This window comes from Vulpes lagopus, chromosome 6 (assembly GCF_018345385.1).
Source record: "Vulpes lagopus strain Blue_001 chromosome 6, ASM1834538v1, whole genome shotgun sequence".
NCBI lineage: Eukaryota > Metazoa > Chordata > Mammalia > Carnivora > Canidae > Vulpes > Vulpes lagopus.
In genome coordinates this window covers 39,255,235-39,327,323 of record NC_054829.1, presented here as the reverse complement: position 1 = coordinate 39,327,323, position 72,089 = coordinate 39,255,235, and positions in this window count along the sequence as shown.

The window sequence follows — 72,089 nt, the reverse complement described above, 5'->3', positions numbered from 1 at the left end:
AGACTTATTTTAGCTGTATTTCTAAATATTATCAAATATTATTTTATATAATCTTTTCTAAATATGTGTGTCCTTTGGCAAAGGGAATTTGTCTTGATATATTGATAATTCAAGATCATCAATGATAATTCAAGTCAACATCAATGATTTCCCTTAAAGGCTATTGAGGTATGTGCAATTGTTCCCTTGTACATTTGAGTTCTTCTGTCTGATTTTCAATGGGAAGGGTGAAAACTAAGGTTGCTGAGTTCAAAACATGCCATTTTTAGTGTTTGCTGTAATACACATGTCTTCACCAGCAGCCTTTCATCCTTTCAGTGTGCTACATCTAATTGCAAGAGAGGCTAAGAAATGTAGCCTTTCTTCTGATATCTATGTGTTCCAGTAAACATTGGGGGGCTTAATAATTTATTCACTCAGCAAATTTTTATTTAGGACCTACTATATGCCAGACACTCTTTTGAGTGCTTGGGATACACCAGTGACAAAGAATTCAGCATCAGAGATGGAAATCTAGGAGCTATTGGCATATTGTGTATCAAGCCATGAGACTAGATGTGGGATCTCCAGGGGATAAGGGTAGAGGAAATGGGGGAACCAACATCTGAGCTCTGGGGTGCCCCTATATTAAGCAGCAAGGAAGAAATGGAAGAACCTGCTAAGGACAATAAGAAGAGGTGACTAGTGAGGAGAACCAAGAAGGGAATATGGACACTAGTGGACAACCAGTAGTTTTTGCCACAAGTGAGAAACTAGCTACCTGCACACTCATTAGAAGTAAGTGAAAAAGTTCAGTAGAGCCCAAGAGCTAAATTTGTAGGAATAGTACTTGTTGCAACAACAGTAATAAAAATGATAGCAATAAAATTAACAACAAAAACACTGAGCAGTTTTACTATATGCTTTATACGTGTACTTCTACCAACAGATGAGGGAACTGAAACATAGAGATGCCATGTAGCCTTCCCAAGGTACAGGTGCTGGGGTCACACATCTCATGTGACTGCTCAGAGAGGCTGCCTTTCCAGGCTTGAGTCCCTCAGTTATATTCTGAACAAGTGAGACTACTGGGTGGGATTCTCAATTAGATGATATACTTCGATGCATTGGGGTTTTTTCTTTTTTTCTTTTGCCTATTAACTCAATTGATAGACCCACATGCTGAGTGATTAGTTTTTATGTTCAAGTCACTCTGTAGGAGATTTTTTTTTTTTAATACTTGCCAGATAATTACTTTGAAAATTCCCCCTAAGTTAGTCCCCAATTAGGACACAGTCAACTCATTTCTATCATGTTCTCTTTTTAGATTGATCTTGGTGCCTTTGAAATAGCTGATAAATGTTCTTTCATCTGGGGTAAGTTACTAATATTCACCCTAAACTTTCTTTTTTCTCTGTACTCCCTCTGTGCTCTCCCATAGTCAATAGGCATTGCCTATGAAATATCACTTATGTGTGATTATCATTTCTATTATTACCTCTAACTTCAAAGATAATAAGTTCCTGAGAAGTGGAATCAGGGAGTTCTTGAAGTGCCGAAGACATTTCTCATACTTCTTTTTCTTGGCCACTTCAACTTATAAGGCATTAGGGCCATCCCAGTATTTGGGGTTTTAGGGATTTGGTGGAGAGCAAAATATGGGGCACAGCTGAAACAATTTGGGTAGTGAAAGAATCAAAGATTCATTTGAAATGTGATAGTGATAGAGTAGAGGTTGCCTTTTAAATTGTTCTGTAGAACTAGGCTCCTTTTGGGCCTTGATATATGAACCACACTGATTAAAGGCCTTAAAGAAAAATTTGGCATGTGCTGTATTAACAAAGGCAAACTCCATTCACATCTGCCAATAGCTGAGAGGCAGATTTTTGTGGTAACATCTCTGAATTATAAACGATGCCATAATAACACTTGTAATTTGCGATGTCACCCACTAAAATAAGATACAATTATTGCAAATCGTATTTGCTAATATTTGAGAAATTGGTATCTAATGTTGCTAAATCAAATTCTTATGGATTCCTCAGGGTACTGAGCACATTATAAGATTTCACTGTGCTCTGAGCATGTCCTCATTAAGACTGCTGGCTACTGCATTTTCATTGCACCCCTGGGAGGTTTATTGAGTTAATACTGCCAGTAAAAAGTAGTGTTTTCCTAGCGTTCCTGGTATACTGGCCTAAATAGGTCTGTAGCCAGTGTATGGGCTAAGTTAGGTTATGGATGTATGTCTTTGGCACTTTTGTGAAACATGAGGCAATTAGAAGTCAATGTGAAGTATGGTGCAGCTACCCAAAAGTATAAACATCTACATAATCTTACCACAACGAGGAGTGCTATAATAGATCCAAGATGAATGTACTGAAGGATTGGAAAGTCAATAATAGCATAAATGTTTTAGATTGATGCTCCAAATAATTAGTGCTTTCATTATTACCATCACTATTATTTACTATCATATTTTTATTGGTGAATGGCTCTTGAGCACCCATTGGGAGCCAAGCACTGGGCACAATGCTCTACTTTAATTATTTGATTTTATCCTTATCAAATCTTATGAGCTAGATACTATTATTGGTCCCATTTTATAGATAGGAGAAACTAAAGTTCCCAGTTATTTATGGACTATATTTATGGTCACATGATAAGAAGTGGCTGAGCTGGACCCAGAATCAGCTGGACTCATGAGGCTTTACTGTTAACCACTGTGTTTTACTGTCTATTTCATGGCAAAGCTATACATCTGAGGAGGAAATATCTCAATTTAGTATAGTTATGAAACCTTCGTTCATCCATTCCTATCTAGCAGTTTGAAAGAGTTATAAATTAAGGAAAAAAGTTTAAAAAGTCTTAGAAGTTGGCAACTTTTTTTGGTAATGATTGCATTTATCTGGCATAGAGCATATTGTTTTAAAGCTCAAAATAAAATTGTAAGGTAGATATCCTTCCTCACCAATAAAGAAACAGAGAATCAGAGATTATTTAAATTGCTCAAGGTCATCTAACTGGCAAGCAATGGAGCCAAGGAGTGTTTAGATGTGAGCTCCCATCTACTTAGTTCCAAATCCTGGGCTCTTTTCAGCTGCCTCTTACATCCTCTGTCCAGTGTGTGTGTGTGTGTGTGTGTGTGTGTGTGTGTGTGTGTGTGTGTTGTGTGTATGATTTGTATCTCTAAGAATAATGGGTTATATATAAGTTTTCTAGGAATATCCTACTAATATTGTAAAAATTTTGCTATAAAAAAATTCTTTGATTTGGAATAAGCCTCAAAGGTTACTTCCTTGGACCAGCAGCTCATTTGATGCTTCAGTGTGTCCTACAGTCACCCCCATCAAATGACACTCCAGATTATTTTTGAATACTTCAAATGTTGGAAAATTCATTGCCTCCCAAAGTAGTCCTCTCATATTCTGACATCTCTTACTAAAGAGCTTTTATTTGTGCCTCCCCTACTCTCTCCTATATTGGTCTTGGTCCTAAACCTTTGAAATGTGCAGAACAAAACTATTGAATCTTCCATCAGAAAACCATGTAAATATTTAAAGATGGCTATTTGTTAAGATATATCTTGTTATGTTGAAGAGCATCCTACTTGCCTTGCCAACTTAAAAGGCTTTTAAGAGGAGCTGCATAAACTTGAGAGTGTTGGTCAGACTGTTGGCTCCTGCTCTAGATTTGTAAGCCTCTCATGGGAGGGGTGGAAACCTTTCTCTGCATGTTGAATATCCTTCTGTGTTCTCTCACTACACCTGTGTGCCATAAGGTCAGTGGTATTGCACAGCTCCAGCAGGCACTTAGTCACATTGCATTCTGTGCTCTGTTCCAGGGGGCAGCATTCACCAAGAATGCTATGTAGATTGCATTCTTTGAGGTTGTGCAGCCTGACATTGAGTAAACCATTGTGTATGCCAGTTTATGATTCAGCTTGGTCAAGTTCATGCTATCCAAAGAACCTAGACCTGCATACGTCAGCTAGAATGGCCCATCCTATTTCTCTCACTCTCAATTTAGTGACCTTGTTAAAAATGAGGTATGAGATTAATCTGATAAAGCTCTTTTTAGGTTTCCATCACTTCGGCTTCCTCTTTTAAGTACTGCAATCTGACTCTGTAATAGTATGTTTATTGCCTCCACATTAATGTCAAGATCCATTGGACTTGCCTCCTTCCTCTCCTCTCCATCAGCCTTACCTAATGGTTTAAGTTATGTGGTTAACCACACTTGGCCAGAGAAAGGTAGGTGGTTCAAGGATCCTCTCAGTCCTGTAAGAAGAATATAAAAGAATATTAGTATAAAGATCTTTATATACAGGCAAATTTCAACACCTTTTTCATAGTATTCACATTCATTTCTGCCTAACTACTGAAATTCACCAGCTACTCATTTTATTCTCTGCTGTTTCATGGTTACTAACTTTCATATTATTTTACACTAAAAATGTGCTTTCATATCATACTAGAGACCTCATTGCTCTGAACTGCAACTATATTTAGTTTACTTGTCTTTCCTTTTGAGGCTTGGTCACAATTGTGTGCTCATTACCCAGTGCAAAGTCAAGGACATAGTGGGTACATAATGCACACATGTTAAACAAAGCAAAGCATGACTTACGGATGCTGCTTGGGAATGGCAGGCTTTTCTGTGGAGTAGGTGACTGGCCTTGGGAAGCATAATTGTCCTTGTAAAATCATGAGACTGCTACTGGTTACTGGGAAACCGACTCAGTGACTGGCATCTTGCCATACTTTGTAATCCTCTGGAAATTACATTTTGAGAACACAATCTCCTCTTTGTGACAGGCAATTAAATAACATGTGACTAACTGAATATAAATTATACAGATATTTTTATTTAAAAAATGTTAGGAAGACTTTAAATTTAAAAATATTTTTGATGCTCATTATGCATTTATGTTAGTCTACAAAGGACTAAAATTATTCTTCTCTACATCTATTGTGAACCAGGACTTGGGTAATGGGACTGGGCATGCAGGATTTGGTCTCTGTCTTTCTGCTAAGGCAGGGCTGAGAGTGACAGGATGGAAATCATAGCACTTTTAATCAAAAACGGTGATGGTCTTCATTTGAATTCAATGAGAAAATCTGTGGCTAGAAAATTTGGGTTGAAATTCTTTTACTTGAGAAAATATACACATGCTACTAAAGACTACATATAGTCTTTAGTAGCACGTGATCTAATGGTCAAAGTGGAATTGGGGTTTTGTTGGCATAACCAAAGTCTTTTGCTGTCCCAATCATACCTCTTCTCCCCCCACCTGAAACTGCCACTTTGTATAAGTCTTACTCTTTATCAGTCTTTCAAGAAATTAGAGTTGGTGCTTTCATCTAGTAAAGCTCTGCAACCTTCATCCTTTCTGAATGACACTTGCTTTCTACACTGCTTTTGAGAAAGCTAAAAGAGTTTTTGGGTTTAGCAAAAAGTAGAGTCACCAAGGATTTTCCTGACATACTTGAGCATTCCAATACTTTGGTAGAGCTATTTATTTATTTATTTATTTATTTATTTATTTATTTAGATTTTATTTACTTATTCATGAGAGACAGAGAGAGAGAGAGAGAGAGAGGCAGAAGCAGAGGCAGAGGGAGAAGCAGGCTCAATCACTGAATCACCCAGGTGCCCCAAGAAATTTGTTTATTTATTTATTTGCCACTGGATTACTTATAATACCTAGGAAAAGGTTAAGGAATCATTGGTTTTGTTTGTCATTTCCCGGTAAGTCATTTTCCAGCTTCTGTGACTTCTTTGAATTTTGTCTCCATGGCCTCCCCAGATCTGACCATGAAGGAAGTCTCTTATTCAGATTCTTTGTTCAGTGATTTAACATAATAGTTGTATGTACATGGTCAACTACCCTACAGATTGCAGAACTATGGTAAGAGTTCCAGAATAACCAATCTTTGAACTTTATTTCATTAATGAATGTGAGAGTACAATTATATCCAAATACATTTTTATTTTTTAAATTTTTTTTTCCTGGGATCCCTGGGTGGCGCAGCGGTTTGGCGCCTGCCTTTGGCCCAGGGCGCGATCCTGGAGACCCGGGATCGAATCCCATGTCGGGCTCCCAGTGCATGGAGCCTGCTTCTCCCTCTGCCTGTGTCTCTGCCTCTCTCTCTCTCTGTGTGACTATCATAAATAAATAAAAATTTAAAAAAAAATTTTTTTTCCAAATACATTTTTAAAACTTTGATTTCTGTTTTGATTGCATCAATAGAGAATACTTAGAAAGTGTGAACAAGAAAAATTGCTAATCTTTTGAGAGCCAATGGCGTTAGATGCCAGCAGAACCATTAAGTTAAAAGTCCAAAGCAAGTATTCTACAGTTTTTAATTTAACAAATAACATTGATTTATATGCTTGGGTTATAGATATGAAATTTAGTTGCATGGGAAGACAGATAAGTAAACAGAGCAAGATACACCAGTGTAACAAGATCTATGATAGGGATCCCTGGGTGGCGCAGCGGTTTGGCGCCTGCCTTTGGCCCAGGGCGCGATCCTGGAGACCCGGGATCAAATCCCACATCAGGCTCCCGGTGCATGGAGCCTGCTTCTCCCTCCACCTGTGTCTCTGCCTCTCTCTCTCTCTATGTGACTATCATAAATAAATAAAAAATAAAAAAATAAAATAAAATAAAAGATCTATGATAAAGATTAAGTCTATGAATATGTAAAACAAGGACATCTAACCCAGTTGTTGGTTTTAGCAATAAACTTTGTACATTGAGTGTCCATTATGTGCCAAACATTGGAGTACTTTATATATATTATATTTAAGCTTCACTATAGCTCTAGGTACTCATTTATTTATGACCAAAACCTAATGGGGGCATTAATATTACCATCAAATGTGAGGGCCTTTTATTTTATTTTTTTATTTTTGAGAGAGAGACAGAGAGCAAGGGGAGGGGCAGAGGAAGCGGAAGAGAGAGAATCTCAAGCAGACTCCCCAGTGAGCACAGAGCCTGACATGGGACTTGATCTCAAGACCCTGAGATAATGACCTGAGCTGGAATCAAGAGTCAGATGCTTAGTCAACTGAGCCACTCAGGTGCCCCAGTGAGGGACACTTTTTACTGGCATCCTTTTATTTGCAATTTGTCATGACGTGAGATCATAGCAATGACTTTCTGACTTACATGTTGGCTGGAATTATCACCATACTTGGTATAATTTATTTCCCTTGATTGAGACAAAGGAGGACAGATTATAAGAGGACTTCTGAACTAATTACTTAGTGGCAAGCTAGAAGAAGGTAGAAAAAATTATAATAAATGTATGCTTCAGCATGGCCTCAGGTTATATGGTATACACATTTGCAAGGATTTTTGCTTTGCAGACAAAACCTAGAAACATGTAGTCACTTACTCAGCAGAGCAAAACTACATATGTCCCTAGTGTGGAACATATTCTGGGTGTATATGCAACCACATTTATAACATGAGGTTGGTTTCCCTGTCAATACAGTATCAAAAATGCCAAACAATAATGTGCAAATTACAGCCTTTCAATAATGGAATGCAATGCCTTAATTTTTTGTTGTAGTCATTGAAAGTGAGCAAAAACTAAACCCCTGATATAATCTTTGCATTTCAAAGGTGTAATTTTGACAATTATCCAAAGGCCAGATCCTAGGGATTCTAAAGATGTTTTATTTCTTTCCAAAACTCCAGTGGCCACCCACCTTTTCTGAGATTCCATTCCTCCCGAAAGCCTGGAGTTGTTTTGGGGCCAATATATTCCATTCATTACTGACATCCATCAAAATGTACTTTTACTTCATAACACAAGTAGAAACATACTTACAACCTAATAATCAGGTTGACAATTTGTTAGGCAGGAATGTAATTCCCGAGAAAAAGAAACTAACACTGAATTCTTCCTTTTCTCAGATGAAAGCCACAACAAAAAAACTCTGAGCAAATCTAGTAGTGGATAGGAGCCTAGGACTGAAAGAAATCAAGCTTCCCATCTTTATGAAACTTGTCCCTCTCATGTTTTCAGAATCAAGTAAAAAACATTTCTGATGTCCTGCCTCCTTTTTCCTACCTCTAGCTATAGTTGCTGATGCCCATTTCATGGAATCACAGAGGTGTGGAGGTGAAAATAAACTTAAAGCAAATGGTTCTTCTCCTCTACCCAAACTGCATACTCACCAGGCCCTCTATCACCCCTGGTAGGTGGTCATGAAGCCTGTGGCTGAGTCCTCCAGATGAGGTGGAAACATACAACCACAATTCCCATTTTGAACAACTTTGTTTGCAGGGTCTTCCTTCTGCTCAACTAAATTTACCTCCTCTTTAAAATCTCTTTAAAATATATTTGTTGATCCTAAGTATCCTCACTGGAGTTAATTCCACTTAAACACAATAGCTTGTCTTCCAAATATTTAAACCAGCTCTTATAATCTTTGTTTGTTTTTGTTTACTTACTTGATTTTCCCCTCTCTGTTCCTCCAGATTTCTTTCATGTGACATATACTCTAGCTTATTTGTGCCCAGATTTTTGGGGAGTACTCTGCTGACTTACTGGGCTATCAGAACTCTTCTTTTGCTCCTCTGTTTAGGACTGTGCCCTTCCTCATGCCTTCTCTCTGCAGCCACAAATTATCTTCGTTTCAGATTGACTTTATATTCAGTAGCCTTCCTAGGTTCCAGTGGCATGGTGAACTACTTTGAGGCCCCATAGGGATGGCTTGACGTCTCTATTCTCTTCTTTTTGTATATCACTCCAGGCTGTCAAGTTTAATTTAGGTGTTTATTTTGAATCTTGAAGTGGTAGATCACTGTGCCTTTTGTATCTTTATCCATATCTGTAAAATTAACAGAATAGGACTGAAACAAGCACAGAATCAAGTTAAAAAACATTGGCTATCAAGGCAGGCCCAGGAGTTTGAGATTTGGGGTAAAATTCTGGCTCTGCCTCTTGTGTGGCCATGGCCAAATTACTGAACTTGTCTAAGTTTCCGTTTTCTCATCTGTAAAATGGGATCAGTAATAGTTCCTCCCTCAGGACATGGCTGTTTGAATTAAATGAGAATAAAGTGTCTGACAGCACATGGTCCCCACTAAGGATTCATAAATTGTTAACCTACTGGGCAGCCTGGGTGGCTCAGCGGTTTAGCCTTGCCTTCGGCAGGGGGCATGATCCTGGTGACCAGAGATCAAGTCGCACATCGGGCTCCCTGCATGGAGCTTGCTTCTCCCTCTGCCTGTGTCTCTGACTCTCTCTCTCTCTCTCTCTGTGTGTCTCTCATGAATAAATAAATAAAATCTTTTAAAAAAATTGTTAACCTACTATTGATATTTTGATATCATTAAATATCTTTCTGTAATTTGATGTAGATGCAGTTTTTCTTTCTTTTCTTTTTCTTTTCTTTTATTATTTTATTTTATTTTATTTTTAGATGCAGTTTGTCTAATACCTATCTTCTCTGGCTTCTATTGCATTGATGGGAGACAAAGAGCAAGGCATTCTGAGGCTCCAGGGATGCTGGAAAAATAAACTGAAGTTGACAGCAGGGATCTGAAGCCCTGAGACTGCTGTTTACTAACTGAGTGACCTGAGTAGGCGCTTAAGCTCTCAGTGTCTCCCTGAGCTCATTTGTGAAATGGGAGTGGCAATAGTCCTGACCCATAGGTGATTGTGAAGATTTAATGAGTTAATAAATGTAGACTAGCACCTGGCACAGTAGAAATACTCAATAAATCTTTATTATTGTTGTAAGGGCTTCAGTGTGGTCACATTTCAAGATTCTTACCAACTGCTTATTTTTGGGGCAAGTCAATTCTGGAGGTATTGAGGAATTATACCTAGCTAGATCTAGTGGCCCCACAGTCTGGGATAGATCTGGGAGAGGAGAGAATCAACTGTAGGTACTCTTCAGTCTTTTAAAAATTGTTTCATTTGAGTATAAATCTTTAGTCTTAATGTAGAAAATGTGATATCTGGGGATGCTATTATGGTGGTGGTATTACAACAATTGCTATCAATTCTTACCTATTGAATGTGAATTTAAGTAAGAACATAGGAGGATATGGGACCATTTACAGCTTTCTTTTTTTTAGCACATCTTCATATATTTCTCAAATTTTTCAAAATGAACATGTATTCATTTTATACTTAGTAAAAACAAGTTGCATTTAAAATAAAATAATATAAAATCTAGCTCTTTTCCTCCCCTACTCCTTCAACCTCTTTATATTTTTTGTATACATTTTTTAATTGTCCCATTTAAGTGTCCAACACACACTCACCTACTATATCACAGATTAATGCATATTGATGCAGATATATTCCTCAATATATGTTCAATGATAAGTAATAAAATTAAATTACAGTTGTACAATTGGTATAAATGGGTCATGTTTGCATGCATTTTTAAAAATTTAAATTCAATTAACATATAGTGCATTATTAGTTTCAGAGGTAGAGTTCAGTGATTCATCAGTCTTATATAATACCCAGTGCTCATCACGTCTCATGCCCTCCTCAATGTCCTTCCCTCCCTTCCAGCAACCCTCAGTTTGTTTCCTATGGTTAAGAGTCTGTTATGATTTGTCTCCCTCTCTGATTCTGTCTTGTTTTACTTTTCCCTGCCTTCCCCTATGATCCTCTGTTTTGTTTCTTAAATTCCACATGAGTGAGATCATATAATAATTGTCTTTCTCTGATTTACCTATTTTTTTTAGTATAATACCCTTTAGTTCCATCCATGTCCCTGCAAATGACAAGATTTAATTTTTTTAATGGCTTAGTAGTATTTCATCGTGTATGTATACCATATCTTCTTTATCCATTGATCTGTCAATGGACATCTGGGCTCTTTCCATAGTTTGGCTATTGTGGACACTGCTGGTATAAACATTCAGGTGTAGGTGCCCCTTCAGATCACTACATTTGTGTCTTTGGGGTAAATCCCTAGTAGTGCAATTTCTGTTTCATAGGGTAGCTCTATTTTCAACTTTTTGAGGGACCTCCATACTGTTTTCTAGAGTGGCTGCACCAGCTTGCATTCTCACTAACAGTGTAAGACTGTTTCCCTTTCTCCACATCCTCACCAACATCTGTTGTTTCCTGATTTGTTAATTTTAGCCTTTGTATCAGTGTGACATGGTATCTCATTGTCCCACAAATTCTTTAATGTATTTGAGTCCTTGTCATGAATCTTGCTTGTTTCTTTGCTATAACAGAACCATGTACTCAGAGTCACACTCTATTGGGTTATATTTGTGTAATTTATCAGGCCTGGCATATGAATTTCTTTTATGCCATTTAGAATTGTACATTACTTTATTGAGAGCCCTGGTTATCAATATGTAATTTTGATGGGTGTTTGAAGTACTTAAAATGTTGGTCCCTAAACCAACATTCTCATTCACAGCAATTATCTGTCCAGGGAATCAAAAGATAATAGATAAGTGTGGCAGGCAGGATAGTGGTCCCCCAAAGATATACACACCCAAATCCCCAGAACCTGTGCATATGTTACTTACATAGCAAAAGGGACTTTGCCAATGCAATTAAAGTTAAGGACCTTGAAAAGACGAGATTATCCTGGATTAACCAGGCAGGCCCAATCTAATGACATGCATTCTTAAAAGTGGAGAACATTTCTCATCTATGAAGAGTCAGAGATGGCAATGTGAGAAGGACTCATCCATTACTGACTTTGAAGATGGAGGAAAAGGGCCATAAGTGAACAAATGGAAGCCTCTAGAAGCCAAAAAAAAAAAAAAAAGGGCAAGGAAAAGAATTTTCTTTTGGAGCTTCCAGAAAGGAATGAAACCTTGCTGACATCTTGATTTTAGTCTAATGAGATCTATATCCAACTTCTGATTTATAGAACAGTAAGATAATAAATGTGCTCTGTTTAAGCCTCTAAATTTGTGGTAACTTGCTATAATAATACTAATACAGTAAGCCAACACAACCAAAGTCTTATATTATCCTTATGCATTTTCTCAATGAGATGAAGGGAAAGGAAATGATGTAACACAGTTATGTCTAAAGCTCACATGTTCATCGTTCAGGGTGTTAGAAACCGAGAGACCTCAGTTTATTTACTGTGAGGTTGAAGTTTACTGACAGTGTTACAACAGGCAAGTGGAAAAATGACCCTTTTCAGTAAGATTCTTGAGCAAGATGGGCAAGAGGAACCAGCACAAACATGAGCAAAGGGACCTTTGAATGCTCCATCTTTGCCCTCCACTTTACACAACGGGGAATGAATTGACAGTGATGAAGTGGTGGTTCAATTTGAAGTCTTGAATAAAAGCCTTATTCCAGTCAGTCCTTTGATACTCACCCTTACAATGGAAATTACAGCCATGTTATGTTCTAGCATAGGTTTACCTATACATACATGTGAAATACAGCATTTAAAAAAATCCTATCACATGTGTTAAATTCATCATTAGAAAAATGCAAATTGACTATTTTGCAGGCTAAAGGTGCTAATGATTCATGAGAAGAAATTCTGTAATTAGATTACACAGAATGTGTGAATTCATAGCAATGTGACCAGAAAAAAGAAGACATGTGAATAAAAGAGGCGTAGGAATAGAGTAGACAATAGAATCACAATCAAAATTCTATGAATTACTGTTTAGCTAGGGAAAGGCTGTATTAGATAAATGGCTGAACATGCAAGTGTCCAGTTTTGTTTTGTTTTTTTTACTGTTGATGACATTTCTTCCAGGTAGAGAGTATCTAGCTATTTGAAGAATGTCCCTAAGCCCATTGGAGGTGGACTTAACTGTGGATCAAGAGGATGATGTTTGAGATTTAGGATTCTTTGGGAAGAATTTCCTTTTTAATTATTATGAAAATAATGCACTTATATGGGATAAAATTTCAAATAGTGCAGAGGCTAAGTCTTCCCATGTTGACTGACCCATATCCCCTCTCCCATTTTCTATTTATCCCTGCAAGTTCAAAGATAACCTCTTCTGACTGTTTTTGTGTCTTTTTCTTTTGGTAGTTAATGAAATGATGCTACATGATTGACATTTATCTCTATTGTCTTCCTTTTTTGGATTGAGGAAAATAGCTAAGAGTAATACTGCCCTGCCCCCAATTTAATTTTTATTTGTGTTTCTACTTTCAGATATTCTGTTGGCAGCTTTCGTAATTTCAAATCATATAGGTAAAAGTCTATATCTTGTTTTGTTACATTTACTTAGCGATTTAAAAATAGCTGACACAGGCAATTCATGTTCCTACAGCTCTGTCTGCTGCTACCCCTCTCTACCTACTGTTTTTATTTTGTTATGTACAAATACATTCTCAACCTTTAAAACATTTTTTCCAAGTTTTTATTTAAATTCCAGTTAGTTAACATATAGTGTAATATTAGTTTCAGATGTACAATACAGTGATTCAATGCTTTCATACATCACTTGGTGCTCATCACAAGTGCACTCCTTAATCACCATCACCTATTTAACCTCCCCCCACCTACCTTCTGGTCACCATCAGTTTGTTCCCTATAGTTAAGAGTCTGTTAAAATTATTTTTTAAAGAAAAGATCAATGGAGGGAGACTTTGATTATGTATATGTCTGAAAGTCTGTATCTCACTTTTATACTCAATTAGAATTTTTCTAGATTTAAGACCATTCTGTTGAACTTTAGAGACCTTGATCCACCGTTTACATCTTTTCAAGGTTGCTGATAGGCAGTATCAGGTAATCTGATTCTCTTTCCTTTGTAAGTAATTTGGTTTTTATTTCTTGAAATTTGGGCAATCGTTTCATCCTTATTGAGGTTTCAGAGTTTTGTGAGTCTTTTTTCCATTCTCTTCAGTACTGTCTGACTTTTTCAGTCTGAAGATGTGTCTTTTGGAAGATTTTTTTCTTCTATTATTTCTCTGATTATCCCTTCCCTCTAGTTTTATTGTTGTCTTCTTCAGGAACTCCTGTTAGAACACTATTGACTCTTCTGGTTTGTTTCCTTCCATTTTTTTTTCTTTTCTTTTTTTCTCAAAATTTTTTCCTTTGGCTTCTGTATTTCCCTTTTTTTTCCATTTCTATTTTGTCTTATTTCCTCTCCCATGAATTATTTCTGAATTCCCTGGAGTCACCTTCTCTGACCCATGTCTATCTCTACTCTGAATTATCCATCAGTTGGTTTCCAATTATATTTTGTTTTCCAAAAGAGTATGTACATCTTCTTTTGCTTCTTGCCTGTATTCCTTTTATAGGCTGAATTATATCCTCCCACCAAATTGCTATGTCATAACCCTAACTTGTAATACCTCAGAATGTGACTGTACTTGGTAATAGAGTCTTTAAAGAAGTGATTAAAGTTAAATGAGGTCATTCGAGTGTCTCTAATGTAATATGACTGGGATCTTTATAAGAATAGGATATTTGTACACTGACACACATAGAAGAAAGACCATGTAAAGACACAGGGAGAAGATAGTTATCTATAAGCCAAGAACAGAGGCTCTCAGAAGAGATTAACCTTTGCCACTTCAATCTTGGACTTCTAGCCTCTAGAACTGTGAGGAAATATATTTCTGTTGTTTATGCCACTGAGTCTGTGATATGTTATTATGGCAGCCCTAGCAAACTTATCTTTTCATTTTTAGGGTTTCATATGTAAATTTCTTCTTATGCTTCTTTACTGTGATTCAGTAAGTTTGGGGGAGGGGAAGTCAATGCATATTTTCTGTCTTTCACCTTGAACTGGAAGGCTAGAGTTACCTATTTTTAACAAAAAAAATTATCTCTTTATTTGGGAGAGAGAGAGAGAGAGAGAGAGAGAGAGAGCCAGCACAAGTTGGGGGAGGAGAGAGGAAGAGAAAGAGAAAGGGGAAGCAGACTCCCCGCTGAGCAGGGAGCTTGACATGGAACTCAGTCTTAGGACTCTGAGATCATGACCCGAGCCAAAATCAAGAGTCAGACATTTAACCAACTGAGCCACCCAGGAGCCCAGTTCCCTCTTTATTTATTTATTTATTTTTTATGCTTAAAGATTTTGTTTATGGAAGGGCAGAGTTACTTTTGAGCTGCCATCCCTCAAGTGGATGACTAGGTATAGAGAAATAGGAGGCCTGGGATTTGCTTCATTCTCATGGATAACTGTAGCTATAGCTCTCATTTCTTAAATTTTTACAAGGTGCCAAGCCCTGTGCAAAGGTCTTTACAAATATCATCTCATTTTATCATCCAAACATCCTAGAAGGAGAGTACTATTAATCCCCTACTTTGTATACAAACCGAGGATGAGAGATGATGGGACATGCTGACCAATTGGCTGAGCACTTTGATAATTGAGATCATCTTCCCACCTGTGTCTTCTTGATTAGGTTTTGGTAAAACTTTAAACTTTGAAGGTTTTTGGGTTTTTTTGGTTTTTGTATCTCACGTTTAACAGTCATTTAGAGGGAGAAATTATGTAACTGATATTTGAGGTAATCTGTCATTGACATCATCTCTGCTGCTAAATTAATTGCTAATTTCTTTTTTTTTTTTTTAACATTTGGCTAGCCTCCCGTGGAGCATGAATTGGACAGATTTTCATAGAATTTTTTTTGATTGATAGTTCTGGCTTAATGTCATGTATAAGTGAAGGGAAATAGGCAAGTCTCCTTTATCTTTTATTCACTTCAACAAAGTTCCTTCTATGTGCAGACTATTGAGCTAAAATGAGTAGGGTGCAGTCCCCACCCTCCAGGAAGGTGGGAAGTGTACAAATAACCCTGGGAGGGGAGATATCCGGTATGGTTTCTTTTCAGTCTGTTTCATGGTTCCAAAGCTAGAAAAATAATTAAAACTTTATTCTGATCTCATAGTTCCTTGACCTTCAGCTTCTTGTATGTTTGTCTCCATTTCTTCTTAATTTTTCCAATCCCTTGTACATATCCTAGATTTGTTATCTCCAGCAATAGCTCTACCTTGGAAGTTTAAAATGCCAATCAGATCTCTTGTGTTCTCTTATTCCACTAATTCTTCTTCTTCTTCTTCTTCTTCTTCTTCTTCTTCTTCTTCTTCTTCTTCTTCTTCTTCTTCTTCTTCTTCTTCTTCTTCTTCTTCTTCTTCTTCCTCTTCTTTCTTCTTTTTAAAGATTTTATTTATTTATTCATAAGAGAGACAGAGGGAGAGAGAGAGGCAGAGACACAGGCAGAGGGAGAAGCAGGCTCCATGCAGGGAGCCCAATGTGGGACTCGATCCTAGGTCTCCAGGATCATACCCTGGGCTGAAGGCGCAGTGCTAAACCACTGTGCCCCAGGGGCTGCCCTTCTTTTTTTCTTTAGGGAGGGAGGAGCAGAAAGTGAGGGGGAGAGAGAATCTTAAGCAGGCTCCACACCCAGCACAGAGCCTGACTTGGGGCTCAGTCTCACGACCCTGAAGTAATGACCTGAGCTGAAATCAAGAGTCTGATACTTATCCGACTGAGCCACCCCGGCACCCTCTGGATCTTCTTTTTGACTAATGAAGTCTTCTGGCCTAGTAAGGTATTGTCATTCTGTCTCAGTTTAGCAGTTTTTTTTGTGGCTTCTCTTTCTTTCCAATTGCTAGTCTGATTCACTTACGAGATTCTCATGATTTTCTTATATGTTCCCTCAATTCTTTCCCATTCTAATTCTTCCATTTTACACGTCCAAAACTCACACAGCTTTATGATTTTCCTTTTGCATTTATTTATCCATCAATTCATTTATTCTTTTTTAAAAGATTTTATTTATTTATTCATGATACACAGACACACACACACACACACAGAGAGAGAGAGAGAGAGAGAGAGAGAGAGAGAGAGGCAGAGACACAGGCAGAGGGAGAAACAGGCTTCATGCAGGGAGCCTGATATGGGACTTGATCCCAGGCTCCAGGGCCGAAGGCCTGGGCCGAAGGCGGGTGCTAAACTGCTGAACCACCCAGGGATCCCCCATTTATTCTTTTAATAGCTATTTATTGAGCACCTACTATGCACTAGTCACTGGATATAGCAATGACCAAGATCAATACAGATCCTACTCTCAGGAAGCTTATGTTTTGTGGGAGATGGAATATACATAGGCCAATGAGAGCAAAGCTGTGCAGGTTGGGTCCACTGTACATCTATGGTTTCCAGTTTCAGTGACCATCTCAGCAATGCTCAACTACTTAAATGTCTTTGGTCAGCGCTATGTCCTGTTCCCTTTGGCCACTACTCCATCTTACTCATGATCCTTATCTTGGCCCAAAACATTCACTGTCAGCAAATCATCTCCCCTCTTCCTAATAGATCAAGGCTTTCAGTCACAGACTTCATCAGTTTCACAGCCCTTCTCCCTCCAGAAGCAACCTTATGTATCATTTGTCCCTTTCTCCTTCTCTTCAGTTTGTGACCATGATATTTCCTTCTTTCTGGTCAAGACAGCTCTCCAAAAAAAAAAAAAAAAGACAGCTCTCCACCTCGCTGCCTGATCTTGTTTAGTCTGATCATAGGAGAGACACACATTTTTATCATTTCTTTATTATTTTTCTTTCTTTATCATTTTTCTCTCATTGTCTTCAACTCCTTCCTGTTAGTTTCTTGCTGCCAACTAGAAATGTATTCAGTTTTCCATGTTCATCCTTTAGTAACAATGGCTGTCATTTACAGAGCATATGCCACATGCTATACATCTATTCTTCATCTGATGTAGTCCTCAAAACAAGTCTGCAAGTAAGTTGTTACTATCTCTATTTAACAGAATTGAAAACAGGTGCAGAGAGAATTCTAGTTGCTGCCTCAGCTCTCTTTTCTTTTGTAGGTAAGCTTCTTAAAAGAGTATCTCCATTCCTATTTTTAAAAATAAGGCTTTTGCCTCACTATTCTGTGGTGTTTGGGTCACCATCCAATACCTAATTCCTAAATCCAGTGAAACTTTAGTTTCAGTCATAATCAGGCTATCTCTCTCTTTTTAAATTTATTTATTTATTCATGAGAGACACAGAGAGGCAGAGTCATAGGCAGAGGGAGAAGCATGTCCCTGCCTGATGCAGAACTCGATCCCAGGACCCTGGGATTATGACCTGAGCAGAAGGCAGACGCTCAACCACTGAGCCACCCAGGTACCCCATGACTATGCCTTGTCAGTCTTCTTCTTCAGAATGCTTTCTCTTATCCTGTCCATGTTTTAGCATTCTCTGAAGTTCTGTTCTCAGTGTTCTCTCTCCTCTTCTTCCTCCCCCTGTCTCTCTTGATATTCAGAATTCTCCTTGAAAATACTGATCTCTTTTTTCACCCCTAAAACTATATCCCTACCTCTGGCAACTTTTATAACAAAGACTGAAAAAGATCCACAAAAATGAGCACTGCAGAGGTCTATGTTTTCCTTAAGTAGTGCTATTTTCATGAATTGATGGGACCAGATGAGGCAGGCTTAGGAATGGAGAGGAAGTGAGAAAATGGAAAAAACAAGGATAAACAACTCTTGACAAACGTGATTATAAATGGAGGCTATCTCTGAGGTAGGGCAATCAAGTACCTCCTTTTTTTTAAAGTTTGTAAAATCATGAAAATATTTAAATACCACTGGCATTTGGAAGAGTCTATTAGAGGGGCTAAACCTAAAATGCAGGATTGAGAAGAGAATGGATACAAGAATGGACTCCAGAGTAGAAGGAAAGGAAAACAAGGTGAGGCAGATACAAGTATATTTGCTGAGGATGAGGGAGTTCCCAGCCATGAGGCAAGCTCACCCAGCTGGAATGGGGAAGGTTGCTATAGCCACCTTTGGAAAATGTAGTCTGCCACAGGGATTGAAGATGTTTAAAAGTTTAAAGGTTTAAGGCATTGGGGAGCAAAAAGCAGACAACTGACCCTAGGTGCTTGGTGTCTGAGAGCCTCATCTGAGGAAATGACATAAAAGGGGATATCCTTGAGGTGAGTCAGCTTTCAGTGCAAGGAAGTAGAGAAAGTCCTTGTAGGGGAGGTTGAGGTGGTAGGAACCAGTCTGATAACAGAGAGGGGACTCAGAGAGCTCAGGGAGGGTGAGGTTAGGTAATCAATTTGAGGACAAGTTTTATCATGACAATAGTGCCTGCAGTATAAATTAAAGGAGCAAGAAGCTTAGGCTTCGGGCATTGAGTGATTAAGAACAGGGAGGAGAAAAAAAAAAAAAAAAAAAAGAACAGGGAGGAGAACAATGAATGGGTTTCATCCTGACAATGTCCTGTTGGAAGTTGGGCACTAGACCCCATGGTGGATATTTTGGCTCCATGAACCTGACAGTTTCAACCCCATCTCAGAGATTTTTGAGTAGGCATCTTGGAGGATATAGGGGCCTATAGGTTTGGATGTCTTGGATTGTCAGCATCATCTTCTTGTGCCCTGGTAATTGAAGCATCCCCCAGTAGAAGGAAGCCCTTGAAGCCAGATTATGCCTTTACTCTCCTTGGTATCCCAGCATCTAGCACATGATAATGTATCTAGACACTGAAAGGAGGCTGAGTAAAGAATTAATGATAGAAAGTTGATTCAAACCCCAGTCTGCTGAAGCCAAGCTTCCGCTTACAGCATGCTACCTTTCAATTCTTTATTCCCAAGGCCCATAACCAGAGTGCTAACGGGACATTTCCTTTAAGGTTATGTGTGAACAGCACAAAGTGTTGATAAGGCCTGACAGTTTCCCAGGGAGTTTGATCAACATAAACATTCAAATCAGATATTTCAGGCCAAATTATATTGCCTCAATATAATTACTTGAAATCTACTCCATTCCATGTTGCCTAAGGCATATGGCTTCCCTTCAAAATGTAAAAAACCCCACAAACCTTTAGGATGAATGCTATACTACAGGATTTGTGACAATATGCTTGATTAACAGCTGCTACCAATTAGACAGATATCTGTGAAAAAGATAACTCTCTGAGAGCCAACCCATGCATATAAGACATGCCTAACAATTTAAGGCCATGGGAGCAGATGGGTATGATCTAAAAATATGTTTATGAGATTTTATTTAGGAGAAAAAAGAATGTTGCCTTGGTATCAATTGCTACTCTCATACCACTGCCTACAGTACAAATAAAAGCCTTTTATGAATATATTCTACTCTCATGCATCTGCCAAACGTGCACTGTTACAAAATAATATTTTCCTATTAATTTAAACTTTGGGCAAGCCCTACTATCAGGAAACACAAATGTACTGAATCTGAGACTATAAAGCCTCCAAAAAGTGATGATTCAAATTCTAAAAAGAACACAGATGTACAAAAGATTTACACAGGCTTCCTTCTTTCCATAGTGAGTTTCCCTTGGTTATTTAAAATACACCATGATTTATAAAATTAGAAAAAATTTTATCTATAAAAATTTTCAGGGGACATAGTATAAAGTCAAATATACATACATATTACAGGGAGAGCCATATTATTTAGTCAACAGTCTCACATTAGCTAAATTTATTGGATTCATTTAGATTTTTTCATATCTTTTCAGGATCCAAAATATTTTTGATTTGTTTAAAATCCTCCAACTTTAAAAGTGATACCTCTTAGAATTACCTCCATTCACTATGGTAGCATCTGATCTTTTAAAATATAGTTCTAAGGATGCTTGAGTGGTTTAGTTGGTTAAGCGTCTGCCTTCAGCTCAGGTCATAATCCCAGGGTCCTGGGATTGAGCCCTACCTCAGGGAGTCTGCTTCTCCACCTTCCTCATCTCCCCCACCTCAACCATCTGCTCTCTCTAGCGCGCACTCTCTCTCTCTCTCTGAAATAAATAAAATCTTTAAATTTTTTAAAAATGTAGTTCCATGTTGGAGGTGTGATTTTTTTCCTAGTAAATGAAATACCTGTCTAGGAACCATAACAACTACATCTGCTCACAACTCATTTAATAACTGCTCAATTATTTTTGGCAACACAACCTACTTCTCTTAACCCAATCTTCTCTTTTAGAAAAGAGATAATAACTATTTGGGAGTTACTTGCCTCACGGGGTATCAAGCATTTCTGAAATCACAGGTGCTTATGGTCTGTGCAGATAGTAATTAGAAGCTTTGTTCTTGTAGGTTTCTGGGGTGATAAACTGGAACCTACACAATCTGGGGGAAGTGTCTTAAGGCTTTGGAAGTGTTGATGAAGAAGTTAGTCCTTTAAGTCGCCTAAGAAAAGGAAGAATGGTCTTAATGTTCCAAGAAAATGGCATTGTTAGAATAATTATGACAGTCCTTCAAAGTCGTATAACCCTATTGGTGTTTCATTTCAAATATTGAACAACATTCTCTTTTGCTCAGGGATAATATTATATGACCTTTTGTACAGGAAGGATAAGGTGACATAAGGTTTTTGATAAATATTATGATTTCTGAGTTGGCCTCAGTATTCTCCAATGTTTCACTTCCCTGGCTACCATTGCAGATTTCAAATCCACCTTTAAAAAGTTGCTGAATCTGATTTACTTGGAGTCCACAATGTGTCCTTGTGTGTAGCTGAATTGCCCTCTGTGAGATGGAAGACCAGTAGCTTAACCACAGTTCCTTTTAATACTTCCTTTAACAAGGCTTAGTAGCCAATAACCCACATTTACTTTCAGTTTAAAAGTCTCAGAAAACTGCAGGAAAGTCAGGAATCAAAATATAGAAGATAAAACTCATCAAACAGTGATAAATCATAATGCTAGTCTAAGACCTGCTTTCCCACAAGAAGCTCTTTGTTCTTTGCTTATGTCAATGTTTAGCAGTTTCTAAACTTTCCTGAAGGACAGTCCACCATGCTGTAGCAGATAGGTGGATTTAAAATAATCGTGTGAGATTGACACTGTGTTCCTTGTCTAGGTGGGAGAGAATGAGAAGGTCAGAAGAATGGCCAGCTAGTGACTGATCCCACATGACTTACTTGCTTCCTGGTCTTTTCTCCTGTCAGAATCCAGACGTCTGCTGGTGATTGGGATGAGGAGATGTGAAGGCAATGAGCTAAGCCTTGCCTCAGCTGAGGAAATGCACACACAGGCCTCCAAAGGACATGCAAGCCATTCTTTGGCTCCAGTGACCATCTGACTAGTGCAGAGCCTCTGCTCCCAATGACTTGTATATCTGTTGTCCACAGGTCCAGGGCTCTGTTCAGGGTCTTTTCAGATGCCGTAGGTGGCTGCTCCCCTCAGAAGCAGAAAGCACCCCCTTTGACATATTTCCTCTTTCCTTTTCTGCTTCCTCAGCTCAGTCCCTTGGCCTTGGGGCCAGTTCTCTTCCTCTGAAGTTTATTCATCCTCCTGTGTCACAGCCTCTGGCATGGGTGGCCATTCTCTATTATGGGCTTGACAGGGCCAAGCGGAAGCCCAGGCACCTGGAAGCCCAGGTGGAATGGGACAGGAAAGAGCAGACTCAAAGGGAAATCAGAGTTTTCTCCTAGCTTATGTTCTGTACCTCATTATGCTAAAAGAGTGTCTGGCTCCTGCTCACACGAGTTCCATACAAAATTTTCCATTCTGTTAGTTTATTATTGGGTTTTCCAAGCTCCAGGAACACAAGGAACAGGGAAGAAAATTTACATGATAACTGATATTTGTACAGCACTGGACAAATTTCCAAGTGCCTCCCTGAGTGCTGTCGATACCTAAGAAGTGTTTGTGGAACTGAATTTAAAACTGCTTTCATGTGTTGCATTGTGTATTGCTATCTAAAATACTTGTGAGATAGGCAGGGCTGCTCACGAATCTTCTTTTTCTAAACTCAGATTGTTGTTTCCCCAAAATGACATAGCTACAGAGGGGCAAAGCTGAAACTGGAACTCAATTCTTTTTTTTTTTTTAACTCTGTTCGGTGTTCTTTCCAATTTTTGCGATTAATCATATACTCACATACTTATTAGTGATGAGTTTCTCTTGTTTTGGGAGATTGGCATGGAAATTTTATGTACCAGAAGTCAGGTGAGCTTTTATGCCCCTTCAGCTCTGTTTTTTCAGTTTTCTTGTCCAGATTTCATTGTTGGCATGTTAATCATTTAGTTTCTATCATTTAATTTTATTCATATCACCTTAAGGTCAGGCCTTTACTTTTCCTTACTCAAACTGTTGTCATGCCTCCAAACTGGTGCCCACTGATTCCTAAGGCATGATCTTTCTCAGAAATAAATTTGATTTTTAAGAGTACACGGCATTAAATTCTTCACTGGCTCCCTGCCACAGTATAGCAGTATCCCCAGACCCCTGAGGTGACATTCTTGTGGGAAGGGGATCATGTTTAGGTTGTCTAGGAGTTTTTTGAGTTTTGTGTTTTAATAGCAATCACAAAAATCATTAAAAATAATATAAGTATATTCCAGGTCATCTAAATGACTATCTTATCATTGTCATAAAATTTCACTGTCTGCATTTGCCCATATCTTTATGATCTTCTTGGCTCCAAGTTGTATGACTTTAAATGTCATACGTTAATGAAAATGAACAGAAATGGACTAAATTTGTAATGAGTTTGATCCATGTGAAGGCCAAATGCTATAACAGCAAATTGTTTTCAGTACAATGGCTCCAGTAGAGAAAAGTGGGGAGAATGTAGCTACTACTTGTCCCATCGCAGACCAGGCAGGCCTAACTAAATCTCAAACATGAGCAACAATAACAAAACCAAACCAAAACAAGACCTTAGCTCTTTGTAGCAATTTTCTCATGGTGTATAGTGTTTTTGTTTCAGTAAGACATTTTACACAATAAATAAATATTAATTTGAACTCTATTGGTTTTATATATTTCCAATGAAATTGTTATGGCTTTAGATTCCCATGAAATCTGCAAACAAAATGAGATTAGGGCTAGTTTTCTATTTCACACAGATATTCCCTTATTTTTCAAAAGTATTTCCTGTTCTCCCTACAGGGTCCCTTCTTGTGGGAAAATTATACTTCCCAACCTCCTAACTTTAGACTTGGCTGTACCACTTGATTAGCCAAATAAAATGTGGATGGATGTGAATGTGCCATTTTCAGAGCTACTGCATTTCTGACCCACTCCCTTGTTTCTTTCTGGCATGAGCTCAGCAATATTGTAGTAAGGGATTTCTTCTTCAGCCTGGACCCCAGAATGAAGATTATGCAAGGTTAACCAAAAGCTTCAGCCAACACTGTAGGTGGACACATGATTGGGGATTTTTTTTATACATATATACTCGCACAGATATTTTACATATGTATAGTGCGTATATGTGGGTGTGCATATGTATATATATGTATGCATATGTATCTATATCTCATAAAATAAGTTAACACTGATGTAATTATTTTCTTTCAAAAAGTGTAAGCTACTTAAGAACTATGGTCAGCAAAAACATCCACACTTTTTAGCCTCCAGTCTTTCTGACATCTGATCTAGTCTATCTTTCCAGTATTATTTCTCTTCACCTTATTACTCTGTCATCCTCATTGTTCCAAATCATATCCTGTTGGTTTAAGCATTTCTACTTGTGTTTATCCTTTTTCTTTTGGGAGAAACTTGCAAAAATAACAACAGCCTAATCAATTTTGTGATGGTAACCGAGATGAGGAGAGCCTGTATAAGTCCCGGAGGAAGGCAGAGCATGTTTCAGCTGCTATGCACACATTTCCTGCGAGTTGCTAACAAGTGGTAACCATGGTGTGGGTGAGTTTCTCCACCTTCCCAAGCCCAATCTAGCCTCACACAGAGGTGCCAGCAAGTAATGAGGTCCCCAGACAAGAGCACCAGCCTCTGAACAATGGAGAGTTTGACTGGATTCAATTTCACAAGCTCTTTAGAAAATGTTTCCTGGTGAACTCTGTCTTGGAGTTCCCACAAACTGCATAAAAAGGAGGTTATGAGTTATCACATCTGAAGCTTGCTGCTATGTTTTCAAATTATCTCTTTCTTGGATAGCTCAGGGACTGTGGTTAGGCATATTAATCCTAGGAGAAGTTAAGTAATTGTAATTTTAGAGAAGGGATTTATGCCCTCAAGGCCCTCCAGCCACATGCATCAAAATCTCACATTTAATTTATATCAAGCATGGAATTAATAAGAGTGGGTAGTAATAAAGTGTCAGGGCAAGAAATGGAAAATAGATATCATAAAATATTTATGTAATAAAAAATAATCCCCTTCACTAATACAACCCACATTTTTTTCTTGATAAGACCTAGTAATAAAAGCATTTAAATCACTGTAAGAAGGAATTACTATACTCTATATGATATACTCAAGTCCCAAACACAGTCCACTTATCAAAAACACAATATTTTGAAATAAATGATCTCTGAGAGAGAACAAAATGTGCTGCTGGGTACTTGTCAATTTCTAATGGCCAATTTAACATCCATTCAATAAATGATCCTTCCCAGCACATTTCTGAAATTTTGTAATGAATGCAGCTGGCAGAAAAATTGAAATGTAATTGGGTGACATCTTTTAATCATATGTGCAGGTCAGAGATGAGAAATATAAATAGGAAAGGCGGCTCTAGGATTTCTTTCCAATACTCATGTTAAATAGCTGTCTGCATTGTTTCAGCCCTGGCACAAACCTGGCAAGATTTTATATGAGGGTGAGTGAGCTGGTTTTGTCTTGGAAAGATGAGTTATAAATGACACCTTTGTATATTCAACTGTGAGTTTTCTATCTCTCTGTTGGCATATTATGTCATTTCAATTTCAAAAAAAAATCTCAAGAGAAGCTGTAATAAAATCATTTCTGAGTGGAAGGAATATGATTAGGGAATGAAGGATCTTAAATCTCATATAATTGCAGGAGTTTGGAGAAGCTCCGTGTGTGTGTGTGTGTGTGTGTGTGTGTGTGTGTGTAGATGTTTCACCATCTACAACAGTCTCTTGATACATGACCTGAACTAAAATGTGAAAGGCTAATAACAGTATATGGCATTCTGGAGTCAGCACCTTGGGTGACACTTTCAAATGCTCAGCACATGTAGATGAGAAGCATTCCTGCTTTGTTTGGATGCTTTTCCTGTTGTAAGTTGTCTTAATAGAATTTTCTGTGATAGACATACAGAAATAGACATGTTATGGTTCTGAAGCTGTCATCTTCTGAGCTCTAATTTTTTTGTTGACAGCCTTTTCTTTCAGGAAATAACACCTAAATAGTCCTTCATAATTCCCTCAGAGTCCACATCGCACAGCAACATTTTAACAAGATGCTTTTGATCCTTTGATAATTAAATGCTCCACTGAATGGTGAGAGAGACAGAGTTGCCTTGTATTAAATTCTCCTCTAAGGTGAAAGGAGGTTAATGACACCTCCAGATAGTAATAGGTAGTGTTACTATAAGATAATGAGCTAATTGCCATAGGCTGGGTCTGGTTTTTTCATAACATGAATAAGTAAAGCACATCATAGTTCAAATTTTGCTTTTAGAAAGAATGTAAGCATTTATAACTCTGTGAACTAATTGTCTTAAATAGATTTATTTGTGGCTGCTAACTCCATTTATCAAATAGATTTTTGCTATAAAAATCCTAAATGTTGGGCAACCCAGGTGTCTCATCCATTTAGCACTGCCTTCAGCCCAGGGCGTGATCCTGGAGACCCTGGGCTCAAGTCCCACGTCCGGCTCCCTTCATGGAGCCCGCTTCGGTCTCTGCCTCTGTGTGTGTGTGTGTGTGTGTGTGTGTGTCTCTCATGAATAAATAAATAAAAATAAAATCTTAAAAAAATCCTAAATGTCTAATCCAAGCCTCTAAGTATAAAATGGACATTTGTTTGATCGCTGTGGACAGAACTGGTATGCCTTTTCAGAAGCCTCTCAAAGGTCCTTAGGAGGAGGAGGAGGAGGATGTGATGGTTAGTTTCACGAATCAACTTTGCTAGGTTATGGTGTCTAGTTGTTCAATCCAACATGAATCTTGATGTCACTGTGAAGGTGTTTGTAAATGTGGTTAACATCTATGATCGGTTGACGATAAGAAAAGGCATGTACCCTCAATAATGTGGGTGGGGTCTCACTCATCCAAACAGTTGCAGGCTTTAAGAAGAAAAACTAAGGTTTTCCAGAGAAGAAAAAATTCTATTTCAAGACTGTAGCATCAGCTTAGTAGCTGAGTTCCCAGCCTGCCTACTTGCCCTACAAATTTTGGACTTGCCAAACCCCACAATCCTATGAGCCAATTTCTTAAAATAAATCTTTTTTATGTACATATATATCCTGTTGGTTCTCTCTGGAGGACCCTGACTGATACAGGTAGTGAAGGAAAGAGACAGGTGACTTGCAAATTGTGGAAGAGTTTATTGGGCCCTTAATGCAAACCAAGTGTCATGGACTTTGTCAAACGTGCTGCTAGGAGTCAGTTTTCATGACAATTTACAGAGGAAGGAAGGCATGGTCTCACTACAGCCTGCTTAACAAGCCCCTCCCAGTTCAAACCACCTCTTCACACATCTTGTCCATCCATTATAACCAGAGCAATATGCTCTCAAATACAATCTTTGCCACCAGTTTGGAAGTGCTAGTGTTTTCATCCATGGCAGGTGTATGAATCAGTGGCTATTCAGTATAGAGAAGCACCAGTAAATGTTATGTGCTTCCAAATTCTTGACACCAAAAGCCCTGCATAGAATCAGTGTTTTCTCTAATAACTTTCTTGCTTCTTATCTCTGCATGGCTAAATGTCTTAAGAGACTTACCTACACTCATGGCCCTCATGCCCTCATTTGCTACTCACTCTGTTACCTATTACCATATGGTCCAGCCCTCATCACTTTACAGACACAAACCTCCCTGCTGTTAAATCTAATGGATACTTAGCTTTTATTTTACTTGATGTGTTAATCAATCCACCACTATTGGCCACATTCTTCCAACAATCTCATCCTTTGTCTTCTGCAACCAGTTCCTTCATAGTCTGCATCCTGTTCATCTAAATGAATTGCTTCAGCCTCTTCAACCAAAGTGATCTATTGTGGGTTGAATAGTGTTGTCCTAAAAGATATGCTGAATCCTAACCACTGATACCTGTGATGTGACTTTATTTGAAAATTGAGTCTTAGTAGATGTAATCAAGTTCAGATGAGGTCATTAGGGTGGGCCCTAATTCAGTGTGACCAGTGTCCTTATAAGAAAAGCAAACACCAAGACAAAGACACATGGAGAGAAGGAAGTCATATGACCATGGAGAGAAGAAAGGTTGGAGTGGTGCATCTCTAAGCCAAGGAATGCCAAGGATTGCCAGCAGCTATCAAGCGAACAGAGGCAAGGAAGGATTCTCTTCTAGACATTTCAGAGGGAGCATCTGTTGGATATTTCTTCCTCAGGCTAATAACATCTAGGCTCACATTCAAGCAATCCTCTTTGTGGAAACAAGGAAGGCATGCTTAGTACAAGCTGACATGTGCACAGACTGTGGTTCTAAATCACACTACCTTGTGTTGAGGAGCTGTAATATCTAGCTGCTGTGGCCTCCAGTAGTGCCTTCCACTGCCTGTCTGGAGTGTTCTATCCACAGATTTGCCCTGAATGGGGCACATCAAGCTGCCTCTTGCTTGTCTATGGTTCCTGGGGATTTGACAATGATGAAAGGCCAATATGTTCTTGGGAAATATTCTCATGGATCCAGTCTGGTGTTCAAGCTTTCTAGTTCAGTTCCTCTCTGCAGCTGAATTTTAATTCATAATACATTCGGTAAGAAGCATGTCCTTGGGCTACTCTGCCCTCAGTGGAATTCTCTGATGAAGTGGGTTCTGTTAACCACTCAGGAGGCTTCATATGCTTTGATTACTGCTCATGAGGTTTCCATTTCTTCAAGGAGCTTAATGAGGTTTTTCTGGGAGGCAAAATCATAAATTTCCATTTTTTAGTAGCTCTGCTGATAGGAGTACAAATTTTACATTCCTTTTACAGCCCATAAAACAATGCCCCTCATTTATTTCTCTTGTGCGGTAGCAATTCAGATGTCTTCTGGCCTATCACATCTAGGAAATGCCGAGAAGAGCATAATTAAATATAAATATTAATTATCTTTTAAAGGTACATACTTTAAAACGTATAGTTCCTGAGGTTCACAAGGTAATGCCAAATGTGCCTTGAGTCAATACCAATTTCAATGGCCAGAAAATGATTCTGTAGCCTGAAAAAATGTCTGTGTTTATTTAACTTTTATTTGGACATAATTAGAGAAGAAAGTCAGTCTCTCTGGCAAATTCTAACTTATTAAAATCTTTTTCCCTTCTCTCCACAATTCTTCCTTGATTTACTTATTTATTTTTGGCTTTGCATGTAGAAGTACTTTTATAACTTAAATGATTCTGACCAAATCCATGGTTGACAGCCAAGTGCTTTAATAACTTTTCCCTTTAGTTTGATGACAAATGCATCGCTGTGTGCTCTGCTGCCTGTCAGATCACTAACAGTGGCATGCATTTCTCTGAGGAGGCCAGGAATATAAAAAATACGCAATCAGAAGCATTCTAAATGAAATGGCAAATTTAGCTGATGGAACGTGCCGAATACTAATGGGTCGTGCACAATCAGCTGGGCCTGCTGTGCACCCAAGCATCACAGTCTGAGAATAATGACCTTGCTCAAGACTTAAGCAGGGAGAATCAGTGTAGTTGGTAATAAATAGATGCCTCCTATTACATTGCAGCCACTCACCTCTCCTGGGATCTCCGTATGCTCGCTCTCCACGTGAAAACTGTCACCTCAATTCAGGTCACATATTTACTCAGTTCTGGGAGACAGGGCACAGAGTAGGGGAAAGGTGAGGGACCAACCTTCAAAGTCCACAATCATTAGTTTCAAAATGCCTGACTCTGACAGATTCTTGAAATTAATTTTAAAAATTAAATAAAATACCCATCTACTACTTTCCCTTGCTGGTTGCAGCCTTTGAAAATTAAAAATGAAGACTCTCTTAAGAAACATCTACTTTATATAGAAAGCAAAAAGGACTAAATAAATTCAAGATGAAAGGAGAAGGAGGGGTCAATAAAGTTGGAAAAAACTTCCTAAAGACCCTTTTGCCCTGTGTATACTGTGCTGAAACAGGGAAGCTGTATTATTGACTGTGATCACACTTGGCTAAGCACTTGCCTAGTTTTCAGACAACAGAGCTCGGAATGTGCCCATTTTGTAGGTAAGGAAACTGACACTCTGAGGCTCAGTTTATCCAAAGTCAAATAGCTAGGAGATAGGCAGAATGAGGATTTGAACACAGGCCAGCATGACTTAGGAAAGGAGTCTTACTTACTATATTTCATTGCCATTCTAGTCTCTCAAATGGCTTTTCCTATTGGAATAAAGTTACTATTTCCTCTTGGAAATCCAATTCAAGACAAATGTACCAAAAATTCTAATGATGTCAGCATGGCAGATCCACAGTTTTATGGCCAGTGAAGCTAATTAAGAAGGATCAAAATTTATTTAATTAAAAAATATTTTTAAGACAAGAGTTATTTTTGGAAGATTGTACTTTAAATGAATTTCTTTGGCTATCATCCTGCTGCTGATTAGGTTGTGAAAGAATGTGAAAGACTTTACTACCACTGAGACAAGAAGAAACCATTGGATAAAGAAACAAACAAATGACACTTTCTTTAAAAGCTATGGTAGGTGCACCTGAGCAGCTAAGTCAGTTAAGGGTTTGACTCTTGATTTTGGCTCAGGTCACCATCTCAGGATTGTGGAATCAAGCCCTGTATTGGGCTCCCTGCTGGGCATGGAACTTGTCTAAGATTCTCTGTCCCTCTCCCTCTTTCTCTCTAATTAAAAAAACAGGGGACGCCTGGGTGACTCAGCGGTTAAGCGTCTGCCTTCAGCTCAGGTTGTAATCCTGGAGACCCAGGATCGAGTCCCCACATCAGGCTCCCTGCATGGAGCCTGCTTCTCCCTCTGCCTGTGTCTCTGCCTCTCTCTCTCTCTCTCTCTATGTCTCTCATGAATAAATAAGTAAAATCTTTAAATAAGAATAAATACATACATACATGCATAAACAACAACACAAAAACCTGTGGTGGCAGCATCCAAAATGATCCCCAGCAATCCCTGCTGCTTAATGTTCATGCCCTTATATGGTTCCCTTTCTGGAGTTGCTCTGTGTAACTCAAAAAATATGATAGAAGCAATGTTCTGTCACTTCAAGAATAGGCCATTAAAGACTGTGATTTCCATTTTGGTTGCTATCTTGCAATCTTGCTCTTTTCTTGGGTCGTTCATTGTGGGGGAAGCCAGTTGCCATGTTATGAGTCACCCAAGGAAGAGGCCCACAGGGCAAGGATTGACATTATTTGCCAATAGCGAGTAAGAAACTGAGGCCAACAGCCAAAGCCCTAGTCAATCTATCAGATTACCAATGACCACAGCCTCTGTAACAGCTTGGGTGCAATCTCATAAAGAAATCTTGAGCCAGAACCACCCAGATAAATGACACTCAAATTCCTGAACCTCAGAAACTATGTGAGATAATAAATGCTTGTTGTCTTAAGCTTCTAAATTATGGGAGTAATTTGTTATGCAGCAATAGATGACTAACAAGAAAGCCAGTCAGAGCCATGGACACAAATAATCAGAAGAAATGAAAACAGAGGCCAGGCCCTCCTAGGAAGGCAAGAGAAGGAAGACACTAATTGCAACCCAGACAGTATAATTGTATTATTTAATTAAAAGAATACACAGTAATTTTTATTTGAGAAGAGAGAAAATCACAACCAACTTATTTATCTTACATATAAATAAAGCATCCTTTACTTCTAGTAGGAAAATTCTATATTATATGAGACTTCTAACTATTAATCAAGGAGCCAGAAAATAAGTTTAATTTTGGCTTTGCCAGTGACTGCTGTGGCATCGGCTTTCATAATATTCTTGTATATTTCAGAGCATAATGATGCTAATAATGCTGTTCAGAGTGATGAGAAAAGTCACTAATTATTATTGGCAAGATGCCCCAGAATAATAGAATACTCTATGGGTGCTAAATAATAGCAATGAACACTACTACAATTTCACAAAGTTGATAGAATGTGCCTTCAGAAACCATGAGGTCCAGCATAATCCAGTATCTCTTTCTGTCCTTCACATCTTGGGCCCATGTGGGACAGTCAAAGGATGACTTCAAAAGGCTGTACTTGTTCTGCCAAACTTTCTCTTCTGAAATCAGGCCTTTCCTGAGAAAGGCTAGCTTGAAAATATTCTCAGCCTCTGGACTTCTCCACCTTCACCACAATGGGGATCAACTGCATAGCTCTAGCCTACTGATTATATGGAAATAAATCATTGTTAATGCAGCCAACTCAGTGGTAGCCTGCTGATCAGAGCCTGGTCTCTGATGGAGATAGCTGTGCCTGCTTGGCTTATCTCTGGTACTTTGTGAATTTTCCATCAGCCTTTGAGCCCATGGCTCCCCTCCCTGCCCCCTGTGATTTGAGCAGGGAGGGCCAAAGAAGGAACCACTGACTACCTCCAGTATCTCTTCTACTTGTTAGAGCAGCTTGAGTACTAGTAGTTTTAGAGGAGGGTTATTCTTTGGGGCTGAGGATTTGTTTCTTTAGAACATTTAAGTGTAAATAAATCTGCAGGGAGTAATAAGTCTCTGAGAAACTCGAACATCCATACAAACATAAAAACTGATTATAAAAGGAGTGCATGTTTATTACAGAAAATTTGAAATATAAAAATTATACAAAAAGAAAATAAACATGATTATGCTTCCTTCATTACAGATATTTACAGTTAACATTTTACCATATTTCCTTTTGTTAATTTTCTCTACATATTTGGAAGTTTTATCATTCATTTTTAAATATAGCATTATATTAAAAATTTTTTTTAAATAGCATTATACTGCAAGTATTTTCCCATGGCATTGAATACTCTTTGTAAACATGATTTTTAATGGGTACATAGTATTTTATTGTATTGAATAGTCATAATTTATTTAAGCAATTCCTTATTGTTGGGTATTTATGCTATTTTTCTAATTAATTAATTAATTAATTGCTGTTAAGCTAGTAAGCCAGAGGAGGGGCTAAAGGAGACTATCCCAAGCAGACTCCCCACTGAGCAAAACACATAGTCTATATGGGGCTAGATTCAAGACCTGAGCTGAAATCAAGAGTCAGATAGATGCTTAACTGAGCCACCCAGGCATCCCAAAATAATACTGCTTTGACCATTATTGCATATATACATTTTTGTTTGTATTTCTGAGTATTTTCACAGGATAAATTTTCAGACATTGAATTACTGGGTCAAAAGATATCAACTTTTGGTCCTTGATACATATTAATAAAGTACTCTAGAAATTTACATTCTTATCAGCATATCTCACACTGCTTCTGATGACACTGAATATTATCATCTTTAAACGTTCACATTTTGGATATGTATAATGGTATTACTGGATTATTTTTAATTCATTTAATCATTAGTAAGAAACTTTTAAGGTGTTTATCTTCTTATATAAATTACCGATTGACTTTCTTACCAGGTTTTCATGTGACTGAGCACAGCAGTCTGGTGGAATAATTCTTAGGAGTCAGGAAAAGATAATCTGCTACTAGATTGAATAATAATCTCAAATTTGAATGTTTGTATATAGTTTGCACCCAGAGCTCTCACACATCTAGCTGGTAGAGCTCTGTGGATGGTTTGCTAATGTTCAAAATGGATCAATAATCATTTAATGAATGAAGAAATGTTTAGGAGGGGGGAGGCGGGCTGCATCTCCAAAGTAGAATTCTCTAACAATAGCTGTTATGTATTGATTGCTTATTGTGCTTATTGAATTCTTTAGGTAACTTATTTAATTTTCCCACACTCAGAGAGGTAACTATATCATTCTCTTCGATTGATAAATGAGGAATTGAGGCTCAGAAAAATTAAATAACGTCCAAGGTCTTAGAGCTAGTGATAGATAGAGCTAGAATTCAAACCCAGTTCATTCACCTTAAACCTTAACTTTTTTTATTAACTGAAGCTTTTAATCACATAGTGAGGCAGCAGTAGGCTGAGCTAGTTGAATGCCAGCCATTTCTTATGTCGGGGCCCTGCTGACATTTTGCCATATTGCTTCCATGGTCAGAAGTTTGATGATCCATCCACCTGGAAGGGAAGAAGATGTTCAGAAGTTCTAAAGGATGGAGGTTGTCGCAGTTGCTAGAAAGGGTATAGTAAATACCCACCCCTACTTATCTGTGGTTTCACCCTCCATGGTTTCAGTTACCTGTGGCCAACTGCAATCCAGAAGCAGATGATCCTTCTGATAAATTGTCAGAAAGTCAGTAGTAACCTCAAGCTATGTCACAATGTCTGCTTCATTCACCTCACTTTATCTCATCATGTGGGCATTTTATAATCTCACATTATTGCAAAGAGGGTGAGTATAGTACAATAAGATATTTTGAGAAAAAGAGACACCACATTCACATAACCTTTATTGCAGCATATTGTTAAAATTGTTCTATTTTATTATTAGTTACTATGTTAATCTCTTACTATGCCTAGTTTATAAATTAAACTTTATCATAAGTATATATGTATAGCAAAAAAACATAGTATAGTGTATGGTATTATCTAAAGTTTCAGGCATTCATGGGGGTCTTAGAATGTATCTCCCGTGGATAGGGGGGATGACTGTACTTTGAAAGAGACTGGAATCCTGCAGACCATGGAGGGGAAGTGTTTGCCTGTTTAGGTGCTCTGCAGGATAATTAATGGTCTCGGGGCTTTAAAGCATTCTTTCTTGTCTTTCCGAGACTCTTGGGACTCTTCCAACCTCTACGGCTGTGGTGCATACAGAGTCATACATTTTGGGGGTTTAGTGCAGCCATGCTGGGGCAACCTCATAAAGCATGTTGGAGTGAGGGAAAGTATAATTCCTCTGGAGTCATGTACAAGAACTTCCACAGAAGCAATAGTCTCTTTGATTATTTTTTTCCATCGCTGGTGAAAGGAATTCTATGTTAGAGTTAAGCATGTGGTGAACTGCTATTGAAAATATGTTAAGCCACAGAAAATAACTTGGGTTAGATATGTAGGAACACTCTGTCTGGTTTCTAAGCTCTTTGTAACAGCTAGTTTATCATTATACTGCTTGGGGAGTGTCTGTGTTTATGACAGATTCGAAATATCTTTGTGTGGCAAATGAACGGCAGCACGTAAAAAAGAAAGCCAGTGTGAACCTGAGACGTGAGGAAGAGATTATTCTTGCTCCAGGCAATATACTGAACACAGCAAAGAATAAATCTTTCTTTGCAAATACATTTGGAATACTTTAAGCATATCACTTGTGTCTCTTGAATTCTCCTCTAGGGTCTACTTTTTTGCCACCTAAAATGTATGAGTTCTGTTTGAGGTCTGGACATGGCACAGATTTACTGCTAGTATATTGATTTTTTTTTTAAGTCTCCTAATCTTCCCACCGTATAAAAGCAACTTTCTAAATTTGTTAAGGGATCATTGACTTGCCATTCTAATGAGCTTGGGGAAAGACTAGTTTCCAATGCAAATCTTTCATTTAATTAAGTATATTTTCCAAAGTCTGTCTATTTTTATGAATATACTTAATATGTCCCTTCTTGGATTTGCCCTAAGAGGCTTAAACTGTGCCCATTTAACTGCTTATACACATTATACTCCATTCTGTCCAGAGAGACCCTTTATATATGCTTCGGGCAACTATTTAATTGGCTCCTCCTGATTGGCCACTTACACAGCCTCACTATTTTCTAGTCCTTAGTTTTCCATGCTTTCTTTTGTGTTTACCCTCTTTGAGTACAACAGAAAGGCCTTTCTGATGAGCAAAGGCACAGCTCCACATTGAGACAGATTTCTGGAGAGTTGTTTTAATAAGTAGCTAGCAGTTACTGAGTGCTGACTATTTCTAGCCACTAGACTGAAATTTTATGTGGATTATCTCATTTAATCCCCACAATGTCCTTATGAGGTTGGTATTGTTAATAATCATAGTTTATAGACAGAAACACTAAATGTCAGAGAGGAGAAGTAACATTGCTATGTTCACTTATTATTGGTCAACAGAATGTTCACCATTAGCCAGGATTTGAATCTCTTAAGCTTTATTCCAGAGCTCTGCTCCTCTTCCTGGGGATGGAATGGGGTAAGGAGTCCAGTTGGAGCTTTTGCTCCATGGCAGTTAGGCAATGGATATCACAGAGATGATGCTCAGGAGAGGGACAAAGAAGATAGTCCTAGGCTGATATTCCACTCTGCGAAGAAGATACCAGACATAGGATAAAGTGATGTGAGTGCGTTAATACTTCCTGGATCTGAGAAGTCAGGGGAGATCAATACACCCTCATATGGATTTCAAGGGGCTGGTGATGTCCACCTACATCAGGGAGGGCAATTTTCTTTACTTAGTCAACCAACTCAAATGCTAATCCCTGCTGGAAACACTCTCATAAACACACTCAGAAATAATGGTTAACCTGTCAAGTTGACACATAAAATTAACCATCACATCCACCCCACATCAACTTGGTACTTATACACAACTCCTTAAACAATACTAAATCTCCAACTAAAAACATTAACAAGGTCATAATTCTACCTACCATGATACAACTATCCTGTATACAACCAAGGACTTGCTAATCCCTTTCACAGAAAAGGAGATAAAGCCCTTGAGTGATACGTACTTTTCCCCTTGATATCCTATAACTTAAATACTATGATTTAAAATTAACAATACTTATATACTATGATTTAATACATCTTCCATTGCATAAAAAGAAATAAGAGAGGAAAGAAACAAATGTAAATGTGTGTATGTATGTGTATATGCATACATGAATCTGGAATAGGTATACTGGGTACCAAAGCTCTGGGTTCATTTTTTTTTAATTTTATTTATTTATTCAGAGAGAGAGAGAGGCAGAGGGAGAAGCAGGCTCCATACAGGGAGCCCAACGTGGGACTCAATCCTGGGTCTCCAGGATCACGCCCTGTACTGAAGGTGGCGCTAAACCGCTGGGCCACCCGGGCTGCCCAAAGCTCTGGGTTCATAAAGCACCTTGACACTACCATGTCACTGGCAGTTGACTTTTGGGGTGATTGGTTATTGCTTTGGAGAAACATCAGGGCCATGGAATTACATTCTGGTACTTCTGCATTCACTGGCTAGAGTGTTTTTTGGTTATAGTTTTTCATGTGGATTAATGAGGTGAAATGAATCTCAGGATCTTTCAAACAATGGAGTTAGCACTTTCATAGGGTTTCGTGTGTCCTCAGCTTCCAGCTTACAAAGGTGATTCTTATCCTTTCCTATGATGTGCTCCTGGTATCCTCTCCCTGAGACAGTGGAGACCAAAGGCAGAATCCCAGAAAAGGTAAAAGTGGGGTCTTTTTAGCTCATTTTGGGAGTTGGGGAGAAGGCATATCTTCTTGAGTTTCCCTCTCACTATCTGAGATGTCTCTTTGTTAGTCTTGGGCATATTTGATGTCATATTGTTTGCTTGAGTTACACATATGCCTCATGCCAATGGATTAATCTCCTGTGATTCCAAAGCTGAGTGGTTGTTTCCTTTCTTTGAAGGAAAATTTAGGTGAAATATTTTAATTTAAGTGAAAGATATATTTGCTTTCCTGTTCCCCAATCTTTGTGTTCACCTGCCTTTTTAATAGTTTACTCAGTTGTCCTCCTCAGTTAACCTCCTCTACCACTTATATATGTACAGTTTACACAAACTATAATGAGGATGAGATTTGATAAAAACATTGTGTTGAGTTTGATTTTCTCTGGAGCTTAAAGCTGATGGAGATAGGGGAACAAAAAAAGAATAGTGAAAATGCAGATTTTACAGGTAGGTTTCTTGAATTCCATCCTAAGGCTAATATACCTCATCCTGAATGTGTGAAATGAACATTATACCATTCTGTACCTTAGTTTCCCAACCTGCAAAATAAGACCTTTCTTATCTCTTAGCGATGCTGTGAGGATAATGTGATAGCATATTTGAAAAAGCTCTAAGCACTTAGCGGGAAAGACACCATAATCTGTCTCCAATTATCTTGTGTTATAAAGGGGACTAGCATAAGGAATAATTTAGGACTGCAGTGCTATAAAAATAATTGCATACACTTATTCAACCTGTCTCTTACTCTTTCTCATATATGCCTATTCTGTTAATGTCTGTCCTGGAGCGGGTAGATAGGGTGGAAACACTCCTAGACTGGTTGGCATGGAAACTAACCCCAGAGCATGCTGGGAGCATGCAGGCAGTCCTTGGACCCAGCTGTGTGGCAGGTGTGACAACACCCCTCCCCCCTGAGAAATCATTGTGGAACTAAGGAATGTCTAATTTGACTAGAAGTAGAATAATAGAAATATAATTGAATTGTAAATATGCTATTGTTCCTTCTCTTCAAAAAAAAGGCACTAAAATGCCTTAAGACAAGATGGACTTTAAATAAGTCTTTCTTGGTACATCACAATCTGCCTTATGAAATTATTCATTTAAAGAAAGACTGGGACGCCTGAGTGGTTCAGCCGGTTAAGCATCAGACTCTTGATTTTGGCTCAGGTTATGATCTTAGGGTTGTTAGATGAGCCCCATGTCAGGTCACCTGAGCATGGAATCTGCTTAAGATTCTCTCTCTTCCTCTCTCTTTGCCCCTCCTCCTTTAAAAAAAGAAAGAATAACCAGGGCTATGATCTAATGTAATAGATACTTTTAGGGATGTCTGCTCATCTTATACCAGTACCCTTTCTCTGGAAACTTCTCTCCCCACAGAGTGTGGAATTTACAGGCCTCCTGCTTATACTGCAAGCCATCCTGACTGGATCAGAACTGAATGCCTAATTTAGATAGCCAATCAGATTCTCTGTCCCTGGAATTAAGAATTTAAAATAATGATTTTTTTTAAAGTTGTTTTTACCAGATGTTGATGAACAGCTTCTGAGGTATGCAGTTCTAGCATGGGAGAGAGATGGGGTGGAACAAACAATGGTTTGCTACTGTTTATTTTATTTTATTTTATTTTATTTTATTTATTTTATTTTATTATTTCTACTGTTTTTGAATGGCTTAGAGTTCAAATCTTGCCTCCTATATGGCCCAGCTCTGTGGTCTTGCACAAGTTCTAGCACCTCCATGTGACTTCATTTCTCTATCTTTAAACTATGGGGTTTTTTTAAACCCTAGTTTTATTAACCCCAGTTTTATTGAGATATAGCTGACATATAACATTGTATAAGATGTACAAAATGTTGATTTGACATACCAATATATGTAACAAAATAATTATCACCCTAGCACTAGCTAACACCTCCATCCCATCACATAACTACCATTTCTTTTTTGTGGTGAGGACATTTAAGATTTACTCTTCAGCAGCATTTGAGTATACAATACAGTATTACCCAGCTGTATTCACCATGCCATATATCAGATGGCAGAATTTATTAATCTTGTAACTGGAAGTTTGTACCCTTTGACCAATGTATTCCCATGGAAATGATTTTCATTCAGTCTGGACTATTTGCTTAAACTGCATCATGCTGAGGAAGTATGCTAGAGATTAGTCTACTAGGTTTTACTGTTAATTATAGCCCCCCTCCCCAACTTGTGAACTGGTTGATAGTATGAATTTAGTTTCGTTCACCTGAATTTATCTGGACCTACCAGTCTGTGATCTTTGACATACTAAATTAATGAAAAGTACTGGGAGAGCCATGAACCATCTTGAGGGTTCGAACATCCCCCCTAAAAAACTGGGTGCTCCAGATTTCACAGAAAAGTCACAAGAGTCGTGAAAAAAAAAGGTTTAAGTGAGGGTGGTGTTTACTGATTATATTAGTCAGTATCCTGGCAGGAAACAGTTGGCACACTTAGTACATAATTTGAGAATTTAATAAAGGGACCATTCACAAAGGGTGTAGTGTAGGGAAGCCACAGGGATAGTGTAACACCCTGGAGGTAGTGGGTTGTTGTTATTACTCCCATGCCCAAGCGGGGAAGGGCAAGGAATGGTTCTGGAGACAAAGAAAACAAAAGAAAGCCAGAGCTTTGGGACAGAGAAGAAAAGCATGAGAGCTCTGTGGAGATGGGAACACTGACTAGAAGCAGGATTTCAGCCCTGGGTAACTCCCCATGCAGGGAACCTGACCTCATTCTTTCAAGTTCTCCCTGTTAATGTTCTTCTGTTGTTTCCCATTGGCCAAACTCAGTTGGAAGTCAGAAGACAAGAGAGCTGACTGATGCAACCCATGTAATTCAGCTTCCTGGACAATGGAGCAGGGAGGAGGGCATGGAGTGTATCCAGGGAACAAAGGGGACATCTCCAGCTTGGTGACTTCTCTCTCCACCCATTTTAGATCAGGCTCTCATCTCCCCCTCTCCTCCTAACTAGACATTTGCTGCAATCTCTTATCACGTCTGATTATGTGACTCTCCAGCTGTCTCCGTCTTGATATGGGCCGAATTTTCCACCCCTCCACCCACACTTGCATCCTAAACCCCTACAATGAACTACTTACAGTTTTTCCTCATGCCTCTTTATATTTGTAGGTACCAGATTCTCTGCCAAGAATGCAAATACCTTTGCAGTCCTTGACTACCTGTCAAAATTCTATTCAATCTTTATAAACTGAAGCTCACCTTTTTCTGTAATTTTCTGCTTCTATCCCAGCAGAGTTAGGCACTTTCTTTACTGTCCTCCCAGATCATCCTTTACGTTCATGCGATCATACACATTGCAGAGTACTATTGATACCAGTTTATGTCCCTTCCTCTGCTGTGGGTCCTTGAGGGTTCCCATATCTGTTGTCTGCCTACAGCCAACTTGACATTCAGTAAATAGTTGATAGATGAACATGTTTTCAGCTTTCAGTTATGCCCTTCTTCCATTAGACTTCCACATATCCACACACCCTCCAGAGTTATTATTCAAAACACAAACTCATTGTGATCCCCTAATTCCTAGACATCTCCAGTGCTGCCTACTGAGCACAGAATGATGCATGAGCTCTCCAACCTGTCTCATTTGTCTCATCTACCACTCTTCCCTGGCTTCTTTCCTACATCCTCATCCCCTTTCCAACTCCTGTGGAACTGCCTCGAGCTCCCTAGCAAGCCATACTTTCCCATATTTTGTCACATTTGCATCTGTTCCTCCTTCTGCCTGGAAAGCCTTCTCCGCTTTCCAACACTCTCCAACTCTTGTCTCCCCACCCCCATCCCAGCTCTCTTCTACCAATATACTTGGCAAAGTCATATTTTTGAAAGACTTATCTTATATGGCATTTCCTCTGTGAAATTTTCCTTGAAAAGTCTCCTCGCAATGTAATAGCTAGCTGCTTTTTTACTTTTATGAAATTCCTTACACATTGCATTGGAATGATTTATGTATCTCTATTGTCTTTCTTATTTCCAGAATCTTACACAAAGCCTGACAAATACAGTATGGGTAACAATTGTGTCTTGAAATAATATCTGACAACTGAAATAAGCAAACCTGACTCTGGTGGTCCCCTTGAGTTGCAGATGCAGGGAGCAACTCTTCCTCTTCCTTTGGCTATTTTTATAGAACATGTGAGGTCCTGCTTATCTATAGCACATAGGGGTAGACACATTCATATCTGGCATGGCCAATGTGGTATAAGTGGAAGTGTATGACACTAGAGAACAGTGTCCTTAGAAGCAAAGGGAGCATCCTTCTTCATTCCTTTCCCCTCTCTGTGGGCTCTCTTGTGAATGTGTGGTCTGTCATTCCAATAACCATCTTGGAGCACCAGTTGGAAGTCACATGCTGAGAATGGTTGGACAATAAACTAGACTGGGGCGGGGGAGGTGACTGGGTCTCTGACGATTGTGGGGCTGCCATATCAGCCTTAGATGATCTATGCAGAGTTTTAAATAAGAAAGAGATCAAATTCTATATTGTTCAAGCCCGTGTTACTCTCGGGCTTCTGCCATTTGCAACCAAACTAACACATATAACAAACTAAACTGTAGTTAACATATTTTCTAAGTTATTTCTGCCGGCTGAGCCAGAGTCAAATGTTATTAAAAAAAATTGGCAAACCACGTCTTACTTTTCTGTACCTACAATTCTTCTTCAGTTTCCTTTTATGACTTTTCAAATCAGCTTTTGACGAGGCATATTAAGAACCTAAATTTAGATAAACAAAAACACCACTCTTTCTTTGTGAATAGATATATGCTTTATTGAATTTCAGAATTTCATCTTACTATGACAATTGACTTTGAGTTAACCATGTCTATACCAGAACATCACAGAAATAGTCAACAGAGGTAAGTCTGCACTGCCAAGGAATGTTTATTTTGACTTAGGTGGAAGCTGCTGACTCCATTGTCAAAGACTAATTTACCTTTGCCTATTTGTCTTAGTGATATTTACTACGGCTTTAAATCAGTACCCATAGTCCTCTCTCCAGAACCTCTTGGTCTGGCTCTTAGGAAATAAGTATCTAACGCACTGTAGCCCTTTGTTCTTGCTTTTCAGTATTATTTTCATTTTGCTTTTGTTTTTTGTCTTGGTTCACTTCTCAACAGACAGAGAATGGACAACAGTTTAGGAAAAGAGACTCATTATCCACTCAATCTGGCAAAGTTCAGCTTACTGTGTGAATTGGGATTTTTGTATTAGAAAAGCTGTGGAGATTTTTGATTAGATGGATTTTTTCAGGGAGTTTTCCATGAGGAGTCAGCAGCCTGTGGTTATGTTCTGCACTTATTAAAAGATAGAGTTGTAAAATTGATGTGTATGTAATCTCTTTTCAGGTTTCCATGGTGACAGTGGCAGCAATTCAGTGAGTAGCTTTTTCATTCTTCCTTCAAGACCTTCAGGCTATAAGATTGTTTCAAAAAAACAAAACAAAACAAAACAAAACCAAAACAAAACCTGTTCTTCCTTTAAAATATAATATATACATTTAAACACATTCTAATGAGATAGTTATGAGGTTAGGAATATATTCACAAAATGTGAGTTTAGTAAGGAAGTGGTTCTGCTATTCACAAGCTGTGTGACCTTGGGTAAGTCAATTACTCTCTACCAACCTTGATTTTTCTCATCTATAAAATATTAACAAAAATACGTCTACAGTGCAGGATTATGAAAAGACTAATTAAAAGAATATACCTGAACTCTTTAGCACAATTCATGGCTTCTGGTAACTAACTATTGGTCATCATCTTGATGAATATGTGGCCATTTGGGACACAATATTAGGCTGTAAGGCTGAAATATGAACTTAAGTGGCTTGGTCATTTTAATACCAGCAAGGTCAGTAGAGATGTCTCTTTTTTCGTTCCTGATATTGAAAATGTATACTTCATCAATTTTTTCTTACTAAGGATTTATCTGTGTCTTTATATTGAAAGTGTATCGTTTGAAACTAACATGTATTTGTTTTTGTTTTTTTTTAATCCAATAACATAAACTCTGTCTTTAACCTGTGTGTTTAGTCTATTTACATTTAATATAAATGATAGATATGGTTGAGTATATGGTTTTCTGTTTGTCCCTTTTGTTCTTCCTTTATTCCTTTTTTCCTGCCTTATCATGAATTAACAAAATATTATTTATTATAGTATTCTAGCACCTCTACTGGATTTTGAACTACAACTTTTGTATTCTTATTTGTTTTAGTGGTTGCTCTAGGGATTACAATATTCACCTTATTTCATTACCTTCTATCTCATTTTTGTGATATTGGTATTGTACATTTAATGTCTATATTTGTTACATTGTTATAATGTGACATGCTTTTTGTAGTCAATTATTTTTTAAAAAATTTAATTAAAGTAGTCTTTGTATTTAACCACATATTTACTATTTTTGGTGTGTTATCTTCCTTCCTGTAAATCTGGTGTCATATTCACTCACCTTGAATAACTTCTTTGAGCAGTTCTTATGGGTGTGAGTCTCCTGAGACCATATTCTCTCAGCTTTACTTTATCTGGATATGTCCTTATTTTGTGCTAGTTTCTGAAGAATATCTCCACTGCACATATAATTCTAGTTTGACTAGTTTTTCTTTAAGCATTTTAAAGTTTTATTCTTTGGGTTTACATTGTTTCTAATAAGTTGGTAGTCATTCTAAATAAGTATGTCATATGTCTTTTTTTCCTCTGGCTGCTTTTATTTTGGGGCTTCAGCAGCTTATGATGTGCCTTGTTTTGGTTTTCTTTGTATTTATCTGCTTGAAGTTCACTAAGCTGATTACATCTGTTGATTGGTATTTTTAATTAAATTTGGAATATTTTTTACCAATACTTATTCAAATATTTTTATCTGCCTTATTCACTATTTCTTTTTCTTTTTTTTCTTATTCACTATTTCCTCTCCTTCTGAGGCTCTAAGTACACTTGTGTCAGACCGCTGGTTACTCACCCAAAAGTCACTGAGGTTCTATTCATTTCTTAACACTTTATTCTCTCTTTGTGTTTTGCTTTGGATAAATTCTATTGATTTGCCTTCTAATTGGCTGATCTTTTCTTGTTGATGGTCTAACATGTTTTAATCTCATCAAATGAATTATCTTTATAGAGATGTAATTACATACAATAAAATTTACCAATTTTTAAGTGTACAATTCTATGAGTTGAGACAAATTTACACAGACATGTAGCCATTATCACAATGAAGATATAGAACATTTTTGTCACCCCAATATGTTCTCACTTGCCCCTTTGCAATCTGTTTTTCTTCTACCACCCCCAGGTCCTGGTAACTACTGACCTATTTATGTTACAGTAGTTTTGTCTTTTAAAAAATAACAACATATAAATGAATTAAGCAGAAAAGAATCTTTTTGTTTAACTTCTTTAAGCATAATGTTTTTAGGATTCATCTATGTTCTGACTTGTGTCAGTAGTTATAGCTGGGTAATATGTAGGTGTATATGAATGAACCTGCCACAGTTTTTCTATTCATCAGTTTCCAGTTTGATTCCTTTTATTTCTTCATGGTTAAAAAGTAGATGTCACTGTCAGTTTTGTTTTTTACAATTTGAGACATGCTATTAGGTATGGAGTATTATTTCATTGTGATTTTAACTTGATTTCTCTAATGACTAATGATGTTGAACATCTTCTCATACGCTTAATTGTCATTCTATATCATCTGAAGAATGTGTTCAAATCTTTGCCTATTAAAATTTTAAATAAATTTTTGAATTGTAAGATTTGTTTATATATTCCAAGTAGAAGGTCTTTTATCAGATGTTTCTTTAGCAAATACTTTCTCCCAGTCTTTAGCATGATTTTCCAATATCTGGCTAGTGCTTTTCAGAGAAAACTATTTAAAATTTGATAGTATAATATATGAATTTTTTTCTTTTTATGATTCATGCTTTTTGTATCATAAGAACGATGCCTAAATCAAAGTCAAATTTTTTTCTTCTATGTTTCCTCCTGTACATTTTATAGATTTAGTCATTACGTTTATATCTATGATTTATTTCAAATTAATTTTTGCAAATCATGTGAAGTAAGCCTCAGGTTTATTTTTCCAATAGGGATATTGATTGTACCAGTCAGTTGTTAAGAAGACTATCCTTGCCCTGTTGAATTGTTATGGTCCCTTATTAAAAGTCAGAATGTCTCATTTTCCCTTTCACTCTCCCATGTCTTCCTGCTCCTCTTTCTCTCTCTCTCAACTCTCACTTCTCTCCATCCATCCCTTCACTCATCCATCCATTTACTTAACTATCTCCTCTCTTGGTCCAGGAGACTTTGTCTTCATATCACAATGCTTAGCTCTCATAGGCAGAAAACCTTTACCTTTGTTATATTTCTATAATCAGTAGAGGGACTATAACTTGCAATTTCTAATTTCCTTCACATGCTTAAAAAGTCCAGAGAATTTTACTGGATCATAGCTTAAGTCCGAAAGCAATAGTTTTCCCAATAAAATTCATCAAGTTGTTTTTTTGTCTTTTTTGAAAGACCTATTTTATTTTATTTTAGAGACAGAGAGAGCATGTGCACATGAGTGGGGGCAGGGGAGGCAGAAAGAGAGGGAGAGAGCACAGTGCCTATTAGGGGCTCTGTCTCACAAACCTTTGATCATGACCTGAGCTGAAGTCAAGAGTTAGACGCTTAACTGACTGAGCCACCCAAGCATCCCATCAAATAACTTTTTTTAAATGAGAATATCAGGCTGTGACTTAAAAGGCAAACAGAAGAAAGTCAGAGCTATTTTTTATTTAATGCAAAATAATTCCAGTTGAATTTAGAGTTATAGCATGATCTGGGGTGGGAAAGTCCATACAAAATCCATCTAGCTGTAGAGTTACTTTTTGAAAAAGTACTCCTTCTGAAACAGTTTGAAAAATTGCTGTGAAAATCTTTTTGACAATTTGAAGAGCCATGATTAGGAAAAAAACATTGCTATATTTCACTAGCATTCAGTTTTTTATGGTGCTTTACTGCCCTTAATTACAGTATTAGACAGTATCAACTTTAAATATCAAAAAGGGGAGGAGGAAAGAAGCCATCTGGAGTTTGTTTCTGTTAGAAGCAAGATTTCTAGTTGTGCTTTTGCTAAATCTTTATTGCTCTTTCAAAGGTTTTCTGTTTGTAAGATAATGGTACTATAATATTGTGTATAACCTTTTATTTGCAGAGGCACTTACAGTTTGAAAAACACTTTCATACCCATAATCTTATTTGATCCTCATTCATTCATTCATTGGACAAATATTTATTGAGTGTCCATACTGTGTTGGGTACCAATGGTACAGTGATGTACAGTTCAAATTTTATCTGTTAGCTGATGTTATCCAAATTTACATCTCCAGTCTTTATAGCTTCCCTCAAATTTCTGAGTTAGTGTATCTAACTGATTCAATATTTCTACTTGGGCTTCTAATATGTATCTCAAAATTAACTAATATCTCAAATCCAAAGTCACTGTTGCCTCCATGCTTCTCATATTAATCCTCTCCTCCCCTAAGCTCTCCAGATCTCTATCTCTGTTTCAATTATTCAGGCCAAAACCTGGGAGACATTCTTTTTTTTTTTTTTTTTTTTTTTAGTAGTCTCTATGCCTGATATGGGGCTTGAACTCTCAAGTCCTAGACCAAGGGTTGTATGCTATACCGGCTGAGCCAGCCAGGCACCCCCAAAACCTGGAAGATGCTCTTGATTCTTCTCTCTCCCTACTCCCCTGCTTGCCCCATGTGTCAGGAAATCCTGTAGCTTCTACCTCTAAGATACATGTGGAATTGAAGCCCTTCCCACTACCACCCTTGCTGCCACCCACTCAAAAAACCTTTATTTCTTTTCTAGATCATTACTATAAATAACTTCCATAGTCACATTGCTTCCATTAAGACCTTCTTCAAGGGGTACCTAGGTGGGTCAGTTGGTTTCAGCTGGGGTCATGATCTCAGGATCATGGAATCAAGCCCTGCTTCGAGCCCCACTTTGAGCCCAAGTGGAGCCTGACCTTGGGCTCTGCCCTCAGCAGGGAGTTTGCTTGAAAATCTCTTCCTCTGTCCCCTACCTCTCCACTCTAAAATAAATAAATAAATCTCATAAATTAAAAAAAAAAAAAGACTTTTTTCAATCCCTTCTCCACACAGCTGGCATAGTGAGTCAAAGAAAACAGAAGTTACTTTTTCAGCCCAAACTAGCCCATCTTCCCATCACATTCAGAATAAAATCAGGGATCCCTGGGTGGCGCAGCGGTTTGGCGCCTGCCTTTGGCCCAGGGCACGATCCTGGAGACTCGGGATCGAATCCCACATCGGGCTCCCGGTGCATGGAGCCTGCTTCTCTCTCTGCCATTCTCTCTCTCTCTCTCTCTCTCTCTAAAAAAAAAAAAAAAAAAAAGAATAAAATCAAAAGCCTTTACCATAAGTCACATATGCTTCCATGAGCAGGGCTCCCTTTCCATCTCCCCGCATTGGGCCTTGGCTCACTCATCTCCAGCCATACTGCCCTTGCTATTTTTGGAAACACCACTCAAGGTCCTTGCCCTTAAGGGCTCCTACTTCCTGGAATACACTGGCTCCAGGTAACTGCACATCTTGCTCTTCCCCCCAGGTCTCTGTTAAAATGTCATCTCCTCAGGCCTTCCCTGATCACCCTGTGTAAATTATACCCCCACACTGGCCTACTTTATTCCTTTAAAAACGTTATCCTTCTTCAAAACACCTCTTACCACTGAACCTGTTGTAAATTATTTGCTCATTTGTTCAAGGCCTGATTTCTCTGCTAGAAAACACTCTTAATCTCCTGACTTTACTGATGCATCCCCACTGCACTGAACAGCGTCTGGCACCCAGACACTGCTAAATAGTATTTGTGGAAGGAATCAACAAAGATAAAAGGTCCTTACCCTCTTAGTCTTTATACTTTCATTAGGGGAGATGGGCAACAAATCAATTTAAAAGCAGAGTTTGAGGAAAGAACTGGAACTGGATGATGTGACAGAAAGTGGCCATGTGGTTGCAGGGAGGGAGATGTTTCAGATAGGACATCACTCTGAGGAGGTAACATTTAAATCAGGACCTGAAAAAAAAAATAAATCAGGACCTGAATAACAGTAAGAAGACAGCCTTGAAGCAGAATAATTATTTTTTCAATTTATGAATCAGGAAACCAAGGCTAAGAGAAACTGTGTACTTTTTTTTGCCTCAGGTGAATAGTAGAAGTAAATTTATAATCCTAAACTCTGACCACAATTTGTTGTCTTTCCTGTTAAACCTCAAAGCCTTTCACAACTAAAATGGCTAAAATGTAATACTAATGAAAAACAACAGGAACATGCAACCCATGTCTCTGCTAACTTTAGGGCAAGAATCACCACCCAGGCTAGGCAGATTGGCAGCTGGCCACATGCAGACAGTTGGAAAATGTATTCATTTTTTTGTTGTTGTTTCATTTTATATTCAACCTTTGCATTTAAGACTAGTGAGCATGCAGCTCAGCCCTAAAATATAAAGAAAGTCCCTAATTGTTCTCACTCAGACAGCCACTTCTTAAAAGTCATTTCTCTCAATTCTACAAACCAGTCCCTGAGGAGTGATCTCCTTTGGCTGCATAGTGCTGAGCTTGTCTTCATGTCTCTGGAATGCTCCAGGATTTCTTTTTCAAATAGTCATGTCATGCTAGTTCTTTTCAGGTCCTCAGAGCTCTCTCAGGCTTTTTCTCAAACATAGAGACACAGTGCAAGGCCAAATCCTCCTGGTTTCAGCCCTGCTTCCTGTAGCAGATGGTAATCCTGTGTCTGAGACACTGAGGCTCCCTTTTGCTTTGCTAATAGCCCGTGAGCCTTTGGGAAAGCTTGATTGATAACATCTTTGGAAAAAAGTAAAAGAAAAACCTACTGAGATGACCTGTTCTGGTAATGACTTGAGGCCTAGCTTGGAATGTACCCAACAGCAAAAACTTTGAAGAGCAGAAACAAAAATTCAAACACTTGCTAACCCCAGTGCTTAGTAACTCACCACCTCACTATCTCATGTTTTCTTTCTCTAGCCTTCATTTTTATGTACATGACTTGCCTAATTTCTAGGCTCGTTTCCAATGATGTAATGTAGAAAAGGAGTTGCAAGAGAATAAAGCAAAGAACGCACAATTCCTAGAGTGAGAAATGAGTCTCAGAAAACGTAGGGAAAGGACATTCTTCTCTCTTTTTTATTCTTTATTTTGGGTGGGGGAGAGATTTAAAGAATAAGAAAGATTTTTCGTTGATGCTAATAAGATTAGCTTAAGGTATTATTCATGAAAAAAAGTAATAAGGAATCTGCCTATGGAAAAGAGATGAACATGTTAAAATCAGAAGAATAAGAAATGGTTAAGGAGAAAGCCCAGCTGACAGCATCCCTATGCACAAAAGCAAGAGGGGAGTGGTGAACAGACAGTATCTCGGGTCTCTGATGCTAGTGAGAAAGAAAATTGAACAGTGGACCTGAACTCACACAGGTTCAGCATATAGAAATGTAGGGAGTGGGTGTGGGGGAAGGACAACTATATGAAACATCAGAGCAAGTATGTGAAACTCAAATTGGCTTTTCTGATGGGGGTGGGAGGCTGCAGGTGGGCCTTTTGGCATGCTGGAGATAATGGTGCTATGTACGCTTGATGGAAATAATTTAGTGAAAGCACATGATTGCTACATGCAATTAGAACTTGGAATAAAACATGATTGCTGTTTTCATGTTTGCATATGTAGGATTATATTATAATTAAATGGAATAGTAACAAGAGGTGTGTGTGAATGATCTTCCTGGCTTGTGTGAAAAAATAGAAATAAGCACAAGTGGACTGGGGGAAGCCCTGTCTGTGGGCTATTTGCTCCAGGAAATCCTGGCATCTTGCTGGGAGGCTAAAGCTATTAGGGAGTTGGCCTCAGGTAAGAAAATTACCAGGATCCTGGCTTTGAATCATCAAAGGACCAAACTTTTACAGGTTAGGGAGAAGCATGAGCTCCTATGACTCAGTTGAGAGAAATTTTAGAAGATTATCCAGTCTATGTCAGACTGTGTCTTGTCTAAAGCAGCTTCCCCTAGAGAGGTCTGTTTCTATTGGCATATAGATTTGATCAGGGAAACACTTCTCACCTACATTCCTATGAGCTATTGATGTTGTAAAACTGGTCTTTCTTTTCTTGCTGTCTCTGTTTCTTTCACTTAAAGCCAAAGAATAACTGGTTTGACTGTTCTTTATCAAACGTTAAGTATTTATTACCTAAGTAATTTGGGTCTCAGGGTGTAAGAGTGAAAATTTGACCCCTAGAACAGATAGACTTCTAATTAGCAATTGCAGCATGATGCTAGATCCCAGATAAAGGACAAAGAAGAAGAACATAGTTTGGGGATCTGACATGTTGAATTAGAGGTACCAATAGAAAAATCTAACTTGCAAGGTCCAGGAGATGATTATATGTAAATTTCTAGAGCTCAAGACAGGAATGGGTTCGGGATAGACATTTAGGAGTCATCAGATCTGTGAGTGTTGAAACCAAACCATAGGAGTGAATGAAATAACAACCTAGGATGAATGGAGAGAGTGAGAAACTGGTCAAGGTCCGGGGCACTGTGGAACACCAATTTTAAGGATGTGTAGAGGCAGACAATCTCAAAAAGAGAAAAAGAAACAAGAGATATAGTAAGAAAAGCAGGAAAGGCTGGTGTCAGGAAACCTAAGAGAGGTTTTGAGATGAAGAGAGTGTGACAGTGTCAGTGCAACAGAGATGCCAACATGGTAAGGCTGAAAGTGCTGAAATTCAAGTACATGAGATTCCAAAGTGATAAAGGGGGGATCCCTGGGTGGCGCAGCGGTTTGGCGCCTGCCTTTGGCCCAGGGCGCGATCCTGGAGACCCGGGATCGAATCCCACATCAGGCTCCCGGTGCATGGAGCCTGCTTCTCCCTCCGCCTGTGTCTCTGCCTCTCTCTCTCTCTCTCTCTCTCTGTGACTATCATAAATAAAAAAAAAAAAAAAAAAAAAAAGAATCTGTTCAAAGTGATAAAGGGGAGCACAGTGCTGGGTCCAATAGGCATGTATTTCATCTTTTATTTTTATTTTTTGTAAAGATTTTTATTTATTTATTCACGAGAGACACAGGAAGAGAGGCAGAGACACAGGCAGAGGGAGAAGCAGGCTCCCAGCAGGGAGCTCGATGCAGGACTCGATCCCAGGACTTCGGGATCAGGACTGAGCCAAAGGTAGACGTTCAACACTGAGCCACTGGTACCCCATATTTCATCTTTTAAAATGACTCAAGCCAGTATGATTCTTCCCAACAAAATTAAATTGGGCCAGTCTGTATATTTACTTTTCACCTACCATCTCCTGTGACTGTCTATTTGGCTTACTTCTGCTTTCTGGCTACTGATTACAGCTTCTACTGTTGTTCTATTACTGGATCCCTGGTCATGGATCTCAGCTTCCCCTGGGAGAACCAGTAACACCCTTTCCATGGAGTCCAGTAAGGACCTCTCTGGACCATTCTGGTTTCCACCTCCTTGGGCAGCAGGGAAAATGGGTCCATCAACTAACAGAGGGTTAGGCAGCATGTCTAGTGGGGCTGGAGGAGCCAGTCGAGACTAACCAATGGTGTGGCTAGAATGGTTATCCAAGAAAGAAGAGTCTAGTAGCCTTTATCTCATGAAAGGCAGAAGGAAGGACACATGTGGGGCAGGAAGGGACAAATGTGCCCATTTTGCTGCTACCATATGTTGCTGGCCTGGTCAGGGAGGCTTCCCAGTCTCTTTGTCCTCCTCCTAGAGTGGGTTTGGACTGGAGGAGTGGATTCTGAGGACAGATTCAAAAACAGCAGATGGAACATGGCTATAAAATAACATATTAAGAATTACCTCAGAATTTATATATCCTCACGAACATTATTCCCAGCTCTCGGTATCTCCTCCCCTTGTAAGGGGGATGCTTGTTCCAGGGATGCACTTATTACTTGGAATGCCTCTGGGAATCTTCATCTCCCATAAAGATCCCCTTCATCTCCTTCCATGTTAGTTTTCTATTGCGGCAAAACAAATTGCCACAAACTTACTGGCTTAAACACTCATTTATTATCTCACCGTTTTGTAGGTCAGAAGGCCTTGTGAGGTTTGGCTGGGTTCTTATCTGGAGGCTTAGGAGAAGAATTAGCTCTCAAGCTCAATCCAGGCTATTTAAGACTCCAGTTCAGTGCTTGCTGCCATCTGGAGACCATTGTCATATTCTAGAGGTTGCACTCATTTCTCATGTGGTCCCTCCATCTTCATGAGCAGTGATATGTCCAGTCGTTCTTTTTTCATTTGAGAGAGAGAGACACAGAAAGTGTGAGAGAGAGTGAGCATGAACAGGGGGGAAGGGCGGAGGGAGAGAGAGAGAAGCAGATTCCCTGCTTAGCCCCTGTGGGGCTCAATCCCAGGACCCCAGGACCATGACCTGAGCCGAAGGCAGACACTTAACAGAGTGAACCACCCAGGCACTCCTGTCCACTCATTCTTAAGTGGGGATCTCTCTGACTTCTGTCACCAGCCAGAGAAAATTCCTTGCTTTTCAAGGGATTTTGTAATTAGCCCTAGTTCACCTAAGTGATCTCTATTTTAAGGTCAAACTTTAATTATATCCTTAAAATTCCATTTGCCATGCAGTGTGGCATAATCACAGGAGTGATATACCATCATATCCACAGAAAGGGGAATTATACAAAAGTGAGTCTTTAGGGGCCATGCTTACAATTCTGCCCACCATACTTTCACTGCCTCTGTTCTTTTTTTTTTTTTTTATGATAGTCACACAGAGAGAGAGAGAGAGAGGAAGAGACATAGGCAGAGGGAGAAAAGGCTCCATGCACCGGGAGCCCGATGCGGGATTTGATCCCGGGTCTCCAGGATCGCGTCCTGGGCCAAAGGCAGGCGTTAAACCACTGCACCACCCAGGGATCCCTGCCTCTGTTCTTTTAAATGACACTAGGAGTGCCAGATTTTTAAGAGTGGATTGGCTCTTTTGGACACAACCAAAAGTCATTTTGTGAATAAGATGGGGGATCAATTTTTCATTAAAAACTGGATTTGAACACAAGAAATATGAGTGTTTGGTTTGCATGACCCATAAGTAAGATCTGAAAGTAATTTCAACATGGAAGTTTTCTTTTTTCATGTTTGATCAGGCTATTAAAAGAAAATGCTTTTTATGGGAACTGATGTATTGGGGGGAAAAAAGAAAGAATCATTTGAATGGAAACACAGTGAATAAGTATGAGAAGCCCAAAATTCTCTTCCCCAGTTTTAGATAAACTGGTCTCCTGGGTTCAACATTTATTCACTAGGAATGGAATTTGTGTCTTAATTTCCCTTTCCCTCCCACCTGCAAGTGACACTGGGCCAGAGGAGTAAAATTCTTGTCTAGCTCAGCAGTTCTAAAGGGGAGCAAAGCCTCCTGGGCACAATTTGGAGAGATAGCAAGAGGCAGGCTTTTGCATTTTTGTGGAATTTAGACAGACCGTGCATCTATTACAGGTGGGTGGTCTAAATGATCTGTAGACAGTTTAACTCCTTGGGGTATTGGGTCCTAGAATATGCCTAATATTTTGAAATCACCTCAGTTCTGGATGGTTTTCTGGAGACAAAATATTTAGAATCCAAAGTGATTTTATTTATTATTTATTTATTTGAGAGAGAGAGAAGAAAGAAAGAAAGAAAGAGAAAGAAAGAAAGAAAGAAAGAAAGAAAGAAAGAAGAAAGAAGAAAGAAAGAAATAGCATGCACTTGAGCAGAGGGCAGAGGCAGAGGCAGAGGCAAGGAGCAGTCTCCCCACTGAGCAGAGAGCCCAATATAGGGCTCCATCCCAGGGTCCTGGGAATCATGACCTGAGCCGAAGGCAGATGCCTAACTGACTGAGTCACCCAGGTGCTCCAGAAGTGATTTTATTAAAACAAGGAGAAACAGCTGAAGCTAAGATCCCAGAGGGAGCTATTTTACCCCAGACTTCCTTCATTTACCTTTCTTTAACCAAAAAATCAAACAAACAAACAGATAAATAAACGCCTTATCATTTAAACTAGTATACAAGAAATCGTGCTCTCAAGTTCTGTAACTTGTGAGAGAGGGAGGACATTTGGGGAGGAAGAGGGTGGCTGTCATTAACCAAACCTATGGGATAAAATAGTAAAGACAAATTAGGAAAACAGCACTGGGCTTTAGGCTCAGTTTTACATAAATATGTCAAATTCTATGATAAAAAAGAAGAAGCAGGATATATGTCAGAGATGAAAACCATCTCAGAGAATGGGGTGATACAAACAACATATTAATTTTTAATTTGTAACTAGGACTTGTAAGACATGTGTTAGGTAGCAGAAAGGAAGAAATAATGCCTTATTAGGAAGATGAATGCTCCTTGCAGAGACTAGCTGGGTAAAATAAAGGGAATACTCTTTAAAAATTTATATATACATATGTAAACATATATATTCATTTTCAAATTGTTCATTATGTGTCTGACTGAATTCCGTTACTACCATCAAGTACCTTATGTAACCTGGCATTTTTCTATTCTAATTTCATCAATGTGCTGGCCCTATAATATTTTGTCCAAACTTTTATGGGAACAAATTGATTAAATTAAATATTTAATGAAATTAATTAAATATTAAACTTGCTAAACTCTTCCTTTGCCATCTCTTTCCTTTCTTTTTCTGGCCCAGGATAAAAATGTCCAAGTTTAAGATACTCTCCTCTCAGTAACAGAATTTTAAGCAACTCAGTAGGTGCAGAGTTTGATCTTGGGTGTCTTTGAAACATGAACATTAGAACTTAGTTTACCATCTATTTAAAAATAACTTTCAGAATCTTTGGTGACCTGAAGATTTAACCATCAACAAGAAGTGAGGAGAGAAGATAGGATAATGTAGAGATTGAGAATATGGGATTCTAAGTCAGACAGACCCATTTACAAATTCTCATCCTGTTTCTTCATATCCATGTGTCCTTGAACAAATTACTTAACCATTTTGAGCCTGTTTCCTCACCTATAAATTGGGCATACTAATAAATACTAAATACGATAACATGTAAAACAAGAGCAAACACTCAAATATTAGCTATTAATATTATTTTTCCCACTCCAAGGACTTCAACCACGATTATTTTATGGTTAGGTGTTTAAAAGGTGGTGATTTAACAACAACAAAAAATATCCCATAAGACTGGATCATTATGATCTAGTAGATGAAGCCTCTTCTCTGTGAACCCCATTAACCTCAACCCTGAACTTGAACCTTTGCCTCAAGGGTCTAGAAAGAATTTCATCCTTTGTTGCTCTTTTAAATATTCCTTTAACCCACTCCTTTTTTTCCCTTTAACCACCCACTAGTTCATCAACATAACATTGACAATCTTCTCTATTTGTCTTGGCTGATTGATTATCCTGAGTACCATTAGAGGCATTAAGCCTTCACCTGTCCTTGTTGGGTTATTTGGTTTGTAATGGCCTGGAATGCTCTTACACTTACCCTTTTGGAAGGTTAAGTCAGAACCCAGGCCTTGCCCATAAATGATATCCCATTAGTTATAATGTCTTGCCTTGATATACAACACTAGCAAATACAAAATGACTAAATGGCAGTAAATTCCTTTCTCTATGGACATAAAAATTTGTTGCCTCAATTCAGGAAGCTGAAAGAAAAAGGACTACATTTTAGTTTTTACAGGTATAACATGTGTAGGTAATTATGCAGAATATTGGGAAAACAGAACATAGTTTTTTTGGTGGCATAGTTTTTTGGTGGCTTTCTTTTATGTAAAGAGAAAAGTATATTCTTGGATATCCTAGAACAGGGGTTGGCAAAACCATGATCCATGGGCCAAAAGGGCCCCCTGCTTGCTTTTATAAAAGCAAGTGTTAATTGAACACAGAATTAACTGGTTCATTTACACACTACCTGTGACTGCTTTTGTGCTATAATAGCTAAATTTACTAGTTAAAACAGAAGCCGTTGGGGTGCCTAGGTGGCTCTGTTTGTTGAGCATCCACCTCTTGATTTCTGCTCAGGTCATGATTTTAGGATTGTGAAATTGTGCCTTAGAGTTGGGCTCTCTACTCAGCTTGGAGTCCGTTTATCCCTCTCCCTCTGCTCCTACCCCTGCTTGTGTGCTCATGCTCTCTCTCTCAGTGAAATGAAATGAAATGAAATGAAAACAATAATAAAAATAATAATAAAAAAACAAACACAGAGACCAATGCAGTTCACAAAGCTTCAGGTATTTGCTTTCTGGCGCTTACAGAAAAAGTGTGCTAACTCATGTGTTTAAAGTAAAACAAACCTTCTGCAAAGCCTCTATTGATTTGCCTGGTGTGTTTTGCCCATTTGTTAAGGAAATAGCAGCCATAATAGAATTTCTTGAGACAGTCGTGTCCAATGTTATTTCTCTATCACCCTCATTTGTGTAAATTAGGAAATTCACACTGATTTGATAGTGTATTTTGTTCCTTGGTTTGAAAAATATAACCCCCATGGGTATGGATGTCAGTGTTCTCTAGGAACACAGAAAAACAGACATTGGCAGAGGCTACAATGATCACTGTATTGAATCAGTGTGATCATCATCAGTCTTGAGGCTTTCTAGATATTTTGAAAATGTCTGCATATTGCAATCTAGCTCTTTCTGTTGCAACATAGATGAGAGTTTTCATTTTTTTCAGCCACAGAGAAAGCAAGAAAATTTAAATCAGTGACTAGTTCTTCAGCCTCCCACTTCACCCATGCCTAAGGCTATAAAAACATGTTTACAAGAAGTATTCTTCAGGCAGACAAGATTCATGACATGAATCGGGCCTAAAATGTTATTATCTTATACAAGATAACCTGATAAGAGGGCACTTTGAAAGAGTCTATTTATTCCCTAGCATTTTTTAGTGATTGTGGGATTTATAGTGATAGGAAAGAAAAGTCTGTTAAAATAAACCAGATAGCCTAAGAAGAGAAGCAGAGGTAATGGAATAGTACTGTGGAAGGAAAGATAAACTCTCCAAAAACTTTTTATTGTTCCATGGCCTCCAATACATGGACACACGTTCAATCTAAATATAGCATTGAAGGGTGCCTGGGTGGCTCAGTTGGTTAAGCCTCTGCCTTCAGCTCAGGTCATGATCTCAGGGTCCTGGGATTGAGCTCCGAGTCAGGCTCCCTGCTCAGTGGGGAGGTTGCTTCTCCCCCTGCCATTCCCCCTGCTTGGGCTCTCTGGCTCTCTCCATCTTTCTGTCAAATAAATAAATAAGCTAAAATCTTCAAAATAAATAAATAAATAAAGCATTGAAAAGATGAGGCAGAAAAGAAATCTTGAATATGAAAGCAACCTGAAAATGTGTGAAGATGATGTATTGCCTGGAAATTATTCTTTAATTGCATAGCTAAGTAACACAATTATTTCAGGCTACTCCCAACATAAAATACCTGCCTTACTAATTAATTAGTTTTCTTACATTAAGTGTCCTACCTTCTCCAAGGGTTCCCTCCATCAGGAGAACAGATTGGAACTGTTGGAAGAACTTGGCAGGCTATAAAAGTAGAAAGTTCTAAAACTTTGAAAAAAAAAAAAAACAGTTTGATAAAGGGAGCTGGTTTGGGTGTATAATTTTAGATTATGACCCTTATCCCATCCAGGAAAACATGGGACTTAGGAAAGCAGTGCAGCTCAGTTCTTAGGCAAGAATATCAGAATTTGTGTTTTATAGAGGAAGAGAACCAAAACCCAGCTACATCATCCAGCTGGGCAAAGGGAGAAAGAATCTAGATCGAAGACCACTGTGAGGCAAAGGTAAGCAAAAGTATGAAGTGGCAGGTGGGGTTTGGTAGAGATGTGTCTGGGGCAAATGAAGGTTGGAAAAAGTGCCACTGGCACGTCTAGGTGTGTGTAGCCATGGCTGGGAGTGACCTGGAGCTGTTCATATTGTATCAGTCAAGGTTCAGTCAAGAGTCAGAAACCACAGCCACTTATTTTAACAGGTGAAAAAATTAATATGAAGACTCGACTAGACATTGAAGAACTTAAAAGGCAAAAATAGGACAGAAATGATCAAAAAGGTGGCAACTACTGAAAATAGCTACTGCCCTGCCCCCACCCAGGTCTGGAGGAGCAAAGGAAGGCATTGGAGAATGGGCCCTGTAGTTCTGAAAACAGACTTCTGAGGAGGGAGCCATGTCAGTCGGCTTGGGCTGCCTTAGAAAAAAATACCACAAACTGGGAGACTTAAACAACAGAAATTTATTTTCTTGGTTCTGGACATCCAGGATCAAGGTGCCAGCATAGTCAGTTTCTTTTCTTTTTTAAGGTTTTGTTTATTTCTTTGAGAGAAAGATTGTGAGAAATAGTGTGAGTCCAGAGGGGCAGAGGGAGAGGGAGAAGCAGGATCCCCACTAAGCAGGGAGCCTGACAATGTGAGGTTTGATCCCAGGACCCTGAGATCATGACTTGAGCCAAAGGCAGTTGCTTAATCAACTGAGCCACCCAGGCACTGGCACAGTTGGTTTCTAATGAGAGCTCTCTTTCTGGCTGGCTGATGGCCACCTGCTTGCTGTGCTCACATGGCCATTCCTGAGTGCCCCGCTAGTAGGGAGAGAGAATTGGGATTCAGACCCTACCCTTATGACCTTACTTAACCTTAATTATCTCCTAAAAGCCTGGTCTCTAATGCTGTCACATTGGGAGTTAGGGCATTAACATATGAGCTTTGAGTAGACACAGTTCAGTCCATGGTAGGGGTGCCAGCCTGGTGCTGGTGTAGCATGAAGTGAGGAGAGAGGAGGCTGGTCTGTGAGTTCTGGCAAATGGCAAGCTGATCCTGGAAAGAACTGCCAATATCAGGTGGAAGTAGAGCTGGATAACAGAAAGTTCTTCTAGTCTCTCTCTAGAATTCTCTGGCAAAGCAGATTGGAGTTTGCAGGGTCCCATCTCCATCATCACAGAGCAGAGTATAAAAGGGAGAAATTACAACTGAGAGGCAAGAGCTAAATTACACATTTAATAGTGCTGTGACAGAGATTGCTGGTTGCTTATTTTTGACATCTCTTCTTCCTTTCATTCCTGGTAATAGAACCCTAAATTTATTTTGAAGACAAAACTCAACTGAAGGATGTTTCTTGGCGTTCCTTACAGCTAGATATGGTCATGGTCATGTATTATAGTTTAGCTAATAAATGCAGGTGAAATTATTATGTAGGAACTTCCAAGAAGTGGTTTTGATTTTTTGCCCCTTCTTCCATATGCTGCTCAGAATGTGGATATGATGGCTGGTGCTCTAGCAGCCTTACTGTACAGTGAGTTCAAGAACCACTCTCAAGGGTAGCAAAGGAGCTATGGACCTTGATGACTTTATAAAGTAGCCATACTAGTCCTGGGGTCACTAACTTCAAGATTCCTTTTATGTGTATGAGAGAGATGAACTTCTATCTTGTTTAAACCTATTAGGGCTTTTCTGGTATATGCAGCCTAAACTAATTCTAAGAGAGAGAACCTAGGCCAGCTTGAACAGGTAAATACATCTTGCTAGAGGGTGCTCATCTCTCTCAAACTATTTTCCCTCATGGTAGTTTAAATTTTAGTTGGCTTCCTTATTAAAAGAATTACTGAAAATCTCTTTATTTAGAATTTAATTAAATTAGGGATCTTTCTCACTTAAAAGTGCAAATACTTCTATGGGGATTAAAGGGGTATGAACAATCCGTAGCTTAGAATAGATTTATTCAATCATTTCATTTTTTCCAACACTGAGCCAAGATCAATTGCTAAGACTTGAAGTATCTTACAGAAATTATTTAGGTGCCTTATAGAAATTTTTACTAATTCTTACAACTGAAGATTTGGGTATCTTAGGGAAATTGTTACTACCTCTTATAACAAACCTACAAGAAAAGATATTGTTATCTCTTTTTTACATGTAAGGAAACTGAGGCTCAGAAAAGCTAAATATATAGCTGAGGATCCACTGTGGTGCTAGGCATTTGTAACACCCTTTCACTATACCACCCTGGCACCAACTAGACTAGTTATAATTCAATTATATTATGGATTACATAGGCTTAATGAACTAATATGGGAAGCCAACCACTATTTATAATATCATTTATATGGAAAAATGAAATTTTAAAAGATTTTGTTTGTTTTTTTTAATTTTTATTTATTTATGATAGTCACACAGCGAGAGAGAGGCAGAGACACAGGCAGAGGGAGAAGCAGGCTTCATGCACCAGGAGCCCGACGTGGGATTCGATCCCGGGTCTCCAGGATCGCGCCCTGGGCCAAAGGCAGGCGCCAAACTGCTGCGCCACCCAGGGATCCCCAAGATTTTGTTTTTAAGTAATCTCTCTACCTTGTGTGGGGCTTGACCTCACAACCCCAAATTCCAGAGTCACATATCTACTAAGAGAGCCAGCCAGGCACCCCTGGAAAAATAAATTTTAAACTACCAACTGGAGAGCACTCGATTATTAGTGACAAAAACATCACCAAAATATTTTCAGTAGAATTTACAGAATATCTGGTTAGTTGTTGAATAAGCAGAATGTACAACTAGCATTTGATACCTAGATCAAGCAGGGATTTTTTTTTTTTTCCATTCCAGCAGGCATCCTGCTTTAAAAATGTATCACCAGAGCTCAGATATAACTGAATTTCCCTGTAATGGAATTCACCTAACTCAGGCTGGTCTCCCACACCGGTGGTGTGAGGGAGACTCCTGTGGTTCTCACTGTCACCACTGCTTCTCCCAGCCTCAGCTGAGGCTTCCTTGTGGCTTGGGCTTTTGAACTTTCCACCCTGATGCCTTGGTTTGGGACTTTGCCCCTGACCTTGGTGACTCCTTTGCAGACCTGGAGACACTTAACTTGTAGCCATCTCCAACATCCAACTCTGGGGACATGAGGAAATCAGTGAATCTTATCTATGCTGCATACTGGCTTGCAGAATTCAGAGGGGACCAGGGGAGGTATCCAGTAGTCCAGGCTCTTTCTGTCTAAATACACAGGGCCACCATGTCCACTTCACTCTCCTGAATTGGTGTGAGAAGCACTGTGAGTCCCATTAGCACCCCAGCTAGGAAGTGGAGAACAAAGTCCTTTGGCTGAGGGGTTTTCAAACTTGCCTGGAGCGGGGGGGGGGGGGGGGGGGGGGGGGGTGGGGGGGGGGTGGGGGGGGGGGTGGGGGGGTGGGGGGGGGTGGGGGGTGTCTTTGTCTGCCCACCCCCCCATGCACCCCAGCAGGGCTTTCAACCTTGATCAGTGTGGATGGACAGTGGAGAAAAGCAGGCTGGGAAGGCTCCTCACAAACATCTCAGAGCTCCAGATTTCTCTCTCCAGTCTTTTTTCTTTTTTCCTGCCCTGGAGGTGATCTTATTTTCCTCAGTGCCGGGATTGGGGATAGGGGACTAAAAAGGGGTGGTGAGTGCAGGAGGGAGGTGAGGATAGGGCTAGAAACTGCCCTTAATCCCTATCCTGCATTATATCCTACTGGACTCTACCATCTACCTTAGGCTCTGGCTCAGCTTCTTTAGAAATCAAAACAAAACCACTTCTTTCTCATACTCTTAGCTCTCACAAATAAAAAATGTTTTGGTTTTGGATTATTATGCCCACCATGACAAAGAAAAAAAAAAGAAAAAGATCGCTTGATCAGCGAGGTCTTTGTGTTTGCCCTCCCTGTGCATCCATGATGCTCTGGATCCAGCACATAGAGAGCCACAGGGCAACAGGGATAATTTTTAGAAAGGAAAACCTCTTTTTAAAATCTGTGTATTATCCCATTACATAAATAACAGAAACTAGCTTAAGCTAGGTTAAAGAGAAGAGAATTTATTGGCAGAAAACCTGTTGGTTCTCCTACCTACCTTGTCAACTCTTACTTATTCCTCTTGTCTTCCTGGCTATGATCATTAGGGAGCCCCAAGGATGCTTCTGTTCTCTATTCTGTCTAAAGGATTTCTCTCAGACTCAGGCCTCTTAAGTCCAGCTACACACAAATGACTTCCAAATTCATGTCTCTAATTCAGTGCTCTGACTTTAGCTCCATATTCATACAGCTGACTATCTACTTGATGTTATCCTTTGAATGCTAGAACCACTCTCCAATTTGGTATGTCCAGAACCAAAGTCCTGATTTTCCTCAATCCTCCTCTTTCCTCCATTTCCATTAATGATTATCTGTCCCTTCAATTATCAGGCCAAAACCTTCCAGTGATCCCTTCCCCCTCATTAATTCACATCCCATAATCAAACATTTGCAAATTCTGTGATGAGCCCTGTAGGAACAGAAAATATGTTGGTCCAAATCACCATCATCTATACCAGAGTATTGCAGCTGCCTTCCAATTGGTCTCCCTTTTTCTATCTAGAGTTTATCTACACCTAGGGTGAGCATTGTAAAATGTGTTTCCTTTCACTTACCTACTGTGGTTGAAACTTTTTAATTGCCTCTCATCTTGCTGAGAGTAAAATTCACAAAATCCTGATCATCACTGTCAAGGTTACCATGATCTGAGCCCTGGCCACTGCTCTGATCTCTCCCTGGTCTCTTTCTTACCTCTCTGCTCCAGAAAGCTTCCCTATTTCACAAACATGCCAGGCTCACTCTTGCCTCAGGGCTTTTGCATTTGCTGTTTCTTCTATCTGGAATGCTTTTTCTTTTCTTTTTTTTTTTTTTTAAGACTTTATTTGTTTATTCATGAGAGACACACACACACACAGAGGCAGAGACACAGGCAGAGGGAGAAGCAGATTCCATGCAGGGAGCCTGATGTGGGACTCGATCCTGCATCTCCAAGATCATGCCCTGGGCTGAAGGCAGTGCTAAACTGCTGAGCCACCCGGACTTCCCTGGAATGCTTTTTCTTCAGATATTTGTATGGCTTACTCACTTTTTTCGAGTTTCTACTTAAACGTCATCTTATAGAGATACTTTTCATCTTCATTCTTTAGAAGATACTAATTTCTTCCCTTCACACCATACTCTATTTTTCCAATCCTGACTTATTAATTTTTCATCTGTTGTACCATATATTTACATTTTGTTTGTGTATTGTCTGCTTCCTCACATCTCCCACAATGCCCACTAGAATGTCAACTTTGTGAGGGTGGGAACTGTGTTTTGTTGTAATGTCATAGTAGTCTCAATTGCTTCATGGTAGATCACCCAAAACCCTGACTTAAAATGGTGAAAAAAATTGCTTGTACATCTATGAGTCACATGGATAGATCTACTCATCTGGGCAAGGTTTGGCTAGTCTTGCCTAGGTTTGCTCATCAATTTTTGATCAGCTGGTAGGTCAAAAGAAGACTGGCAGATCTAGAATATCCTCAATGTCTCATTCACATGTCTAGTGGTTGACTGGTTCTTGACTGGAACTAAGGCTATGAGTGGATAACATGTGTCTAATTACCCTGAAGGCTACACTGAACCTGTTTTCATAGTAAACAAAGAAGAAGAGAGAAAGACAGGCAGACAGACAACAGATAGACTGAGGAGTCGTGAAGACTTCTCTATCATTTTCATTGCATTCCACCATTTAGTGCAAGTCATAAGGCCATCCCAGATTCAAGGGATAGGTAAATCTATTCCATCACTGAGAGGAGCTGCAAATCTCAGGACTGTGGCAACAGTGTCGGTACAGGGAGGGTGAGAATTGCTGCTACTTACACAAATTGTATTGCCACATAGAGTATCTTACAGAATCCAAGGAAGACTTTAACAACCAGGCATAGGAAGGCTTAACATTCACCTGTGGAACTTATGGAGCTTCTCTATTATGGCATTAAAGTAATTCTGTTTCCAATTCCCAGACTTTGAATCTTACAGTTCAAATTCTAGATTCCCAGGAGAAATAACTGGCCTAGAGTGGGTCAGGAGTTCCTTGTGGCCTGCCCTTATTCCAATTCATAGTGGCTAGAAGGAGGGATTAAACGCTGTAGGTCAAGTGGCAACTCCCAAAGAGGTGGAAATTATCAGGGAAGTTAATGGAGAATCCTCAAAAGAATCTATCACAACATCTGAATATAAGTTTTGAAATCCTAAAATTTTAAATTTATTGCCTTTAAAATATTCAGATATCCATGAAAAGCATAGAAGAAATTTCTCTTCTGGGACTATGGTAAATTTAATATGAGTGTGTAAGAGATACTGAAAATATTTAAATAAATTGAATTATCAACTAGCCAAAGTTGGTTCTAGGCTAATATGGCGTTAAAAATTATAGTATTATTTTATATTTCTCTTTCTTTCATTTGGATCTTTATATCATTTTTATGCTTTGTTAAATAGGCTTTGTTGAATTTTCCTTCAGTATTGGACTTGGCAGTCAGACTCTGAATTTATGAGGCAAAGAAAAGAAGAAAACAATAATGAAAGATATTAAGTGTCTTAGTTTTATATTGCTGCTGTAACAAATTACCACAAATTTAGTATCTTAAAACATTTATTTTCTTACAGTTCTGGAGGTCAGAAGTCCAATATGAGTTTCAGTGGACTAAAATCAAGGTATTGGCAGGATCATGTTCTTTCTTGAGGCTCTAAGGGACAATCCATTTCTTTGCCTTTTTCTAACTTCTACGAACCATCTGCATTCCTTGGCTCATGGCCCCTCTCTCAAATCACTCCAACCTCTACTTCTATGGTCATCACATCGCCTTCTCTGACTCTGAGTTTCTTATTACATCATTCTTTTATTTATAAGGACCCTTATGATTACACTGGACCCACCAAGATAATCCAAGATAATCTCCCTCTCTCAAGGTCTTTAAGTTAATTACATTTGCAAAGTCCCTTTGCCATGTGAGGTAACATATTCACATGTCCTGGGGATTTGAACCTGGATATCTTTAGGGGGTGATTATTCTTCCTACCACACTAAGTAAATATGAAATCTAGACCATCCATCCTTGGTCATGTAGTCTACGTTTTTCCAAACATGGAAAAATGGTGGATGGATGCTACTCAGAAGGTCTTTATAGAACATTGGGATCTTCAACAAGTAGGGTTGTACCTATACATATTTAACTGATTGATTTGTATCCTCATACCCTCAGACAGAAGAATAAACTAGAATTTGTTAATTTGATATCATTATGCTATTGCAGAAATAGTAGCATTTCCAAGTATGTATTCATCATCCAGTAATTGTCATTAAGCCACTCTGAACTGCTGTGTGGTTCATAATTTATCCTACAGCATTGGCAGGCAGAACTGCCACTGTTGTCAAGTCTTTAAGACACTCTTTAATTTTTGGCAGGGTGGTTTTGCTCTAGCTTTTTTTTTTTTTCATTCATCACTGAGAATCATAATTCTTCATAAAATCTTTAACCCTGCATCTGAATCCTCCCAAGAGACCAGCTCAATACAAGCTCCTGATCAATGCCTCTGAGCCTTTGTTTCTAGGTCATTATGGCACTCTGTGGGCCCTCAATAATCTTGCAGACAGTTTGTCTGGCTTGAGAATATTCATTGCAATTTAATTCACATTAAACAGGACTCCAGGTACTAATGTGGCACTTAAAGGAATCGTGCTAAACTAGTTGACTTTTCACAGAATATCTGCCTTATATAGAGTCATGTGCTGCAGAGTATTTGGAGAAATTGTTTAGTTCTCCCCTGAGGACTTTGTTCTACCTTTTAAAATCCACCCAGTCCTTTAAAGGATACTTAGAGTTTCACTCTTGGAAACATTTCTGTCAAATTCCCATTCACCTAATAGGAGTACTTGGTAAGGTTCAAGTACTAATGATTCTGGGCACCCAAATTCATGTGTGTGTGCGCACATGTGGTTTCCCCTTACCATTGAGCAATTTTCAGATACCAGCTGAGTGTCCTACAGTTCAACTCAATTCTGACCCTATCTACCTGGAGACCAGGCCAGATTCCACAGATTAAGGGCTCCATCCTACAAGACTGACCCCCTTCTCCTGTCTTCAGAGTCCAGTCCAAGTAATCACCTGTGCTTCTTATTGGCTACAGCTTGATTGAAGTTTTCCATAACACCCTCCTTGGGTTCAGTTAATTACTAGAGCAGCTTACAGAACTCAGAGAAACATTTTACTTGTTAGATTACCAATTTATTATAAAACAAAATAACTCAGGAACTGCCAGAGGGAAGAGAAGCATAGGGCAAGTTATGAGGAAAGAGTGTGGAGTTCCATGCCCTCACCAGGTATACCACTCTCCCCAAATTTACTTGTGTTTATCAGTCCAGAGCTCTCTGAACCCCCATTCTTTTGAGTTTTTATGGGAGCTTCATTACATAGGCATGATGGATTAAATCATTGGCCATTGGTGGTTGAACTCAGTCTCCAGCCCCACTCCTCTCCCCGGGGTGTGGGAGGGGTGTGGGACGGGGTGTGGGACGGGGTGTGGGACTGAAAGTTCCAAAACTCTATTCACACAGTTGGTTCCTCTAGTGACCGGGCCCATCCTTAGATGATCTAGGAAGATCCCAAAAGTTACCTTATTAACATAACAAAAGTCACCTTCAATGCTCTTGTCACTTAGGAAATTCTAAGGGTTTCAGTAGCTCTATGCCAGAACCAGGATGAAGATCAAATATATATTTATAATTTATAAATCACAATATCACAAGTATCCAAATGGAGTGCTTCATCATTTTATGGTTGTAGAGCCAGAGGGCAGATGGAGACAGGTGGGTAGGTCCTGCAAGGATGCCAATGGCAAGGCCAGGACAGCAAGTCCAAATGAAGTTCAATCATCATGGGGGCTAGGCAAATCATGGGAGATAGGATGGCCTGCCAAAAATCAGAGGATTAAGGACACAGGAAACTAGAAGTGAGGAGAAGCTAGCAGGAACAGACAATGAGAGAAAATGAATAAACTCCAGAGACCTACAAGTGCAAATACCTGTAGCATATTCTAATGTTCGCTTTTAATAAGCCTATGAAGTTAAGTTACATTCTTTTAAAGAAGTTCACATATGCACCACAGCATTGTTTATAGTAGCAAAAACAAATAAATGAAAAAGGGCTGTGAAATAAATTATAATCTTAGTGATGGACTCTTCCTCTTGGTAAAAGAATGATTTGTATGTGCTGAAATAGAAGGTTCCTCCAAGATATACTATTATGTAGAAAAAGGCAAGGTACAGAACATGTACATGCAGATAAATGTCTTTTTTAGTATATATATGAAAGGTATACAAGAAAATGCTAGAGGAGGGAACTTCAGGGAGTGATTCCGGGGGTGGAGAAAGAGAATTTTATTTCTTAAGTCTTTCTGTACTATTTGAACTTTGTGATCATGTATCTATATTCCTTTTGTTGTTGTTTTTAAATATCAGCAATGCTGATCTAGGATAGGATTGCGGATCTCTTTTTTGTTTCCTTATTTGTACTTCTTTGCTATTTTTAACTAAGTATTATTTTTAGGAAGAAATTATATAAAGGAGCACAGTGAAACAGACATCTCCTAAACAGAATTCTTCTCTTCCTTTTCTCTACTTTTAAAGCATATTACCTCTCCTTTGGCACTAACTTCTTACTTTCCTTCCCCCCCCCCACCGCCGACAACTAAATGTAGTTTCACAACTTGAACCCAGGACTTTCTGACTTTAAAATCTTGAATATATTTCATATCACTTCTAAGTGAAATCCAGTGGAATATTCAATTTCAAGCCTAACTTGCTTTACAAATTGCTCCCTGGTCTCACTCACCCAGGAAAATTCTTATTTATTTATTTATTTATTTATTTATTTATTTATTTATGATAGACATAGAGAGAGAGAGAGAGGCAGAGACACAGGAGGAGGGAGAAGCAGGCTCCATGCCAGGAGCCTGACGTGGGACTCGATCCCAGGACTCCAGGATCGCGCCCTGGGCCAAAGGCAGGCGCTAAACCGCTGAGCCACCCAAGGATCCCCTTACCCAGGAAAATTCATTCATGGAAGAGAATATTGGTACTCAGAAAGTTATTTATTTTATGTTGTCTTTTCTTCAGAACTAGATTCTCATCTGTCTGTGAGCACCTTCTTTAGAAGGTGAATAGCTCCTTACTCATCTGTAAATTTGCAGAATAAACACTCAATTTATGCCAAAAAATTGAAATGAGTTGCATGCACATGTGAACAGTAAGTCCTAAGGTGTCAGTTATATGATTACATGTGGTTTTCATCTCTGAAGGGTTTCCTGGATCACTGGTGAGAAGGACAAGATCAATGAGCATTGTCTACTATGGGATGCTCTGTTTTACACATGTTGTCTTCATGGAACTTAGCCCTCTTTTTCACTCTCTAAGCATCCTGGTTCAGACAATAAATTAAATGATCACCCTAACTGTGGGTGCAGGAAAGGGAAGTAACAATATATATGCAATGTATTTATCCATTTTGTTTTACAAGTAACAAAATATATGCGATGTATTTATCTATTTTCTTTTTACTCCTATAAATATAAGAATTCAAGGGACAGGGTCAACTTCTAGGGAGAAGAGTCTATATGCTAGACATGAGCCATCTGGACTTCAGCAATGCAGCAGAGATGAGAGCAAAGTCTAGCGATAGCAGATGGAGAAGAGTAGAAATCTATCATATCCATTTCAGAATACAATGGATCTTAAGCAAAATGCTATTAAGATAAATGACCTTCCCTGAAGATGAGATTAGTAGTCACTCCAGAATTGGCCAAGTTCTCAGCCTACAGACTCCAATCTTTGGGATTTCAGCTGAGAAGCTCTGGGAAGAAAAGTTGCAGAAATGGAGCATTTATTCTCTAGGGTTTGGGTAGCTGGAGAGATTCAGAACATAGAAGCTTCTAGAACATCAGCAGATAACCTATGATTCAGTCATTAAGACTGAGCAAGAGTTCACTGATCATTTGCATTCAGATATTGCACGGAGAGAACCAACAAGTAATGATTCTGTTTACTCTTCCGTAAATCATGGGTGATGAGGTCAGTGATTGTGAGGCTAGTTAGCACTGAATGTGCAAACTCTCCATTGAGTTTCCCTTAGAGTTGATATGCAGAATAGTAAGTGATGAAGAGCTTTGGATCTGTGGGAGAGACAGACATGGGTTTGAGTCTCAAATCTTCCCCTTATTAGCTTGAGGTACTGGACAAGTAATCTCAAAGTCTCAGCATCCTCATCTATGAAATGGGGAAAGTAGGAATGGTGACCACAAAGAGCTACTGTGGAGATTCAGTAAGATAACAGAGAGCCTTGCACACAGCAAGTGCTGAATAGATGCCAATTATGTCACTTATATTAAAGACAATAGTTTCCTTCTGTATTCAGACTGCCCACTGTAGTGGCTTATCTCACAGGACTTTCCCAGACCTGCTGTGCCCCTCTACTGCATGTGATGTTGAAGCCCTTGAACTTGGCAGCTTCCTTTGTGATCTGAGGTTCTGGTCAGTGGAGAACAGCTCAGCCCTGCCAGACAGCTGGGAAGTGTCCTGGGTATGCATATTAAGCTGGGAACTGGCCTCAGGGAGAATTGTTTTGGAGATAAAGAGGTTGCTATTTTGGCTTTCTCACAGCAACGATTCACTGATGGCACAGAAAGAGCAGTTTTTTTGTCCACTCCCATTGCAGATACATTCCAGCTGTTTTTGGCTGAACTGCCCTTGTTCCCCATCCTTAGATAGTCCAAATATTTCTCTTAGGTATATCCTTTCTTCTTAAAAATGAAAGGAAAAAAATAAGAAAGGGAAAAGGGTGTTTTTGTGCTAGTAAAGAGGACAGGAGATGTATCTCACCACTTGTTCACATTAGTTTTTTCCTCCTTTTCTCTCCCTACCCTCAAAGCTCTGGAAGACATACATGGCAAAAGCACCCATCAGCCATTTTTCCTTGTGACAGCTCATAAAATGCTGCCTAATAGTTCCTTTGTAAGTATGAGAAAATACTGACACAGTGTCAAAAAACTAAAAAAAAAAAAAGATGATTATTCCTCTGGATGAGCCTACAATGGGTCCCACTGGACAAGAGCTTTTGTTGGAAGAACTATAGATACTGATGATTCCACAGGTGAGTTGTACTGAGTTAGCAGGTAGGGGTAAGGCAGTTTATTTAGTGGCTGCAGCCTTTAGAACTTAATCTTCTCCATTATCCAGTAAGCTAGAGAATTCATATTAGGAATATTTTTCCTTTAGCTTTGAGAAGCCAGAGAATGGTCCAGAAAAATGTGATCTCAATGTGCCCTCAGATTCATTCCCCCATCTCCTTCTCTGCTTTCCATGGCAGAGAGGCTCAGCCCTGCCTGCAGGCTAATTCCCAGACTCTCCTGTTCAGTTGGCATCTGGCTTTTGGGCATTGCAAGACACTGGCAAGAGGTTGCAGGTGGGGTTGGGGAGTTGAGGTGCAGGAGGAAGGGTGCACACAGGGCAGCTCTCTGCATTGAATGGCTTCTCCAGCCGTAGCTGCATCTCCCCTTTGGCTCAGCTCCCACTGGACAGGTCTGCTGTGGTGCCAGCTCCTGGCTCTGGGCTCTGGAAACTCCAATACTTCCTTTGTCTCTCTGCTGTTGTTAATCTCTGCTTGGCTTCTCTATCTCTTGTTTGGCTTCCAACTCTTCTATCACCCTTGTAACTACTTCCAACTATGGATTTTCCTTAAAAAAAAAAAAAAATAGAATGGTTTCCTTGTTGGACCCTGACTATTACAAGAAGATGGTTGGGAAGACATTAAATATATTCAAATACTTTGCAAACAATAAATGCAGTGAACATTTGCTACTAGAGTACCTTGAAAACAAGTTGACTTGCTTAAGGCAAACATTTCAAAGTCACTCATAGTTAGACTTTTGTCGTTTCAACTGTGTACAATAGTTTTGAAAGTCAAGGAAAAGGTGTTGGATGTGCGGTGGAAAAAGATGAAGAGGTTACCAGTATTCCTTTTTATCCCATCTTGCAGAGCTCATGGGCACCGCCTGCTTCATTTTTCCTTTCTCTTGCTCTGTGCAGAAAAAGAGCAGGGGCATGGGCAGATGTGGGCAAAGGGTTCTGGAACTGCTTGGGTTCTTTTGTTCCTTTGCCTCAAGGCCTGAGTGAGTGAGACAGATTTACTTGTGCCAGGAAAACTGTATGTTGTGGTAACCAACTCCCTCTTTTTCCTTGGCTCCATTAGGCCCTCAGTCTATTGGAGTCTGAGGTTTGAGTAAAAATGCAAAAACATACTTTCTATTATGATCTGCAGCTTTTCAGAGGAGAACCCTCATAAATGTTCAATACTGCTTTTATATGTGGGATGCATAAAGTGCAGTAAATATACACACAGTCATTTGTGTTTTGCTGCTCTGAAAAGCATGCTTTAAAAACTAGAATTTCAAAGTAGCCTACTTGAGGACATTTAATTCCACCTGGGACGTGGGTGGCGTGAGATCTAGCAGCAGCTCAGGCACTGTGTTGACTTTGTGTACCTTTAGCCACAAGGCAGGAATTCACAGCAAACCAGCTTCTTAGTATAGTTCCAATAAAATCAGAAGCATCCAGGCCAGTTGTAAAACAAGGCCTTCATTTATAGAAGAAAAGTGTTATATAGAGTGATATTCAACTCCTGAAGAAGCCATTTTGATTGATTTGATAGCAACAGCCTGTTGGAGTTTTCTGGGTACTTTACATGTCCCTAGACCTTTTAAATGAGCAAAACTGACATAAGTTGTGTTACTTACCTTCATTTGTTAACAAAAATGAGCTTATCCCCCACTTTTTTATAAAAAAAAGGTAAAAAGATGTATTTTAAAGAATCCTTTATGGACTTAAAAAAAT